Genomic DNA, 72,089 nt, shown 5'->3' with positions numbered 1-72,089 from the left:
TTTGGGTATGCCTTTTTGGGTGATGTTTTTAAGGACATATTTGACATGGATTGTATCCACAAACTGTGTGGGGGTATGAAATTCCAGATCATCCCTATAAAATATGGTTTCATTTCTCAACTTAATGAACGGTGTCATATTAAGAAATGTCCTACTGAATTTTAGTGGACAAGGTGCTTTAGGGCTTCAACCCTAGTAAATTCAACTTCACCAAAGTAGGCGAGGAAGAGGTGTTTTTCCATTTTGAAGAAAGTGAGCAAAAAAAATTTCAGTACTTGGAAAAATTCCCTATCTTTGATAGTCCAACTCTGATTTCCATAAATGTAACCATAAATAGCGAGGATGTAAGCACCTTTTGATGCAGTGTTTGAGGGTTTTGAGTGCACTTTGATGCACTTCTCATGTTATTGTTTCTTATACTGTAGGTGAGTCCAATTGAGAGTGAGAATGTGCTTCTTGAGTATTGGACTGCTTGCCTAAACACATTAACCATGATAGTTTGTTGCTATAATTCCATTTGGTTGTCGAGGTTGGGAACCCATTTTCTGTTCATGGGTACAAAATCCTCTGAGATTTTACAACTATAAACCAACTACAATTACACTTAACTCCACTATTTTAGTTGTGACATTTGACTCTTTTTGGATTGAAACAATTTCGGTGGAACATTTGAATAGAAATAAGAAGAGGTTAAATATTTCATTCTTTCCATTTTTTCAATTCGATAGCAAATTTTTAAACTATAGAGATATCTGTGATATCTAAATAGTGTGAAAATTGGCATGATGAATTAATGCGGAAAGGTTATTACCTCAACATTCCTTTCCTGATTGAAAAAGCACCCAAAAAAAGTACCATGAAGGTCTGAGAAAGGCAGGGTCAATATCATGGAGCTTCTCGACTATCCTATGAGGGTCTATTTTTTTAAGGGGGTAATACTTTGGAGGATCTCTCCAATGATGTTGGTAGTGTTGTCATATGTCTTCAAATAAAAACATACCATACATTGTTCTCATTGCAAATTGGTGGCAAAAAGGGTTTTTTGTTTCCTTAGGTATATTGTAGTAGCATATTACCAATATTTGTTCCTCCCTCATGCGACAGCGTAGTTAACATTAATGGCTATGTTGAGACTTGTTTCTTTTAATAAAGTGTATAATCCTTTTTTATATTACTAAACATCTCCGAATTGTGTATATAACTAATGCTAAGTAGAAAAATAGGCTTTGAGAGAAGTGGACTAAGATATATTAGACACTCAAGTTAATATTGTTATGTGGGAAAACATAAATGGTAAGTTCATTGCAAAAGGAGGATATCCCTATATACAAGGTTTGAGAAATAGTCCAGGAAATGCTTAGATAAATGGCTTCCTTGGGGGTTCAAAGTTTTTGGGTTAGAAGCATATCAGTAATGAGCATTGTCATAGCTTTGATGAAGACATGTATAATATACTGTGGTAATGTACTCAATGGTTGGAAAGATGGAATTTTATGCACATTTTCTCCATGTATTGTTATGAGACTCTCCAAATGAGGGATTTTATGTATAATTGAAAAACCACTAACCAGAAATGTAGTTCAGTGGATATGTAAGACCCGGTTTCATCATTTGGTTCTATACACCACACTTGTTTTGTCCCTTGGTTAAGGATTCATACATCTGTGTCGAAGATCTTGCTAGCTCTCACAAAGTTTGGTTCTTTTTTATTATAACAATAAAATATAAATACTATCATAACTACCCAAAATTGGGCCGATATATTACTTATTCCTAATAGTATTAACTATACCTTTAGAAAACATTTTAAACAATCATTATCTTTGCAAATCTTGAAAACATAGAACCCAAAAAGCTCAAAAATATCATAGAAATTGTTTAACAAACCACTAAGGTAGTGACAGAAGTTACTGAGAATCTATATCAAGCTCATAAATTACTATCAAAGAATTTATATGTAAGACAAACACCTCATCTCAATGTAGAGGATATCTTGTTATTTAATTTTATCATATTGAAGCATTTGTAATTTTAAAGCTTATTGATATTTATTCTCTCGTTAGATGACTTCTTTTGATTTTTTACTTGTGTTGTTTACAAATCATTAAGCTCGAAACCTTTTATTTGATGCGAAATTCTAATACATATATATTTCTGAGAGAGAGAGAGAGAGAGAGAGAGAGAGAGAGAGAGAGAGAGAGAGATTTGCATTTATTTCTATTCTAGGTCACAACATTACCCATAATTTGGGGTAATGGGAAGAATATGTGTTAAATGGGTGAATTCTCTAATCTATGAAATGGAGTTCTTGTTTTCTTTCTATGCAGCTACTACATTGATATACTTACATTTTGGAATGACCATACTAATGAAAATTATTCTTCATTTTATGGGTTATATCTAGGCTTCCCATTTACATTTCTTTCAGCTTGTAAAATTTGTGATTTGTGCCAATATCTCCATTGTTCGCATGAATGTCAGTCTCCCGTGGAATTCTATTCGGTTTTACGAGGTGAGGTAGGATTTAAATCAATACCCTCACTTTCTCACCTTTTATATTCATTATTATGTAAATAAACAGTTTAGCTATTGTGAGAGTTACTAAGAATTGTTCGAATTTCTTTAGGTATAGGAACCTAATACATACTAAAATATTGCATCCCATAAAAGCATTGAAAGTATGGAAAATTGTAGGAACATATAAAATTTCAAAGTGGAAAATGTGATGCAAATTCTTGAAATTTCCTATTGAACACACATTAACTTGCTTATGCCTTTTGGGGTGATGCTTTTAAGGACACATTTTAACATGGATTCTATCCGCAGACTATGCGAGTGTAATAAATTGTAGATCATCACAGACGAATATGTTTTCATTGCTCAACTGAATGAAGGACATCATCTTAAGAAATTTCCTACTGAATTTCAAGTGTAGAAGTTCTTGCAGGGCTTCAACCCTTGTAAGTTCAACTTCACCAAAGTAGGGCGGAAATCGACGCTTCATGCCCTTGACAGTCCAAATGTGTGTTCCATAAATTTAATTAGAAATAATGATTATGACAACACCTTTCCAAGGAGTTTTTTGGGTTTTATATTATTCATTGATGCGCTTCTAATGTTATTCTTTTCTATACTGCAGGTGAATCCAATTGAATAGGGGCATGTGGTAATTGTGCCTAGCGTATTGGAATGCTTTCCACAATGTATTTACCATGATAGCTTATCGTTACCATTGCATTTAGTTTTCGAGGCTGGAAATCCAATTTTTCGTCTTGGTTACAATAGCCTCGGATCTTTTGCAACTATAAACCATCTACACTTCCACTTAAGTACACTATTTTAGTTCCAACATGTGACTCTCTACTCATTGAAACTATTTTGGTACAACTTTTGAACATAAATAAAATGTTAAATAATTCATTGTTTTAATTTTTTTATTCAATAACTTATTTTGAACTGTAGAGATATGATTACAACTGTGATATCCTAAAATTGTATAATTTGACATGATGAATCAATGTGGAATGATTATTATCTTAACGTTCTTTCCCACACCCACAAAAGGAGTACCATGGAAGTCTGACAAGGTGGGGACAATATCTTGGAGCTTCTTGACTATCTTGTGAGGGGCCTGCTTTTTTAAGGGTGTAACACTTTGGAGGATCTCTCTAATGTTGTTGGTAGTGCTTGGATTTGTATTCAACGTAACAACATACCATACAATGTTCTCATTGCAAATTGCTGCAAAACAACATTTTCATTTCCTGAAGTATATTGTAATAGCATATTACCAATATGTGTTCCTCCCTCATGTAGTAGTGTAGTTTGCATTGATGGTTGTGTTGATACTTGTTTCTTTTTATAAAGTATAGAATCCCTTTTTATATTACTAAATATCTTCAAATTGTTTATGTAACTAGCATTATGCAAAAAAACAAGCTTTGGGAGAATAGATACTCAAGTTCATCCTTCTATGTGGAAAAACATGAATTCATTATAAACTTAAATGGTAAGTTGATTCCAAAAAGAGGATACCCCTATGTACAAGGTTTCGGAAATAGTCGCGGAAATCTTTAAATAAATGGCTTCTTTGGGGTTCGATGTTTTTGGCCTAGAAGCATATCAGTAATGAAAATTGTCGTACCTTTGATGAAGACAAGTATAATATACCTCTGTGGTACTATACTCAATGGGGTTAGAAAGATGACATTCGATACACATTTGCTCCATGTATTGTTATGAGACTCTCCAAATGTGGGATTTTATGTATAATTATAAAGCCACTAAAAATATGTATCATTTTTATTTTTTTCGATTTGATAACTAATTTGGATCTATAGAGATATAATTACAACTATGATATCTCAAAACTATGGAAATTGACATGATGAACCAATGTGGCAAACTTATTACCTTAACATTCATTTTCCCATAAAGATTTGAACCAACATAATTAAAACCTAGTTAAGAAATTACCATGAGGGCTTTTACAATAATTAAATTTGTATCGGCCTGCACTTCTTTTCATTCCCGGCAACAAGGATTCCATCATCGTGCAAGTTGAAATCAGATTCTAAATTTCAAGAGTCAAAGATTAACACGCAAAATCAAATACTGGGGATTCATGTAACAGATTTGAGAGATGGGGTGATTGTGAAAAACGAGTGTCACGCACAAGTAGATGTTGACCGTAACGGAGAGTGAGAAAGTCGGGTTTCGCTTTGACACGATTTCGGGTTGAGTTTCACTGAATTCCTTCGACCGATTGTAAACCCTCCATGCCAGGCCGGTGTGTTGTCTATAAGTAAATTCCATCCATCGCACTACAATTCCAAAACCCAATTCTCAATTCCTTTTTCTAATATCGATTCCGTTATACATTCTGCAAGTAGAGTTAGAATTCATCATTTTATTTTCACTTTATATCAACAAGATGGCCATGAAATCCAAGAAGACGGAAATGGCGCGGTTGTGCTGGATATCAATAGTAGCAATGCTGTTGTTAACTTCGACGATTCTGGTGACACACGCTAGAGCTGAAGGTGAAGCTGCTGCCGCTAAGTCTAACGAAGAAGTAGGTTCTGGAAGATTGGCAGAAGGGTCGACAAAGGCCGCATCCGGGTGCCACAAGCCGGGCTACCCTGTACCCCCTCATTCTCACTGCCCTCCATCTCCACCTCCCCATGCCCATCGCCTTCGTCCTATCCCGCATGCTTAATCTCCCTGGTCTCATATTTTGTGTTATTAAATCTCACCAGGAGCACATGCACATCACTAATGTGGTCTGCTTGCCTTTACCCTAGGTTCTCATCACCTCCTAGCAAGTAAATAAATAAATGCCATTCAAGTAATGTAATCATTTGGCAAAACATTTCTCTTATCTCAATCTCAATAAAATTGTGTGAACCTTTTTGGTATAAGTTTTAAAATAATGGTTACAGTTAGTTATTTATGCATGATGATATGAATGTCCCTTTTATCTGAATAGTATTTGAAATCATTTATATTATTAGTAGTGATAAACAAAATAGTATTACACATTATAAAGTTTTATTAAAACTAAAAATAGTAATTTTTTAAATTTAATTAATATTTTATTTTTCTTTTTATATTGATACTCTTTAAACTAACATATCAAAAATTCATTTCGGCCTAAAGGATTGTAAGATTATTTTATGGAAAAATTGCGAAATCATCTATTAATTCTTAGGATATAAATAGTGTTTACAATTTTCTAAATTATTTGTTCTCATCATGATGTGATTACACTTGCCTTCAAGGATCAAATATAAAGACCTGGTTTGAGGTCAAGGCATGTCAATTAATGATTAGAAATTTAACATATCTCATAATTTTTTTCTGTAATAAATTGAATATCCATCCAAATGATACAAAATGAAACTTAATTTCAACATTTAATTTTGGCCCATTAATATATCTAAAACTTGTGTATTAAAACTATATATATATATATATATATATATATATATATATATATATATATATATATATATATATATATATATATCTTAACCCTTTCGTATATCATAAAAGAACTATACATGGCGTGCATGTAAATTTAGTCATGAATCAACTCTAAGATATGAACTAAATGATTCATAGTATTGCATGTTCATCCTTAAATATTTTCATTCTTTTTTTGTTTCTCATTGTAATTTTTTAGAAGAAATGACATGTGCTTCTAATGAAACAAGGAACTCATATGTATGATTTGGACTACTTTCCATGTTGTTCGACAAAATTCTTAGTAATGACTATGGTGATATAGGAAAATGGAGAGAATTCGTACCTAATTATAATAAGTTATTACATCATATCTATTGTATGAGATTCATTCTTCCTATATCTAATAATGTTCGACATCAAAGATTTGTCATTTGAATACAACTATAGATGTCTAGAAAGAAGAATAAATTAAAAGTATACACAAAGTGGTAACAAATGCTTTTATTTTTCTAATTTACTCTATTTCTTAATCATTGAATTCATTAAAACATGTGTAGTATTATTTTTACTTTTAGGACATATTTATATTAATATGATAACAATGTAAATTTAGAAACATCTAAACCTATTTATCAAGTGACATTTCCTTACATTGCCTAGAAAATGCTCTCCAAATATATGATTCTCAAATACATTAGTTGAAATAGCTAAAAACTAAATATTAGAGAGTAAAATGAGTATTTTTTTTAGGAATGACTCATCACTCACTTAGAATACTCACTAGAAATTTACCATAACGACCTATGACTACAACTGACTAGTCTGTCATTAGAAACAAAATGGAATAAAAGGAACTTATATCTTTCTCAAAACACAACTTCTTAATGTGAATAGTGGGTTTTAATGTTTAGTAATGCGCCCCAATTTGAAAAAGTATCTAGGTTGTTTTGAGTTTGAAGAGCTGGCACTTTTGGCCTTATGGACCATTGGAAAGGTAAAAAATGTGAAGCTGAGGTGTACACTTGTATTCTAGTGTGAAAACCCTTTTACTACCCATATTGCAAATGTCATGACAAATTGTAATATTTAAATTTTTTGGAAATGTTAACACAAGTAATGGATCACCCTACGAGAAGGAAGTGGGGCTCTACTACATAATTTTGATGATGGTTGTGCATTGTATGAATGTGCTGACATCATAATTTCAAATGATAGGAATGGAAGATTCCGATATGTTATTGGTTCTCTAATTTCCATGCTAAATTGTAGATGTCATGCATACCACTCTTTGTAAAAGGGACGATTTCAAACTTAGTGATGATATGAATATAAACATGATGATATGCACTTTTGATTCCTAGAATATGTGGCTAGCATGACTTACAAAGGTGTAAATTGTTGATTTCTGATAGTATCCGATGTGTTGTAAGCTTGAAAAATTGTAGGGAGCCTTGGGCACATGTATTCCATAATACGTAGAAATCATTTTTGGAAATTCCACCTCGAGACAATTTTATTAAAATAATTAATTATTTTTAATGGGTCCCTAATTCTAAGCTTAGGAAATTAAAATCATTAAATGGTATTAATCAATCTGTGGGTGAAACTTCTAGAAGAGGACAAGGATCAATCAAAAATAATTTGAGCCATTGATTAGAATCTAATCTAGGTCATTGGTTCTCAATTGAAGGATTATAAGAGCAGGCTTACTCGGAAGTTGGAGAGAACATCGATTAAGATATCAGAGATCAAATTTATGAAGAGAGTGACGCAATAGTTACCAAAGAGAGATTTGAAGTGGTTTCTTGCAGCGAGGGGCAGAGATAGTATTTGGAAGGAAGTTTTTCCAGATCTGGCGAGTGCATAGTAGAGAGAGAGTGTACTCCACAGAAATCTTGACACAGTGAAGAGAGGCATCGCATACCTTTAGAGGGAGATTCGTATTTGCTAAGGAGAAGTCAAGTTTTAGAGGAAGAAGCTAGAGTTGGAGCCTGGAGAGCCAAAAGATCTATTTCCCAAAGTAGAAGCTAATCAGGAGTAGAGGGAGAGGGCTACACTTGTCCCAGCAGGCTAACACAAAACTGATTAGGCTGATGAGTGTGTTTGTGTCATTTATGAATGGCTTTCCAATTTTGTTTCCTAAAATTGAAATGGGTTCTTCTACATTGAGTTCATTCACTTGCAGCTAAATGGTGTGATACCTGAGAGAGGAAACACCAATGTTTATGCCCATCATAAGACCATAACTAAGGTGTCTCCAAATCATGTAGATGAGGAGTTATCATTGTTAGGAAATTTATCCAAGAATTCGTGATTGAATATATTCATGGAAATATATAGAATTGGCATTGTAATTACTATATCAAATTGAGACTTCTTTGTGTCTTATTTTATTGCATCAAAGGTTTTGTCTGTAACAATGGTTACGAGTCGAGAAAATCAAGATTGTGGGTGAATTTAATGGACTGAGGTTGAATCAGGGAGAGTATTGAAAGACATTGAAGGATTTTTATTAATCAAACTTGGGTATGGGAATTATATAGATATATGATTCTATGTTTAGTATTGAAAAGTATGGTGAGTTAATTATAATTAAATTAGGATAATCATATAAATTAAATGTTTGGTAAACATTGATAAACATATTAAAAATGCATTTCCATTATGCATCTCAATATCATAAAAATTAACTAAATTGTGATTTTATTTTTAAATTATTATCATTATTATTGAAAGAGTAAATATACTTGTTCAATATATATACATTTAAAAAAACATATAATAATATTCATTGATTCAGTTTATCATGGAAATTCTTAAGTTGTAAATAACTCTTATATTACCATGGGCCAATACCTCAGATTAATACCACATACCTAAGATTATATGTTTTGATATGATATTTTCTTTAATTAATTAATCTGAGATAAATTAAAAGGGAAAAAAAATAAAAGTAAATTTCTTTTGGAAATAAAAGGTTAATATAAGATTATGCACACATGAAAGAATACAATCACACGTACTAAAACAAGAAATATAGGTTGATATGAAAACATTTTTATTTTTAAAATAGCAGCATACTTTTGTAGGTAATCGACTATGTGAATTATAAAGATATGTGATTCTATGTTTAGTATTGAAAAGTATGGTGAGTTAATTATAATTAAATTTGGATAATCATATAAGATATGTGATTCTATGTTTAGTATTGAAAAGTATGGTGAGTTAATTATAATTAAATTTGGCTAATCATATAAATTAAATGGTTCGTAACCATTGATAAACAAATTAAAAATACATTTCCATTATGCATCTCAATATCATGAAAATTAACTAAATTGTGATTTTATTTTTAAATTATTATTATTACTATTATTAAAAGAGTAAATATATTAGTTAAATATAAATACATTTAAAAAAAACATGTAACAATATTCATTGATTCAGTTTATCATGGAAATTCTTAACTTGTAAATAACTCCTCTTATATTACCATGGGCCATTACCACGACTTAATACCACATACCTAATATTATATGTGTTGATATCATATTTTCTATAATTAATTAATTTAAGATAAATTAAGAGGGAAAAAATACAAGTAAATTTTTGTAGGAAATAAAATGTTAATTTAAGATCATGCCCACATGGATGAATACAATAGAAAAATACTAAAATAAGAAATTGATAGAAATTTTTGTTTTCTTTAAATTGCAGCATGGTTTTGTAGGAAATCCAGTTTGTGAATTATAAACATGTATGGTTCTATGATCTTAGTATTGAAAACTTGGTTGAGTTAATTTATAATTAAATAAGAATGATCATATAAATTAAACGATTCATAAACATTGATAAACATATCAAAATTACATCTTCATTATACATCTCAAAATCATAAAATATAACTAAATTATTATTTTATTTATTATTATTATTATTGTTATTGTTATTGTTATTGTTATTGTTGTTATTATTGTTATTATTGTTATTATTATTATTATTATTATTATTATTATTATTGTTTTCTTTCACTACTCATAATTTCAGGGAGTGGTAAGAATATGTGTTAGATGGGTGAATTCTCTTATCTATGAAGTGGATTTCTTGCTTTCTTTCTACGTGGCTACTACATTTACAGACTTACATTTTTTAATGACCACAATTAAGCCAATTATTTTAACTCAATGGGATATATCATGTAGTCCTCTGAACCAGCTTTCCAACACCTCTTATGGATTCTAATTCCGGCCCGAGATGTTCCTATAACACTAAAAACAAAATTTCCTAGGACCTCAAGAATCTGTAAGCAAAAAGTAAAAAAACCACTCTTCTCATCAATGAAGGAAAACTTCACTTTTTAAAAGCCTCCAAGTTCATGAAAACCACCTTGGCTAAATTCAGGGTGAATTTGGTTGCCTCAGGATGAGTGGAACTTGGTCTTGTGGTTCCATGACACCTAGGTGAGGTTTAATGACCATCACATTTGTTGTTTTAACAAATTCAACAAAAAAAACCATAAATAAACTTTATAATAACAACATGACTGTTGGCAGCTTGCTAACCACGCAGAGGAGGTTGACCGCCCACATGTGAACAGGGCGGTCTAACCACGACCTAACATCTGGCGGCTATCCTGATGGTTTTGATGATGGCTTCGTTAACCACCCGCATGTGACAACTGCCCAGTGGTTACATGTGGCAGCTAACCTTCTACGTGGTTGTGGTCAAGGCCTATGGCCTTGGTTTTATGTTTGTTTTGCAAGTTTTTAACATATGAATATAGTCCAGAGTTCTATGAGCATAGGTTTAGAGGTTTAGACTTAGGAAATGATTCATTACGTATAGAATTAGGCTTTGATAAATGGTTTAGGGCTTAGGTTTTAGGTTAATGCACTTAGGGTTTAAGTTTTTAACATTAAGTTTGTATTAGGTTTAGGTTTCACAAAATAACCTATGTACCTTTTCTTCATCACAAAGTTACATTTGTACCAATATCACATGACGATACCCTATGTTGACATACCATATCAAACCCTGCAATGTGGATGACAACCCACAATGATGATCAACCTACGAGGAAATGACATGACACATGTCATCAACCAATCATGGCAGGACTATTGATGGACACAAGTCTACAGCCACGTACAAACCCATATCTTCTAAATGCCATGAAAACCATAAACATTACATGAACAACATGATCCATAACCAACATTGTCGAACTGTCGAAGTTGAACTGAATTGACAACAACACTGAATACTGATGACGACACTTGAACACCTATGCAATTGAATCAACGAAATCCTCCTAGATTAGTAACCCTAATATTTAATATCATACGATCCTAATCTTTGGTAGTTTTTTTGTCCATCATTTTGATAAAAAAAGTAGTCTCCAAATATGTCTCCTTACACTATAGATATCTATTTTCCTCTATAATGCCCACGTTTACATTCAACAGAACTGGGCATAAAGTGTCCTTGTTCTTGTATTTCAAACTATATAAATCTATTTCGCAAATTCCTAAACTGGTATTCAAAAGGGTTGAACATTTTTTAGAATCTTTGAATGAAATGAGAAATTTTCAATTAATACCTCCTTTCAGTATTCCATATCGGCATTTAAAATGTACAAACAAAATTGTAATATCAGAAAAATAATTGTTAAAATTTAACAAAAAGGAGTCTATGTATGGGCTCTCAATAATATTCAACAGTTCTTTTGTTACAAACAAATTGGAAAGGATGATTCCTATGTAATATTATCAAAAAATAGAAAAAATAAAAATAAAATTAAAAATATGTTGTCATAATACATTGTTTTACAAGATGAAATAATGTGGCTCCTTTCAGAATATTTTTATCATGAGAGAAATATTGAATATTTTCAAAGTCTTCAGTATTCCCTAGATTCACAAATTCATCATCGATTCCTAAATTCATCATAATCAGCGCGGTCAAACAAAATTGTATTACCAGAAAAATAGTTATTAAAATTTCAGAAGAAAAAAAAAAAAAAACCGTGTACACACTCTGTTCAATACTTCTTCTGCCACAATCAAATTGGAAAGGATGATTCCTATGTAATATTATCAAAATTTAGAAAAAAAAATCAAATAAGAAATGTAGACATAATACTTTGTTTTACAAGATGAAATAACTGCGTACACACTCTGTTCAATACTTCTTCTCCAACAATCAAATTGGAAAGGATGATTCCTATGTAATATTATCAAAATTTAGAAAAAAAATCAAATAAGAAATGTAGACATAATACTTTGTTTTACAAGATGAAATAATAACCATGCACTCTCTTCAATACTTCTTCTCCAACAATCAAATTGGAAAGGATGATTCCTATGTAATATTATCAAAATTTAGAAAAAAAATGAAATAAGAAATGTAGACATAATACTTTGTTTTACAAGATGAAATAGTAAGCACTACATGATATGTTACCCCTTTATATTTTCATCTAGACATAAAATATTGAATATTTTCAAAGTCATCTAGACATAAATATTGAATATTTTCAAAGTTTTGAGTATTCCGTGGAATTCCAAATTCATCATAATGAGTGGGGTTAAAGAAAACTGTGATATCCAAAAAAAATGTTAAATTTTGAGGAAAAAAAAATCTTTTTCTATCAAAATCAAATTGGAAAGAATCATTCATATCTAATATAATCAAAATTTAGAATATATATATATATAATGATGTCTTTTTTCTTCTGCATACTTTCGTTGGGAAAGAAATATTGAATATTTTCAAAGTCTTTATTATTCCCTCGATTCCCAAATTCATCGTAATGAGTAGGGTCAAATGGTATGATTAGATTAAAAAAAGAACCTACCCCATTAACAAATATAAAATATAAAAAAAAAAAAATTACAAGATCAATAAGCACTAAATATAAGAGAAACAAAATACAAGTAAATTTCTTTAGGAAATAAAAAATTAATTTAAAATCAGGTCCACATGAATTATACAATATAACAGTACTCAAATCACAAATTGATAAGAAAAAGTATTTATTTTTAAATCGTAGCATGTTTCCAGTTCAACGAGTACTAAATATAAATGAAAAAAAAAAACTTTCTTTAAGAAGTAAAAGGTTAATTTAAGATCATGCAACCGCATATGAAAAATTATAATACACATGTAATAAAACAAAACATTAATACGAAAGCATGTTTATTTTTAAAATCGCAACATGGTTTCGTAGGTAATCTAGTTTAATAAACACGAAATAAGGGAAGAACAATGAAAGTAAATTTTTTTACGAAATAAAAAAGTTAATTTAGAATCATGCATACATGAAAGAATATAATACATAAATACTAAAACAAAAAGTGGATAGGAAAAGATGTTTATATTTAAAATGCACTGAGATTTTATAGGTGATCAAATTTGTGAATTATAAAGATGTATGGTTTTATTTTTTAATATGTAAAAGTGTATTGAGTTAGTTATAATTAAATTAGAATAATTATATAAATTATATGGTTGATAAACATTGATAAATATATTAAAAATATATTTTTATTATGCATTTTAATATCATAAAAGTTAACTAAATTGTGATTTTAAATTATTGTCATTATTATTAAAAGACTAAATATATTAGTTAAACATAAATAAATTGAAGAAAAAAAATGTAATAATATTTATTGATTCAATTTATCATAGAAATTATTAACTTGTAAATATCTCTTCTTATAATACCATGGGCCAATACCACTACTTATCAATACGACATGCCTAATATTATATGTGTTGATATGATATTTTCTTTAATTAATTAATTTAAGATAAATTAAGAGGGAAAAAATACAAGTAAATTTCTTTAGGAAATAAAAGGTTAATTTAAGACTACGTGCACATGAAATAATACAATATATAGGTACTAAAACAAGAAATAGAAATTTTTATTTTTAAAATCGTGACATACTTCCCTAGGTAATCGAGTATGCGAATTATAAAGATATATGATTCTATGTTTAGTATTGAAAAGTATGGTGTGTTAATTATAATTAAATTAGGATAATCATATAAATTAAAAGGTTGGTAAACATTGATAAACATATCAAAAATAAATTTCCATTATGCATCTCAATATCATAAAAATTAACTAAACAGTGATTTTATTTTTAAATTATTATTATTATTGTTATTATTATTATTATGAAAAGAGTAAATATATTAGTTAAATATAAATACATTTAAACAAATACGTAACAATATTCATTTATTCATTTTATCATGGAAATTCCTAACTTGTAAATAACTCCTCTTATATTACCATGGGCCAATACCACGACTTAATACCACATACCTAATATTATATGTGTTGATATGATATTTTCTATAATTAATTAGTTTAAGATAAATTAAGAGGGAAATAAAAATACAAGTAAATTTGTTAAGGAAATAAAAGGTTAATTTAAGATCATGCCCACATGAAAGAATACAATACATAAATACAAAAACAACAAATTGATAGGAATTTTATGTTTTCTTCAAATTGGGCCATGGTTCCGTAGGTAATCAACTCTGTGAATTAAAAAGTTGTATGGTTCTATGACTTTAGTATTGAAAAGTATGTTTAGTTAATTATAATTAAATTTGGATGATCATATAAATTAAACGAGTTTGTGAATTATAAAGATGTATGGTTCTATGATTTTAATATTGAAAAGTGTGTTTAGTTAATTATAATTAAATTAGGATGATCATATAAATTAAACAATTGGTAAACATTGATAAACATATCAAAATTACATCTTCATTATACATATCAATATCATTAAACATAACTGAATTATTATTTTATTTTTTAATTATTATTATTATTATTATTATTATTAAAAGAATAAATATACTAGTTAAAAATAAATACATTTTAAAGAAACATGTAATAATATTCATTGATTCAATTTTATTTTTATTTTTTTTTGGTAAAAACCATTAAGCTCGAAACTTTTTCTTCGAGGTGGAATTATTATACATATACATTTCTATGTCAGAGAGAGGGAGTTTGAGTTATATGCATTTTTTTCTATTGTAGGTCACAACACTACTCATAATTTGGGGAAGTGGGAAGAATGTGTTAGATGGGTGATTTCCGTGATCTATGAAGTGAAGTTCTTGTTTTCCTTCACTACTCATAATTTGGGGGAGTGGTAAGAATGTGTTAGATGGGTGAATTCTCTTATTTATGAAGTGGAGTTCTTGTTTTCTCTCATGGGTACAAGAGACTCTGCGATTTTACAACTATAAACCAACTACAATTCCACTTAACTCCACTATTTTAGTTGCAACATTTGACGCTTTATGGATTGAAACAATTTTGGTGGAAATTTTGAATAGAAATAAGAAGAGGTTAAATATTTCATTCTTTTTATTTTTTTCAATTTGATAACAAATTTTTAAACTATAGAGATATGATTACAACTGTGATATCTAAATATTGTGAAAATTGGCATGATGAATTAATGCGGAAAGGATATTACCTCAACATTCCTTTCCTCATTGAAAAAGCACCAAAAAAAAGTACCATGAAGGTCTGAGAAAGGCAAGGTCAATATCATGGAGCTTCTCGACTATCCTGTGAGGGTCTGTTTTTTTAAGGGGGTAATACTTTGGAGGATCTCTCCAATGATGTTGGTACTATTATCATATCTCTTCAAGATAAAAACGTATATACACTATTCTCATTGCAAATTGGTGGAAAAAAAGGTTTTTTGTTTACTTAGGTATATTGTAGTAGCATATTACCAATATTTGTTCCTCCATCATGCAGTAGTGTAGTTAAAATTAATGATTATGTTAAGACTTGTTTCTTTTAATAAAGTGTATAATCCTTTTTTATATTACTAAACATCTCCGAATTGTGTATATAACTAATGCTAAGTAGAAAAACAGGCTTTGGGAGAAGTGGGCTAAGATATATTAGATTGCTAGACCAGTAAGTAACTCAAAGCAAAAACTGATTCGTGTGTTTATTCCATCAAGTAGGTCTTCATTATATACATGAGGGAGAGACTATTCAGTTCGTCTCCCGATGACTGTTCATATTTCCTATTTATATATTTACATAAATTCACCCAATCACAAAGATTAGGTGTCAACATTCCCCCCCTTAATCTGAAGGGATGTTGGTGAGTCCAAGCATCATTTTGAATCGTTCAAGATTTTCTCTTCCAAGCGCTTTGGTGAAGATGTCTGCAAGTTTCTCATTTGTGGAACAATGACAGAGATGGATTGTTTTTTCCTCAACATGGTGTCGAATCAGATGATATTTAGTATTGATGTGCTTCGTTCGATCATGGAACTTTGGGTTCTTGGCCAACTTTATTGTAGAGGTATTTTCAATCATGAGTGGAGTTGATTTTACTTGTTTTACCTGCAAATCTTCAAGAATTTTCCTGAGCCGCACAATCTCTTTTGTTGCTTCAGCTGCTGCCACGTATTTTTCTTCTGTTGTGGAATCTATTGGAACTGATTGTTTGCGTGATCTCCAGTAGACAGCTCCTAATCCAAGACTCATATCATATCCTGAAGTTGATACCCCATTTTTTTTGTCTCCATTGAAGTTTGAATCAGAGTATCCAATCAAACTGAAGTCGTCCACCTGTGTAGACTTGATTTCAAAGTGTTGAGTTCCCTTCAAGTACCTTAGAGCTCTTTTTGCAGCAGACCAATGTCCCTCACAAGGCTTTTGCATAAACCTAGAGAGGATTCCAATAGAAAACGAAATGTCTAGTCTGGTAGTAGTTAGGTAGTTAAGACTTCCTACAAATTGTCTATACTTTGTTGAATCCTAAAATTATTTTCCTTCAATAGATGTGAGCTTTAAGTTTTGTTCCATTGGAGTAGTAAGAAGATTGCACTCTGTCATGCCAAACATGTTTAACAGATCTCCAATGCATTTCTTTTGAGAAAGAAATATGGACTTTGGATGTTGGGTTACTTCAATGCCAAGATAGTAATGAACATAGCCCAAATCAGTCATTTCAAAGCTTTTCCCCAATTCCTTCTTTATGGATGCAATGTAGCTTTCATTGTTCCCTGTCATCAAAAGATCATCTACATATACCACAAGATATACAACTGTTTTGCCAACTTTCTTGACAAATAAGGTTGCATCATCAAGATCAAAATGTTTGAAATTGAGTTTCAGAAGATGCTCAATTAGTTTTTCATACTAGGCTCGTGGTGCTTGTTTGAGGCCATACAATGACTTCACATGTTTGCATACTTTATGTTCATGTCCTTTCATAGCAAATCCTTCAGGCTGGGACATAAAAACATTCTCTTGTATATCTCCATTCAAGAAAGTAGTTTTACATCCATTTGATGGACTTTCCAATCGTTCTTAGCTACTAGTGTAAAGAGTGTCCGGATGGTAGCCCATTTTTTTGTGGGGGGAAAAGTCTCCTCATAATCGACCCCTTCCTTCTATGCAAAACCTTTTGCCACAACCCTAGCTTTGTGCTTGTCAAGTGAGCCATCAACTTTAAACTTGTTCTTGTAGACCCAGTTGCAGCCAATTGGTTTGGTTCCTAATGGAGGATCAACCAGCTTCCAAGTGTCATTCTTTATGAGGGCATCATACTCCTTTTGCATTGCTTCTTTCCATTCATCATGAGAAGAAGCTTCTTTGAAGGAAGTTGGTTCAAAATCTGTAGACAAGTTCAATTCAAAATCATAAGAAACATCCATATCAACAGGGGAATTAGAGTCATCTACATCACCTCCATTTTTCCTGTTTGAATTTCTGGTTCCTGTCTTTCCAACTTCATCAGGATGAACACTTTCAAGTGTCTTTTTCAGCCACTTTGGGGGACCTTTCTCAGATGGTCCAGGCTGCTCTGTTGATTGAGTTGGGACTGAATCAAGATTGTGTCTCCCAATTCTATCAATTACATCACTTAAAGCATCATCCGTAGTTGGAGTTTCATGCGGGGGAGAGTGTTCTTCAGAAGAAGATTCCACATGTTGATCTAGTATAGGAATACCCCCTTCAAGATGTGGAATATAATTATCAAATTCTTGAAATGATTTTGCTTTTGCGAATCTATCCAAGCGATCAAGTTGCCGCTCAACAACGTTGTCAATTTTGGATGATTCAAGGAAAATTACATCTCTAGATACAAGAAATTTCTTATTTACTTCATCATAGAGGCAGTATGCTTTGGAGGTGTTTGAATACCCCAAAAAGATACACTTACAACTTATAGCACCAAGTTTGTTTCTATGTACCTTTGGTATCAAGGCATAACAGGTGGAACCAAAGACCTTGAGATGCTTTACCGAAGGAACATGTCCATACCACATTTCATATGGAGTCTTGTTTCTTATAGCGTTAGATGGACATCTATTCTTTATATATTCAGCACATAGAACAGCATCAGCCCAAAACATTATCTTTACATTTTTGAAGAAGAGCATGGATCATACCATATTTAAGATTGTCCTATTAGTTCTTTCAGCTACACCATTCTGTTGGGGATTATAAGGCACAGTTGTTTGATGTTTGATCCCATGTTGGCAAAGATAGTTTTCAAATTCATTTGATGTATATTATTTTCCATTATCAGTGCGTATAGACCCAATATGAGATTGTGCATCATTTTCAATCCACTTATGAAAATTCTTGAATGTTTGAAAAGCATCATAATTGTTCTTCAATAAATAAACCCAATGCATTCTGGTGTAGTCATAAATAAATGTCATGATATATTTATTTCCATTTGCAGAAGGAACAGGCATTGGACCACATAAATCTGAATGAATGAGTTAAAGTTTTCTATGTTCTCTTGAATGTGAATCATGAAAATATTGTTTTCTATGCTTTCCTAGAATGCAAGCATCACATTGCTTAAGTTACCTAGGAATTGTAGGCAAACCGGAAACACCATTTTTCTTCAATAAGCGGAGACTGTCATAGTTAAAATGTCTAAATCTAGCTTGCCATAATAAACTTGATGGAAGCGTACCTTCTTCATGATGAGAATTGTATGAGAAATGTTGTGCATGAGCAGAGGTTCCTTTTTTGAGAAGCCTTTCTTCTTCTATTCCCCTCATGACAAGTGAGTGGTCAGATGCTTTTCTTACCTCAAGCTTGCCATCAAACATATGAATGGAGTGAACTTGCTGGTGGATGTGGACCAAGGACAAAAATTTTCTCTTGAGCTGTGGGAGATATAGAACATGATCCAGAAGAAAGTCTGGGAGACCAGGCAGTTTAACCCTGATTGTGCCAAGCCCTGATGGCTTGATTTTTGATTGGTCTACAAAGTATACTACTCCATCAACATTGTCAGTGAAATCTTCAAAAAAATCTTTTCTATGAGTCATGTGGCAAGTTTCCCCTAAATCAAGCAACCAACCATCTTTCGAAGAAGCAAGTGAAGCATTAAACAAATCTTCATTTACTCCAATGTTACATTGTGCCACAACATAGTGAGCAGATTCAGGTGCTTTATCTTTGTCTGTATCATCACTTTTACCTTTCTGTTGGTTTCTTTTCTGCTCAATTTTGTCCCATGGTAGCTTGCATGTAGAGGCATCATGTGATCCATTTCTTTTGAAGCGAATGCAGTGAAAATATGCCTTTTCTCCTTGAGAATGTCTGCCCCCCTGCCTTTGAAATATCTTCCTCTTTCTATTGAATGCATACTGTAACAAAAAAAAATACTTCTGCTACAAAATTTTACTCTTAATGGGAAGGAAAAATATAGTTTTGTTGTGACTTGACAGCAAACTCAAATGTCAATTCACATTCATCTCCACAACTTTAAAGTATAGAATAGAAATTAGATTTGATTTTTAGAAATAAATTTGCTTTTAGTAAAAGGGCGGTCATTTGAAGCCGTTCCCTAAATTTGTGTAATTAAGATTAATTAGTTAGTAGTATTTAACCCTTCTCATGGCATTTGGAGAAGGGTCCGGAAATCTGTCAAAAAACTTGTCCTCAGAACATGCACTTTTGCACCCTCGAAGGGGGTTTTTGATGAATGGATGGATCGAGATTTATTTATGTTTGCATTTTAATGTCTGTTACTGATGTTGCACTTCTGTACTCTTAGCAGATATTAGAACAAGTAGAAATAAATCGTTATTGCTTGAAGTTTATTAGTGAAATCATTCATAAATGGTACTTTTATCTCTTGATTAATTTCTGCTTATATTCCTAAAGTGATATGCAGCTGAGTTCTTTATATGTTAATGTATGAATGTGTGTATTACCATTTGGCACTTCTGTACGGTGGAGTCATTTATTTGTGCTTGACATATGAATAACTAATTATGCGATATGCTGTTCACAACTGTTTTGCCTAACTTTTTATGCAGAATGGTTTATCTTAATGGATTTCTATTCTTATGATAGATGAATTATCTTTATTACCAGCTATTGTTCGAAATCTTTTTAGATCGCATAATAGAAGAAAAATACCCCGAGTTAGCGTAGATTAGATGTATTTTTTTTCATTAGATTACAATAGCATAGAGTTAGTTTAGAAGTTAGAATTAAATTAGCTTAAAATACCCCTAGATCAATATTATCAAACTCTACACACACACACACACACCTCACATTGGGAAACTGGTCCCATTACCCCCACTCGGACCCGCTACTCCAAACGGGCAAGGAGCCGCCAACCAGGTTCCGGACCGGGTGGGTATCCCCCTTGTTGTTGACCCGATTTTGGGGCCCTCAACAGATGGGTGAATTCTCTAATCTATGAAGTGGGGTTCTTGTTTTCTTTCTATGCAACTACTACATTGATAGACTTCATTTTGGAATGACCATACTAATGAATATTATTCTTCATTTTATGGGTTATATCTAGCCTTCCCATTTCCATTTCTTTGAGCTTGTAAAATTTTTGATTTGTGACAATTTCTCCATTTTTCGCATGAATGTCAGCCTCCTGTGGAATTTTATTGGGTTTTACGAGGTGAGACTAATACACTTGTTTTCTTTATTTTTCAAATAGGTATCCCACTCCTTTGTATATTTAAATCAATGCCCTCACTTTTTGAGCTTTTATATTCATTGCTATGTAAATAAACAGTTTAGCTATTGTGAGAGTTACTAAGAATTGTTGGAATCTTTTTAGATGTAGGAACCTAATACATAATAAAAATATTGCATCCCATAAAAGCATTGAAAGTATGGAAAATTGTAGGAACATATAAAACTTCGAAGTGCAAAATTTGATGCAAATTCTTGAAATTTCCTATTGAACATACATTAATTTGGTTATGCCTTTTGGGGTGATGTTTTTAAGGACATGTTTTAACATGGATTCTATCCGCAGACTATGGGGGTGTAATAAATTGTAGATCATCCCAGACAAATATGGTTTCATTGCTCAACTGAATGAAGGACATCATCTTAAGAAATTTCCTACTGAATTTCAAGTGTAGAAGGTCTTGCAGGGCTTTGACCCCAGTAAATTCAACTTCACCAAAGTAGGGAAGAAAGAGACACTTCATGCCTTTGACATTCCAAACGTGTGTTCCATAAATTTAATCAAAAATAACGATTATGACAACACCTTTTCATGCAGTGTTTGGGGTTTTTTATTGTTCATTGATGCACTTCTAATGTTATTCTTTTCTATACTGCAGGTGAATCCAATTGAATAGGGGCATGTGGTAACTATGCCTAGAGTATTGGAATGCTTTCCCCAATGAATTTACCATGATAGCTTATCGTTACCATTGCATTTGGTTTTCGAGGCTGGCAATCCAATTTTTCGTCTTGGTTACCATAGCCTCAGATATTTTGCAACTATAAACCATCTACACTTTCACTTAAGTACACTATTTTCGTTGCAACATGTGACTCTTTACTCATTGAAACTGTTTCAGTGCAACTTTTGAACATAAATAAAAGGTTAAATAATTCATTGTTTTAATTTTTTTTATTCAATAACTTATTTTGAACTGTAGAGATATGATTACAACTGTGATATCCTAAAATTTTACAATTTGATGTGACGAATAAATGTGGAATGGTTATTATATTAACGTTCTTTCCCGCACCCACAAAAGGAGTACCATGGAAGTCTGAGAAAGTGGGGACAATATCTTGGAGCTTCTTGACTATCCTGTGAGGGGCCTAGTTTTTGAAGGGGGTAACACTTTGGAGGATCTCTCTGATGTTGTTGGAAGTGCTTGCATTTGTATTCAACATAACAACATACCATACAATGCTCTCATTGCAAATTGCTGCAAAACAATGTTTTCGTTTCCTCAGGTATACTGTAATAGCATATTACCAATATTTGTTCCTCCTTCGTGTAGTAGTGTAGTTTGCATTGATGGTTGTGTTGATACTTGTTTCTTTTTATAAAGTATAGAATCCCTTTTTATATTACTAAATATATTCAAATTGTTTATGTAACTAGCATTATGCAAAAAAACAAGCTTTGCGAGAAGTGGACCAAGAGATATTAGATATTCAAGTTAATCCTTCTATGTGGAAAAACATGAATGCATTTAAAAACTTAAACGATAGGTTGACTACAAAAAGAGGATACACCTATACACAAGGTTTCAGAAATAGTCCCGGAAATGTTTAAATAAATGGCTTCTTTGGGGGTTCAATGTTTTTGGCTTAGAAGCATATCAGTAATGAACATTGTCGTACCTTTGATGAAGACATGTATAATATACCTTTTTGGTACTATACTTAGTGGTTAGAAAGATGACATTCGATACAAATTCGCTCCATGTATTGTTGTGATACTCTCCAAATGCGGGCTTTTATGTATAATTATAAAGCCACTAAGAATATGTATCATTTCTATTTTTTTCTATTTGATAACTAATTTGTAACTATAGACATATGATTACAACTATGATATCTCAAAACTATGCAAATTGGCATGATGAACCAATGTGGCAAACTTATTACCTTAACATTCCTTTTCCCATAAAAAAAGCACCCACAAAGAGAGTATCATCGAAGTCTGAGAAAGGTGGGGTGATGCTTTTAAGATAAATGCATATGAAACAACTAAATCTTGTTGATATAGTCATTTTACTAAACAACATCACTTCAATTCCCAATAAAGGCAATGTTCAGTGAGCTCTTCACCCATTTCGCCAAAGAATGTCTTTACTCTTGCCAGCAGAACAAGTCAAAGTTACGGGTTCATTGCATCTTTAAAAAAACATTGTCGTGGGAGAACCATGACATTCAATAAGACATCCATACCTACATTCACAAACCATCCATTTCCAAATTTCCAAGCTAGCTAGTACCTTAGAAGGGTATGAACGTGAAGTAAAGCTCTTTACTATATATATATATATATATATATATATATATATATATATATATATATATATATATACATATATATTATGAAATTTACCATTGATTCGAATTGATATTTTTTAGTAATATAGATTTGAACCAACATAATTAAAATAACGTTTATTAAATGATAAGCCCATGGGGCTTTGGATTGAGGGTGAATGGGTGCACTTCTAAGGCACTCCTTGTGATAGGTCACTTGTTCAAATCCTTGTAGGTGCTTACCCACCAAAAAAACATTTATTAATTAATAGATAATAATAATAGCATTTAATCATTAGAGATAAACTATAAAATATAATAAAGTAAAAATAATAAAAATAAAAAATAAATAAAAAACAAAAAGAGTAGTATAAAAAAAATTGAAAAACAAAAAAATAAGAAAAACACAAAAACAACCTTGGATAAGAAAGCGAGTTAAGAAATTGGATAAAAAAACTAGTTAAGAAATTAACATGAGGGCTTTTAGAATAAATTAAATTTGAATTGCCCCGCACTTCTTTTCATTCCCGGCAACAAGGATTCATCATCGTGCAAGTTGAAATCAGATTCTAAATTTCAAGAGTCAAAGATTAACACGCAAAATCAAATACTGGGGATTCATGTAACAGATTTGAGAGCACAAGTGTCACGCACAAATAGATGTTGACCGCAACGGAGAGTGAGAAAGTCGGGTTTCGTTTTGACACGATTTCGGGTTGAGTTTCACTGAATTCCTTCGACCGATTGTAAACCCTCCATGCCGTGCCGGTGTGTTGTCTATAAGTAAGATCCATCCATCGCACAACAATTCCAAAACGCAATTCACAATTCCTTTTTCTATTATCGATTCCGTTATACATTCTGCAAGTAGAGTTAGAATTCATCATTTTATTTTCACTTTATATCAACAAGATGGCCATGGCCATGAAATCCAAGAAGACGGAAATGGCGCAGTTGTGCTGGATATCAATAGTAGCAATGTTGTTGTTAACTTCGACGATCCTGGTGACACACGCTGGAGCTGAAGCTGAAGCTGCTGCCGCTAAGTCTAACGAAGAAGTAGGTTCTGGAAGATTGGCAGAAGGGTCGACAAAGGCCGCATCCGGGTGCCACAAGCCGGGCTACCCTGTACCCCCTCATTCTCACTGCCCTCCATCTCCACCTCCCCATGCCCATCGCCTTCGTCCTATCCCGCATGCTTAATCTCCCTGGTCTCATATTTTGTGTTATTAAATCTCACCAGGAGCACATGCACATCCCTAATGTGGTCTGCTTGCTTTTACCTTAGGTTCTCTTCACCTCCTAGCAAGTAAATAAATAAATGCCATTCATGTAATGTAATCATTTGGCAAAACATTTCTGTTGTCTCAATCTCTATAAAATTTTGTGAACTTTGTTGGTGTAAGTTTTAAAATAATGGTTACAGTTAGTTATTTATGCATGATGATATGAATGTTTATTTTATCTGAATAGTATTCGAACACATTTATATTGTTAGTGGTGATAAACACAATAGTATTACATATTATAAAGTTTTATTAAACCTAAAAATAGTATTTTTTTAAATTTAATTAATATTTTATATTTCCCTCTATATTCATACTCTTTAAACTAACATATCAAAAATTCATTTTGGCCTAAAGGATTCAAGATTATTTTATGGAAAAATTGTGAATTCATCTATTAACTCTTAGGATATAAATAGTGTTTACAACTTTCTAAATGATTTGTTCTCATCATGATGTGATAACGGTTGCCTTCAGGGATCAAATATAAAGACATGGTTTGAGGTCAAGGCATGTCAATTAATGATTAAAAATTTAACATATCTCATAATGTTTCTCTGTAATAAATTGAATATCCATCCAAATGATACCAAATGAAACTTAATTTCAACATTTAATTTTGGTCCATTAATATTTCTAAAACTTGTGTATTAAAAAATTATATATATATATATATATATATATATATATATATATATATATATATATATATATATATATATATATTTCTTAACCCTTTCGTATATCATAAAAGAACTATACATGGCATGCATGTAAATTTAGTCATGAATCAACTCTAAGATATGAACTAAATGATTCATAGTATTGCATGTTCATCCTTAAATATTTTCATTCTTTTCTTCGTTTCTCATTGTAATTTTTCTAGAAGAAATGGCATGTGCTTCGAATGAAACAAGGAACTCATACATATGCTTTGGACTACTTGCCATGTTGTTCAACAAAATTCTTAGTAATGACTATGGTCATATAGGAAAATTGAGAGAATTCATACCTAACAACCTTATTATAATAAGTTATTACATCATATCTATTGTAGGGGATCTCATTCTTCCTATATCTAATAATTTTAGACATCAAATATTTGTCATTTGAATACAACTATAGATGTTGAGAAGGAAGAATGAAATAAAAGTATACATAAAGTGGTAACAAATGCTTTTATTTTTCTAATTTACTCTATTTCTTAATCATTGAATTCATTAAAACATGTGTAATATTATTTTTACTTTTGGGACCTATTTATATTAATATGATAACAATGTAAATTTAGAAACATCTAAACCTATTTATCAAGTGACATTTCCTTGCATTGTCTAGAAAGTGCTCTCCAAATATATGATTCCGAAATACATTAGTTGAAATAGCTCAAAGCTAAATATTAGAGAGTAAAATGAGTATTTTTTTTAGGAATGACTCATCACTCACTTAGAATACTCACTATAAATTTACCATAACGAGCTATGACTACAATTGACTAGTCTATCATTAGAAATAAAATGGAATAAAAGGAACTTGTGTCTTTCTCAAAACACAACTTCTTACTGTGAATAGTGGGTTTTAATGTTTAGTAATGCACCCCAATTTGAAAAAGTTGTAGGTTGTTTTGAGTTTGAAAAGCTGGCACTTTTGGCCTTATGGACCATTGAACAGGTCAAAAATGTGAAGTTGAGGTGTACACTTGTATTCTAGTGTGAAAACCCTTTTACTACCCATATTGCAGATGTCATGACGAATTGTAATATTTAAATTTTTTGGAAATATTAACACAAGTAATGAATCATCCTCATTATTTGTCCAGAAGGAAGTGGGGCTCTACTATATAATTTTGATGATGGTTGTGCATTGTATGAATGTGTTGACATCATAATTTCAAATGATAGGAATGGAAGATTCCAATATGTTATTTGTTCTCTAATTTCCATGCTAAAGTGTAGATGTCATGCATACCACTATTTGTAAAAAGGACAATTTCAAACTTAGTGATGATATGAATATAAACATGATGATATGCACTTTTGATTCCTAGAATATGTGGCTAGCATGACTTATAAAGGTTTAAATTGTTGATTTCTGATAGTATCCGATGTGCTGTAAGCTTCAAAAATTGTAGGGAGGCTTGGGCACATATATTCCATAATACATAGAAATCATTTTGGGAAATTCCACCTCGCGACAGTTTTATTAAAATAATTAATTATTTTTAATGGGTCCCTAAGTCTAAGCTTAGGAAATTAAAATAATTAAATGGTGTTAACCAATCTATAGGTGAAACTTCCAGAAGAAGACGAGGATCAATCAAAAATTATTTGAGTCATTGATTAGAATCTAATCTAGGTCATTGGTTCTCAAATGAATGATTATAAGAGCAGGATTACTCAGAAGTTGGAGAGAACATCGAGTGAGATATCAGAGATCAAATTTCCGAAGGGAGTGACGCAATAGTTACCAAAGAGAGATTCGAAGTGGTTTCTTGCAGTGAGGGAAAGAGATATTATTTGGAAGGAAGTTTTTCCAGATTCGGGGAGTGCATAGAAGAGAGAGAGTGTACTCCATAGAAATGTAGATGCAGTGAAGAGAGGCAGCGCATACCTTTAGAGGGAGATTCGTATTTAATGAGGAGAAGTCGAGTTTTATATGAAGAAGCTAGAGTGGAAGCCTGGAGAGCCAAAAGATCTATTTCCCAAAGTAGAAGCTAATCAGGATCAGAGGGAGAGAGCTACACTTGTCCCAGTAGGCTGACACAAAACTGATTAAGCTCAGATGAGAAGGCAGTACAGAGGCAGCAAGGGGTAGCTCATCTTGAGATAAGGTTAGTGTCGAATTACCAATGGAAGTGGGAACTTTCTCACTAGATGATTTTCATATGTTTTCTCTGCATGGATTGCTAGTTCTGAAGGATCCATAAATTTGTACTTAGATTACTACTCCTTAATCATACAAACCCTCAACTACTACACTAGTTTTCCCACACTAAGTTTTTCCGGGGACATTTTTCCAAAAATAATTGTGTAGATGTGTGTGATAATTATTTCTTGTCTGTCTTGTATTTAGATTCCACCGTTTTTATTTATGTAGGTTGTAGTGTATTTAATTCAATATTTGTCGTAGAACACAACAAGTAAATTGTTTAATTGAATTAACAATAAGAAGAATTAAAATCAGTTGTTGTAGTAGGAATCAACTAACTAAATTTTCACATGGTATAACAACACAAATCACGAGCAGAAGAGATCAGAAGCAGAAAGGAAGAGGAATTTGAAATTACTGCAGAGGTAGCAATTCGAAACCCCAGAGGCAGCGCAGTCCTTGGGCTAAGGAGGTCAAAGTTTTGAGGAGAATTCAATTTTTCAGAGCAGGTTGATACAGAAATTTGATCTCCAAATCAAAGCTTTGCAGAGGTAGAAGTGAGCATCATACGTTTCCTTGTAGAGCATATCTTCAACAGGGACGCAGATATTTTGCAGCAGCTGTTGTCAAAATAGCATCAGTGGAGTGAGAATAAGACACACTTAAGGGACTTCTTCCTCAAAGGACTTCCAGCCAAGAAGTCTAAATTCTGATTTGCTAAATAGCAGGAGGGAGCCGCAAATCTACTAACTCCAACATGGGGTCCGTAGGCCAGCCTAGCAACAACGCAAAGGAGAGAGGAGGCAATTTGAAATTTCATTGGCAAAAATGGCAGCTCATGGGTTGCGAGATCAGGATCAGTTGGAGGGTGCATCTAACTACGTGATCTGGAAGACAAGGATATCATGCCTTCTAGATGAGCAGGATATCAAAACCTATGTTAAATATATAAAATATTGTAGATTCACAAGCTCATGCAATGTACGAGAGCACATGAGAATAATCTACTTCTACTTTCAAACAGCGGAAGCCAATAGATCGATCAAAACAATATGAACAAGAAGAAGATAAATCAATATGAACTGGTAGTTGGTAAATATGATTAGGGGATTGGAGCTCTCTTCAGGTGGGTACCAGTAAATGAGATCAGAGGATTGGATTTCCCTTCTAGTGGGTGTTGGAGAATGAGAGATGATTGTATCCTTGTGTAGGTGGGTGATTGCGTACTGGTAATAGTATGTGCCAATACAATATTTTAAGATATTTTAATTTATAATAGAGGATGAAGACAAAGAGAACAATAACAATGGTTTCTGCACATTGGGTTTCCACCTAAAAATTATGGTCTCTTCATGTGTTGTTATGTTGATATGTATGATGGTTTTTTTTTTTTTACTTCTCATGGATACTTTTTAATTAAATTTTAATGAAGTGATGATACACTCATTAAAGTAGAACAAATGGCAAAATATATGAAAATTTAGTTAATTGGATATATGTAGTTGTCCTTCATCATTGGTGCGAACATACGATGTTTTACTTAATGAAAGTAGCATATAGAAATCTAAATAAGAAATTGAAAGGTTTAAGTGAGTTTTAAAATATTGATTCACCCCCACCCCCTCAATATTTTTCCCAGCATGGGGTTCCCCTAGAATAATGAGCTAGTAGTTGTTTGTTGAGAAGACAAGTGGCACGAGATTTTACCGTGGACAATGGATGTAGGCTTGTCTTTGGCAGTGGATTCCAGGCTTCCTAAGAAGGAGGTGAATCCTAGTACTACTTTGAGGGTGGAGGTGTAAGCATATAAATTCCCTTGTTACTTATACTGGCACCATATCCTTTTATTTGTTGGTTAAGTAAATTTTCATATGTATATATGTGTATATTATTGTAAATACTCTATCGAGTTGTGGTTAAAGCTCCATAAAAAGTATTATTATTTTCTAGTTGAAGAAAATGTTCATGAGTATATGTGGTTCTGATTGTAAGTATTGTAATGAGTTGTGTTATAAAGAACTAGTACATGGTATGGTTATCATGTTTTCATTAAGATGTCATTATAAATATTGCAATGAATTGGGTTATAAATCTCTATGGGGTAGTATGTTTTGGTTTTTAGTGGTCTTACTAGTTATAGGTGTCATTGAACAACAAGGATGATGTTCCCCTAAGGGGGAGTGTTATGTAATAACCCTGGATAAAAATACATGTAATAAAGTTAATAAAGGAAAAAATAAGACCAAGGTCATGGGACACATATCCCAAGGTGAATATTGGGAAAAAAGTCCTAGGTATTCATTTGGTTTATTATGGCTAAAGAAAATTGGAAAAGGAAATGGTAAAGAAAAAGAGGCATTTATTGACATTTATTTATGAAAATAGTGGAAAATAGGAGAAAAGAAAGGTGAAAGGTCACATATTTTCATGAGAGTGAAATTTAAGTAAAAATAGAGGAAAATGGGGAAAATAGAGGCCTCAATTATAAATAGGCTTTTGAGGTTCAGTTCATGTCATTTTTCAACGTTAGACTTTTGCCATCTTTAGCTTGGAGCTCCCTTCTATTTCTTTCTCTCTCACACTCTTCCACACTTAGAGTTTTCTTGGAGAATTCTTGGAGCACATTGGATTTGGAGAAAGAAGGCAATGGAAAGTAGGAAAGTGCAAGGGGACAATGAGATCAATAGTTACAAAATAACTTCCCTTCTCTATATTTATACCATCAAGCATTCCCCTTTGAAAATAACTTCCCTCCTATCCATTTGTTATCACATTGAGCCTTTGGATTATATGTTAGACAATTGGAGAATGTTCAACAATTTGACTATCCTAGGTGAAGGTAGTTGGAAGAAATGATCTCGAGATGTAGGAAGATGTTTTATTAAAAATTTTCTTTTGGTTTTCATTACTTTTTGGATGAATGGAGACTTGAAGTTCCTGAAGCAGAAGTTTTCTTTCAGAAAGACGATCCTTTATAGGCATTTTCTTATAGTTTAGAAAGTCATTTCAAGGCCAAAGCCTGGCATAGAAAGATACATGACTCCATGAGAGCTCGATATGGAATTAGTACATTGTGATTTTCATGGCCTCTGTAAGTTCCTAATTGGGCATGTTTATGAGAATGAGATTGAGATAGTCAAATTTTAAACCCCATGCCTACGTAACTAATCTAAAATGATCATAAACTAAAACTGATGTAGAATTGATTGATAATTAATGATTTGAATGTTAGTTGATAGTGCGAAAATCGAGGAAATCTGCTTGACAAGACGACTTTACGACAGTTGATTAAACATAATAAAGATACATAAAAAAAGTAAAAACAGTAAAAACACAGCGATACCAGACATCAAGATTGATGACGGAGTTCGTCCCTGATGGCCTACATCTCCATTTCCACTTTCAAGATGGGCGACCGTTTTAATTAGGAATGAAAAGAAGGTGTTGGTTACACAGAGATTTGATCAGTCTGAATGTGCATGTAGGCACCTCTGATCACTGTCATCATATATCCCTCTAAACCATCTTTCCAACCCCTCTTATAGATTCCAATTCTCACCTCGGATGCTCCTGTAACACTAAAAACATAACTGCCTATGACCTCCAAAATCTTCCAGCAAAAAGTCAAAAAACTATTCTTCTCATCAATGAAGGAAAACTTTGCCTTTTAAAAGCTTCCAGTTTCATGAAAACCACCTTGGTTGAATTCAGGGTGAATTTGGTTGCCTCAGGTTGAGTTTTAGAACTCAATCTTGTGGTTCCATGACACCTGGGCTAGGTTTAATAACCATCACATTAGTTGTTTTAACAACTTCAACAAAAGAACCATAAATAAACTTTATAATAACCACAGGACCACTTGTGATTTACTAATCGGTCAGAGGAGATTGACTGACTGCATGTGAACGGGGCAGTCTAACCGCGACCTGACATCTGCCATCTATCCTGATGGTTCCGGCGACGACTTCATTAACCACCCGCATGTGACAACTGCCCAGCGGTTACATCTGGAAGCTAACCTCCGACGCGATTGTGGTCAAGGCCTATGGTCCTTTTTTTATATTTGTTTTACAATGTGTTAACACATGAATATAGTCCGAGAGTTATATGAGCATAGGTTTAGGGGTTTAGACTTAGGCAATGATTCATTAGGTATAGAATTAGGATTTGATACATGTTTTAGGGCTTAGGTGTTAGGTTAATACACTTAGGGATTAGGTTTTTAGCATTAGGTTTGTATTAGGTTTAGGTTTCACAAAATAACCTATGTACCTTTTCTTCATAAAAAAGTGACATTTGTACCAATATCATAGGATGATAACCTTTGTCGACAAATCATATCAAACCCTGCAAAGTGGATGACAAACCATAATGATGATCAATTTTTGAGGCAACGACACGACACATGTCATCGACCAATCCTAGCGGAACTGTTGATGGACACAAGTCGACAGCTAGGTACAAACCCATATCCACTCAACGCCATGAAAACCATAAACATTACCTCAACAACCTGATCCATAACCAACATTGTCAAACTGTCGAATCTTAATGTAATTGACGACGACACTGAATACTGATGATGACACTTGAACACCTGTGCAAATGAATCAATGGAATCCTCCTAGATAATTCCTCTCCACTTGAAAGCTTTTGAACAACAAAAGTTCGACTAAAAAATTAGTCGATGAGGGTAGAACTCCCTCTCTTTCCACCTTGACTTGACGATGTACTAATACATTCGATCAATCACTTGAAAGTGTTGACCGTGATGATGTTAACCATGGAAATTTTTGAGTCGGTGACCTGTTTCATCCATCTGTAGTATGAACAACTTACGATGATGGGCAAACAACCTATTATAAACATGGAAATTGATTTCTTTCCACTAAGAACCATGAGTTAGTGATTCACAATCTTTGAAAATAGTCTCTACTAGATGTTGTTTAATACCATCAATATGTATAAACAATCTATTTTTCATAATGATAGAGACAATCAAAGGTATACTTGATATCAAACCAGCTACTTGAATTGACATACTTTTCTTTTTCCTATTTACTAAGTGAACTTGCTGCAACTTAGTTTGTCTTCGAAGTATTGATTTAACTGTTTATTTGTTTGAATCACTTTTTCTTCATTTATTACATGATGTTTCCATTGATTAGCCATCCTAATGGGTAAGGTCTTGGATGATTATGTCTTTCCAAACCCAAACTTTTAACTAAATATTCAGAGATTAGATTCGCTTGTGATCCACTGTCAAACATTGTATCTATCTTTGTATGGTTCGAAGTTATTATTATGTAAAACAAATCAACTCTCTTATCCTCATGTGGAGGATTTATTTTTGATGAATATGCAATAGCTTTCGATCTTGAACCAGTGTTAGAAGTTTTACCTATCACAACCATGATGGTTATCCTCCTTTCATCACCTGAATCTAAACCTAGATCTTGCTGGACTATTGCAATTGCCTTATTTTCAACCTTCTCCTTAAGGAACTTTTTGGGCTTAAGTTCTAGATGAAGTTTCCAGAACTTTGATTCATCATGATTGATTCTCTGGAAATGAGAAAAAGTAGGTTTTTCCTTCTGAACAATCGTTGATTTCTTCCCCTTCGAATAGTTCTTCCCCTTACTGTCACTAGAATATTTGGTTTCCAACTCTTTGGATGACTGTGATGAAAACTTGAAGCTTCTACCACCTGATTCAATATGTATGACCTGAACACACACCTCGTCAAAATCATCAGGAGTAAACATCAATAAAGTATGTTTCAAATATGAATGTAAATTGTCAATGTATTTAAAAAAAAATCGCGTGTATCCAATGAAATACTAAGTGCCAATGCTTTCTTTCTAAACTCCCGAGTAAACTCCTGAACACTCTACCCTTTACCTTGCCTCAGATGTTTCCAATCAATAATAGCTTGTTGCATGTATCCTAAGACCTTTTAAAAACTTAGACCATGAAGAGATGACTTTTCCTTTATGCTTTACATCTATCTGATTTTTACTTTCCCACCAGATTAAAGTTATTCCCCCCATTCCAAGTGTAGCTCACTGAATTTTAGTTTTATCGCTAGAAATGTTCTGAATATGAAAATACACTTCTAACTTCTTAATCCATTTATCTAGATTTTCAGGATTCATTTTTCCATCATAAATAGGTAACTCAAATTTAACATCAAGTTTCAAAAGATATGTTTTCTTAGGTTTCTTTTCCATTTCAGATTCTACACTGTAAGAAGAAGAATAAGATGATGATGATGGAGATGATGGAGGTGAAGGTGGTTTCAGTCTTCCCTTTACCTTTGTCCTTCTCTGATGCCTTTGAAGAAGAATCTACATCTCTCACCTTCTTCTATTCGTACAATTCTCCCAACATCTGCTGCATAGTCAAGAGTGCCTGATGAAACTGTTCTTCACTCATCTTAGTTTCATTGTTTTCACCTATATCACGTCCTGACATGGTCGATTTATGATCAACTCTTCGCTTTCCAATCTCTAGATCGATCTGCTCAAGGATTCCTTCTCCTTGTTGCGAATTTGACCTAGTTAACACTAAATGGCAAATTCTACAAATGCAACCTACTCTGACACCAAATTATATGATCTGAAATGATCATAAACTAAAACTGATGTAGAATTGATTGACCATTAATGATTTGAATGTGAGCTGAAAGTGTGGAAATCGAGGAAAACTACTTGAGAAGAAGACTTTACGACAGTTGATTAAACATAATAAAGATTCATAACATAAGAGAAAATAGTAAAAACACAGTGATACTAAACAGCGAGATTGATGATGAAGTTCGTTCCTGATGGACGTCTCCAGGTCCGCTTTCAAGATGGATGACCGTTTTTATTAGGAATGAAGAGAAGGTGTTGATTACATAGATATTTGATCAGTATAAATGTGCACAGAGGCACTTCTACTCATTGTAATTAGGTAGTCCACTAAACTAGCTTTCCAACGCCTCTTATGAATTCCAATTCTAACCCCGGATGCTCCTATAACAATGAAAACAAAATTGCCTAGGACCTCAAGAATCTGCAAGAAAAAAGTCAAAAAACCACTCTTCTAATCAATGAAGGAAAACTTCACCTTTTAAATGCCTCCAGGTTCATGAAAACCACCTTGGCTAAATTTAGGGTGAATTTGGTTGCCTCATTATGAGCTTTGGAAATTGGTCTTGTGGTTACATGACACCTAGGCTGGGTTTAATGACCATCACATTTGTTGTTTTAACAACTTCAACAAAATAAACCATAAATAAACTTTATAATAACCATAGGACCATTGGCAGCTTGCTAACTAGGCAAAGGAGGTTGACCGCCTGCATGTGAATGGGGCAGTCTAATCACGACCTGACATCTAGCGGCTATCCCGATGGTTCTGACGACGGCTTCGTTAACTACCCGCATGTGACAACTACCCAGCGGTTACATCTCGCAACTAACCTTCAATTTGGTTGTGGTCAAGGCCTATGGTCTTGGTTTTATATTTGTCTTACAACGTTTTAACATATGAATATAGTCCAAAGTTATATGAACATAGGTTTAGAGGTTTAGACTTAAGCAATGATTCATTATATATAGAATTAAGCTTTGATAAATGGTTTAGGGCTTAAGTATTAGGTTAATGCACTTAGGTGGATTCCCAAATTCATTATAATGAGTAGGGTCAAGGGGTATGATTAGATTTTAAAAAAACCTACCCGATTAACAAATATAAAATATAAGAAGAAAAAAATTTACAAGATCCACGAGCACTAAATATAAAAGAGAAACAAAATACAAGTAAATTTCTTTAGGAGATAAAAAATTAATTTAAAATCATGTGCACATGAAATATATAATATACCAGTACTAAAATCAGAAATTGATAGGAAAACGTATTTATTTTTAAAATCGTAGCATGGTTCGAGTTCAACGAGTACTAAATATAAATGGAAAAAATAATACAAGTAACTCCGCATATGAAAAATTATAATACACATGTAATAAAACAAAACATTAATACGAAAACATGTTTATTTTTTAAATCGCAGCATGGCTTCGTAGCTAATCTAGTTTAATAAACACGAAATAAGGGAAAAACAATGAAAGTAATTTTTTTTTAGGAAATAAAAAAGTTAATTTAGGATCATGCATACATGAAAGAATATAATACATTTATACTAAAACAAAAAGTTCATAGGAAAAGATATTTATATTTAAAATGCACCAAGATTTTATAGGTAATTAATTTGGTGAATTATAAAGATGTATGGTTTTATTTTTTAATATTTAAAAGTGTAATGAGTTAATTATAATTAAATTAGAATAATTATATAAATTATATGGTCGATAAACATTGATAAATATATAAAAATATATTTTTATTATACATCTCAATATCATAAAAATCAACTAAATTGTGATTTTAAATTATTGTTGTTATTGTTAAAAGAGTAAATATATTAGTTAAACATAAATAAATTAAAAAAAAATAATAATATTTCTTGATTCAATTTATCATAGAAATTATTAATTTGTAAATATATCTTCTTATAATACCATGGGCCAATATCACTACTTACCAATACCACACGCCGAATATTATATGTGTTGATATGATATTTTCTTTAATTAATTAATTTAATATAAATTTAGAGGGAAAAACACAAGTAAATTTCTTTAGGAAATAAAAGGTTAATTTAAGACTATGTGCACATGAAATAATACAATACACAGGTACTGAAACAAGAAATAGAAATTGATAGGAAAACATTTTTATTTTCAAAATCACGACATACTTCCCTAGGTAATCGAGTATGTGAATTATAAAGATATATGATTCCATGTTTAGTATTGAAAAGTATGGCGTGTTAATTATAATTAAATTAGGATAATCATATAAATTAAAAGGTTGGTAAACATTGATAAACATATCAAAAATAAATTTCCATTATGCATCTCAATATCATAAAAATTAACCAAATTGTGATTTTATTTTTAAATTATTATTATTATTATTACTAAAAGAGTAAATATATTAGTTAAATATAAATACATTTAAAAAAATATGTAACAATATTCATTTATTCAATTTATCATGGAAATTCTTAACTTGTAAATCACTCCTCTTATATTACCATGGGCCAATACCATGACTTAATACCACATACATAATATTATATGTGTTGATATGATATTTTCTATAATTAATTAATTTAAGATAAATTAAGAGGGAAAATAAAATTACAAGTAAATTTTTTTAGGAAATAAAAGGTTAATTTAAGATCATGCCCACATGAAAGAACGCAATACAAAATTACAAAAACAAGAAATTGATAGGAATTTTTTGTTTTCTTCAAATTGCACCATGGTTCCATAGGTAATAAAGTATGTGAATCATAAAGTTGTATGGTTCTATGATTTTAGTATTGAAAAGTTCGTTTAGTTCATTATAATTGAATTTGGATGATCATATAAATTAAACGAGTCTGTGAATTATAAAGATGTATGCTTTTATGATTTTAGCATTGAAAAGTGTGTTTAGTTAATTATAATTAAATTAGGATGATCATTTAAATTAAACGATTGGTAAACATTGATAAACATATCAAAATTACATCTTCATTATACACCTCAATATCATAAAACGCTAAATTATTATTTTTTTTATTTATTATTATTATTATTATTATTATTATTATTATTAAAAGAATAAATATATTAGTTAAACATAAATACATTTTAAATAAACATGTAATAATATTCATTGATTCAATTTTATTTTTAATTTTATTTTGGTACAAACCATTAAGCTTGAAACCTTTTCTTCCAGGTGGAATTATTATACATATACATTTCTATGTTAGAGTTATATGCATTTATTTCTATTCTAGATCACAACACTACTCATAATTTGGGGAAGTGGGATGAATATGTGTTAGATGGGTGAATTCTCTGATCTATGAAGTGAAGTTCTTGTTTTCTTTCACTACTCATAATTTGGGGGAGTGGTAAAAATAGGTGTTAGATGGGTGAATTCTCTAATCTATGAAGTGGAGTTCTTGTTTTCTCTCTATGCAGGTACTACATTTACAGACTTACATTTTGGAATGACCACAATGAAGACAATTATTTTCATCGTATGGGATATATCTAACCTTCCCATTTAACTTTCTCCGAGCTTGCAAAATTTATGATATGTTCCAATTTATCCATTGTTGGCATGAATGTGAGTCTCATGTGGAATTACGTTTATTTTTACTAGGTGAGATTGATAGACTTGTTTTCTCTATTTTGCAAACAGGTATCCCACACCTTTGAAGGATATAAATCAAGACATTCACTTTCTCACCTTTTTTGTTCATTTGTATGTAAATAAATTGTTGCGCTGTTGTCAAAGTACTTAGGATTGTTGGTATTTTTTTTAAATGGAGCCAAATACATACTAAAAGTATTACATCCAATAAAAGTGTTTAAAGTGTGGAAAAAAACATGAACATATAAAATTTCAATGTGCAAAATGTGATACAAATTATTGAAATTTTTTATTCAACATAGATTAATTTTCGTATGTCTTTTTGGGTGATGTTTTTAAGGACATGTTTTGACATGGATTGTATCCACAAACTGTGTGGGGGTATTAAATTCCAGGTCATCACTTTAAAATATGCTTTCATTTCTAGACTGAATGAATGGTGTCATATTAAGAAATGTCCTACTAAATTTTTAGTGGACAAGGTGTTTTAGGGCTTTGACCCTAGTAAATTCAACTTCACCAAAGTAGGTGAGGAAGAGGTGTTTTTCCATTTTGAAGAAAGTGAGCAAAAAAAATTTTAGTCTTTGGAAAAATTCCCTATCTTTGATAGTCTAAATCTGATTGCTATAAATGTAAGCATAAATAGTGGGGATGGAAGAAACTTTTGATGCAATGTTTGAGCATTTTGAGTGCACTTTGATGCACTTCTCATGTTATTCTTTCTTATATTGTAGGTGAGTCCAATTGAGTGTGATAATGTGCTTCTTGAGTATTGGACTACTTGCCTAAACACATTAACCATGATAGCTTGTTGTTAGAATTTCATTTGGTTGTCAAGGCTGGGAACCCATTTTCTCGTCATGGGTACAAGAGCCTCTGAGATTTTAAAACTATAAACCAACTACAATTCCACTTAACTCCACTATTTTAGTTGTGACATTTCACTCTTTTTGGATTGAAACAGTTTCGGTGGAAATTTTGAATAGAAATAAGAAGAGGTTAATTATTTCACTCTTTTTATTTTTTTTTATTCGATAACAAATTTTTAAACTATAGAGATATGATCACAGCTATGATATCTAAATATTGTCAAAATTGGCATGATGAATTAATGCGGAAAGGTTATTACCTCAACATTCCTTTCCTCATTGAAAAAGAATCCCAAAAAAGTACCATGAAGGTCTGAGAAAGGTGGGGCCAATATCATGGAGCTTCTCGACTATCCTATGAGGGTCTATTTTTCTAAGGGGGTAATACTTTGGAGGATCTCTCCAATGAGGTTGGTAGTGTTGTCATATGTCTTCAAGATAAAATCATACCATACACTGTTCTCATTGCAAATTGGTGTCAAAAAGGATTTTTTGTTTCCTTAGGTATATTGTAGTAGCATATTACCAATATTTGTTCCTCCCTCATGCAGCAGTGTAGTTAACATTAATGGTTATGTTGAGACCTATTTATTTTAATAGAGTGTATAATCCATTTTTATATTACTAAACATCTCCGAATTGTGTATATAACTAATGCTAAGTAGAAATACACGGCTTTGGGAGAAGTGGACTAAGATATATTAGACACTCAAGTTAATAATGTTATGTGGGAATATATAAATGGTAAGTTGATTGCAAAAGGAAGATACCCCTATATACAATGTTTGAGAAATAGTCCAGGAAATGTTTAGATAAATGACTTCTTTGGGGGTTCAAATTTTTTGGGTTAGAAGCATACCAGTAATGAGCATTGTCATAGCTTTGATGAAGACATGTATAATATACTGTGGTAATGTACTCAGTGGTTGGAAAGATGGCATTTGATGCACATTTTCTACATGTATTGTTATGAGACTCTCCAAATGAGGGATTTTATGTATAATTGCAAAACCACTAACCAAAAATATAGTTCAATGGATATGTAAGACCCGGTTTTATTGTTTGGTTCTATACACAACAAACTTGTTTTGTCCCTTGGTTAAGGATGCATACATCAATGTGGAAGATCTTGCTGGCTCTCACAAAGTTTGGTTCTTTTTCACTATTCCAATAAAATATAAATACTATCATAACTACCTAAAATTGGGCTGATATATTACTTACACCTAATAGTATTAACTAGACTTTTACAAAACATTTTAAACAATCATTATCTTTGCAAATCTTGAAAACATAGAACTCAAAAAGCTCAAAAATATCATCAAGAAACTGTTCAACAAACCACTAAAGTAGTGACAGAGGTTATTGAGAATCTATATCAAGCTGGGAAATTACTATCAAAGAATTTATATGTAAGACAAACACCTCATCTCAATGTAGAGGATCTCTTGTTATTTAACTTTATCATATTGAAGCATTATAATTTTAAAGTTTATTGATATGTATTCTCTAGTTGGATGACTTCTTTTGATTTTTTGCTTGTGTTGTTTACAAATCGTTTAGAAAATCTTCAGCACAATCACATAATCAATCTTTTGTCGACGCGTTTCGAACCAACCAGTGTGGTTCATCGTCAGGACAAGTTGAAGAACTGATCCAGCTTAGCCTGTTTAAATAGCTAGAGCAGAGACACCAACGGTTACCGGGCCAAAGGTTGACTTAAGGAGCAAGGTCAAAATTAGTTAAAATAGGTAAGAAGTAATTAAATATATCAATGATAAAATTATAATATAATAATAAATAAATCCAAAATAAATAAATATATATAAATTTAGTTAAATTAGGTATGAGATAACTAAATAAATATATAATTATATAAATAAAGTAATAATGAATTATTTATTTATTAAATAATTATATAAATATATAAAATTATAATAATTTATATTTATTTATTAAGATAAATAAAAATCTATAAATAATTTATATTTATTTATTTATTAAATAAAAATAAATCTAAAAATATAAATATAATAGCAAAGGTAAATTATTTACTTCATTTATAAATATAAATCATAAATAAATATATAAGTTTAGTTATATTAGGTGTGAGATAACTAAATATATAGATAATTAAATAAAATAATAAATTATTTATTTATTAAATAAATATATAAATAAAAAATCGAAATTAAATATATATATATAAATTTAGTTAAATTAGGAGTGAGATAACTAAATAAATAAATAATTTATTTATTAATTAAATATATAAAAATATAAAGAATATAATAATTTATATTTATTTATTTAAATAAATAAAAATATAACTAATAATAATTTATATTTATTTATTTATTAAATAAAAATAAATCTAAAAATATAAATTAATAAATTTAATAAATATAAAAAATCATATATAACCCAAAGATCCTGGTCAAACCCCTAAAAAGGTTAATTAATATTTCTCGAGCTAGGTAAATAAGGCATTCGTTTGTTAATTAAAAATAGATAAATTATTATTATTCTTTAATTATTAAGAGAATTCATAGTCTAATATTAATATTTTAACTCTGATGGTCATTAATAAAATATCTATATTAAATAATCTATATTTAATAATACAAGTAAAGGTAATCAACTGTTTTTAGAATATAGTTACCTAGGTAATTGAGTAATAATTATTCAATTGTCCTCGGTAAGTTAGATTTTCAATATTATGTTTTTTAGATTATATCATATTTAGTATTTAAATATAATGGTCCATTAAGATAATAATAATATATGTTTATTAATAATCTATAACTAATTTATAATCCCAAACAGATTGATAAACCAATATTATTCCTAGAATTTAGTCACATTAGGTAAATACCATAGTATATAGGGCTGTTAAAGCCAAGTCTATTAATAATAGAATAACTAATATTATTGGTATATCCTAATTTATTCAATAAACCTAATTAAATAATTAATATTAGTTCAATATTTATTAATCCCAATAAATTATTAAAGGTAACTAAGACCTTAGGTAAATATATTATTACTTACACGATAAATATCAAAATTTAGGTTTGATAAAGTTAATGTTTATTACTATAACTAATATTAAAGGTATATCATAATTTATCAATATTAATAACTATGTCATTAAGGTTTAAAAAAAGGGGGTTTTTTTAGACGATAGTTAAAGGGAGATTCAATTCTAAGGTTATAATAGAAATAATTATGAAATTTTGGAAAAAATCTAATCATAACATGCCCAATAGTATCATAACAGGATAATACACTGCATAGCCCGAGATTAATTCATAACATATTAAGGACTCAAACACTCCAAAGAACTGGGACAAACTTGCCCAAAGAGAAATTAAAGGAGGGGGAAAGGCAGAAACCCTAAGACCTAACAGAAAGGGGGAAGAGGAGGCTAGGAAGACAAGGCTGGGACCCAGCACCTGCTAATCCTCCAGCCATCATCCCTATTAAGATTGTTCGGCCTCTTCTCAATCTCCAGGGCCTCTCTAAATTTGCGATGGTGAAACTGCGCAATTTTGGCAATGACTTGAGCCTCCTCTATACACACATGATGCATAGTATTTCCCGCATGCTCAGCCAGGGCCGAGGACTTAGTCCTCCCATGTCTTAAGTCAGCCGAATGCTCGCTAATCCGCTGATTGATCGAGCGACCAGTCTCACCAATATAAGGGGTCCCACAGGAACAGGGAATGACATAGACGCCCTTCATGTCCTTAGGGTCAATCGGGTCTTTCACAGACCTGAGGGAACTACGGATCATATTGAGAGGTCTAAAAGTAGCGGGCACATCATACTTCCTCAGAATCCTCGCAATCCTGTCCGTGGTTCCTTGGATGTAAGGAAGGTTCACACCCATGCTACGATCATTAGGAACCCTTCGGATAGAAGGCTCCTTCCTGGCCCTGAGGAAGGCTTTTTGCCCGAGGTGCCTATTGTAACCATTCTTCTCAAAGACTTCTAGGAGGTGAGCCTTCTCCGTTTCCAGGCTCTCCTCATTCGAAATTCTAACCGCGCGGGTGGCAAGCGTGCTAAGAACCCCTAACTTCTGAGCGGGGAAATGATGCGAAGAAGCATGCAAGTATTGCTCAGTATGCGTCTTTTTTCTATACACCTGATGCGAAATCATTAAGCTCGAAACCTTTTATTTGATGCGAAATTCTAATACATATACATTTTTGAGAGAGGGAGAGAGAGAGAGAGAGTTTTAGTGATTTGAATTTATTTCTATTCTAGGTCACAACATTACCAATAATTTGGGGGAATGGGAAGAATATGTGTTAGATGGGTGAATTCTCTAATCTATGAAGTGGAGTTATTGTTTTCTTTCTATGCAGCTACTACATTAATATACTTACATTTTGGAATGACCATACTAATGAAAATTATTCTTCATTTTATGGGTTATATCTAGCCTTCCCATTTACCTTTCTTTGAGCTTGTAAAATTTGTGATTTCTACCAATATCTCCATTGTTCGCATGAATGTCAGTCTCCTGTAGAATTATATTCAGTTTTACAAGGTGAGATTAATACACTTGTTTTCTCTATTCTTCAAATAGGTATCCCACTTCTTTGTAGGATTTAAATCAATACCCTCACTCTCTCACCTTTTATATTCATTGCTATGTAAATAAATAGTTTAGCTATTGTGAGAGTTACTAAGAATTGTTGGAACTATTTTAGATGCAGGAACCTAATACATACTAAAAATATTGCGTCCCATAAAAGCATTGAATGTATGGAAAATTGTAGGAACATATAAAATTTCAAAGTGAAAAATGTGAAGCAAATTCTTGAAATTTCTTATTGAACATACATTAATTTGGTTATGCCTTTTGGGGTGATGTTTCTAAGGACACGTTTTAACATGGATTCTATCTGCAGACTATGCGGGGGTAATAAATTGTAGATCATCCTAGAAGAATATGGTTTCATTGCTCAACTGAATGAAGGACGTCATCCTAAGAAATGTCCTACTGTATTTCAAGTGTAGAAGGTCTTGCAGGGCTTCAACCCCAGTAAGTTCAACTTCACCAAAGTAGGGCACAAAGAGATGCTTCATGCCTTGACAGTCCAAATGTGTGTTCCATAAATTTAATTAGAAATAATTATTATGACAATACCTTTTCATGGAGTGTTTGGGGTTTTTTATTGTTCATTGATGCACTTCTAATGTTATTCTTTTCTATACTGCAGGTGAATCCAATTGAATAGGGGCATGTGGTAATTGTGCCTAGAGTATTGGAATGATTTCCCCAATGTATTTACCATGATAGCTTATCGTTACCATTGCATTTGGTTTTCGAGGCTGACAATCCAATTTTTCGTCTTGGTTACAATAGCCTCGGATCTTTTGCAACTATAAACCATCTACACTTCCACTTAAGTACACTATTTCAGTTGCAACATGTGACTCTTTACGCATTGAAACTGTTTTGGTGCAACTTTTGAACATAAATAAAATGTTAAATAATTCATCGTTTTAATTTTTTTATTCAATAACTTATTTTGAACTATAGAGATGTGATTACAACTATGATATCCTAAAATTGTACAATTTGACGTGATGAATCAATGTGGAATGATTATTATCTTAACGTTCTTTCCCGCACCCACAAAAGGAGTACGATGGAGTTCTGAGAAGGTGGGGACAATATCTTGGAGCTTCTTGACTATCTTGTGAGGGGCCTGGTTCTTGAAGGGGGTAACACTTTGGAGGATCCCTCTGATGTTGTTGGTAGTGCTTGCATTTGTATTCAACGTAACAACATACCATACAATGTTCTCATTGCAAATTGCTGCAAAACAATGTTTTCGTTTCCTCGGGTATATTGTAATAGCATATTACCAATATGTGTTCCTCCCTCATGTAGTAGTGTAGTTTGCATTGATGGTTGTGTTGATACTTGTTTCTTTTTATAAAGTATAGAATCCCTTTGCATATTACTAAATATCTTCAAATTGTTTATGTAACTAGCATTATGCAAAAAAACAAGCTTTGGGAGAAGTGGACCAAGAGATATTAGATACTCAAGTTAATCCTTCTATGTGGAAGAACATGAATGCATTTAAAAACTTAAACGATAGGTTGATTGCAAAAAGAGGATACCCCTATACACAAGGTTTCAGAAATAGTCCCGGAAATGTTTAAATAAATGGCTTCTTTGGGGGTTCAATGTTTTTGGCTTAGAAGCATATCAGTAATGAACATTGTCGTACCTTTGATGAAGACATGTATAATATACCTTTGTGGTACTATACGCAGTGGTTAGAAAGATGACATTCGATACAAATTCGCTCCATGTATTGTTGTGATACTCTCCAATTGCAGGCTTTTATGTATAAATATAAAGCCACTAAGAATATGTATCATTTCTATTTTTTTCTGTTTGATAACTAATTTGTAACTATAGACATATGATTACAACTATGATATCTCAAAACTATGCAAATTCGCGTCATGAACCAATGTGGCAAACTTATTACCTTAACATTCCTTTTCCCATAGAAAGAAAAGCACCCAAAAAGAGAGTATCATCGAAGTCTGAGAAAGGTGGAGTGATGCTTCTAAGATAAATGCATATGAAACAACTAAATCTTGTTGATATATTCATTTTACTAAACAGCATCACTTCAATTCCCAATAAAGGCAATGCTCACTAAGCTCTTCACCCATTTCGCCAAGAATGTCTTTACTCTTGCGAGCAGAACAAGTCAAAGTTATGGTTTCATTGCATCTTAAAAAAACATCGTCGTGAGAGAACCATCACATTCAATAAAAGATCCATACCTACATTCACAAACCATCCATTTCCAAATTTCCAAGCTAGCTAGTACCCTAGAAGGGTATGAACCTAAAGTAAAGCTCTATATATATATATATATATATATATATATATATATATATATATATATATATATATATATATATATATATAATGAAATTTACCATTGATTCGAATTGATATTTTTTAGAAATATAGATTTGAACCAACATAATTAAAATAATGTTTATTAAGTGATAAGTCCGTGGGGCTTTGGATTGACGGTGAATGGGTGCACTGTTAAGGCACTCCTTGTGATAAGTTACTGGTTCAAATCCCATTGGGTGCTTACCTACCAAAAAACATTTATTAAGTGATAGATAACAATAATAGCATTTAATCATTAAAGATTAACTATAAAATATAATGAATATAATAAAGTAAAAATAATTTAAAAAAAAAATGTCTTATAGTATAGTAAAATGAATTAAAAAATAGTAAAATGAATTAAAAAACAAAAAAATTAGGTATGTGTGAAGGGTAAGAAAAACACAAAAACAACATTGGATAAGAAAGCGAGTTAAGAAATTGGATAAAAAACCTAGTTAAGAAATTACTATGAGGGCATTTACAATAAATTAAATTTGAATTGGCCCGCACTTCTTTTCATTCCCGGCAACAAGGATTCCATCATCGTGCAAGTTAAAATCAGATTCTAAATTTCAAGAGTCAAAGATTAACACGCAAAATCAAATACTGGGGATTCATGTAACAGATTTGAGAGATGGGGTGATTGTGAAAAACAAGTGTCACGCACAAGTAGATGTTGACCGTAACGGAGAGTGAGAAAGTCGGGTTTCGCTTTGACACGATTACGGGTTGAGTTTCACTGAATTCCTTCGACCGATTGTAAACCCTCCATGGCATGCCGGCGTGTTGTCTACAAGTAAGATCCATCCATAGCACTACAATTCCAAAACGCAATTCGCAATTCCTTTTTCTATTATCGATTCCGTTATACATTCTGCAAGTAGAGTTAGAATTCATCATTTTATTTTCACTTTATATCAACAAGATGACCAAGGCCATGAAATCCAAGAAGACGGAAATGGCACGGTTGTGCTGGATATCAATAGTAGCAATGCTGTTGTTAACTTCGACGATTCTGGTGACACACGCTGGAGCTGAAGCTGAAGCTGCTGCCGCTATGTCTAACGAAGAAGTAGGTTCTGGAAGATTGGTAGAAGGGTCCACAAAGGCTGCATCCGGGTGCCACAAGCCAGGCTACCCTGTACCCCCTCATTCTCACTGCCCTCCATCTCCACCTCCGCATGCCCATCGCCTTCGTCCTATCCCGCATGCTTAATCTCCCTGGTCTCATATTTTGTGTTATTAAATCTCACCAGGAGCACATGCACTTCACTAGTGTGGTCTGCTTGCTTTTACCCTAGGTTCTCATCGACTCCTAGCAAGTAAATAAATGAATGCCATTCATGTAATGTAATCATTTCGCGAAACATTTCTCTTATCGCAATTTCAATAAAATTTTGTGAACTTTGTTGGTATAAGTTTTATAATAATGGTTACAGTTAGTTATTTATGAATGATGATATGAATGTCTCTTTTATCTCAATAGTATTTGAGCACATTTATTTATATTATTAGTGGTGATAAACATAATAGTATTACATATTATAAAGCTATTTTTTAAAATTTAATTAATATTTTATTTTTTCCTTTATATTGATACTCTTTAAACTAACATATCAAAAATTCATTTTGGCCTAAAAGATTGTAAGATTATTTTATGGAAAAATTGTGAAATCATCTATTAATTCTTAGGATATAAATAGTGTTTACAACTTTCTAAATGATGTGTTCTCATCATGATGTGGTAATAGTTTCCTTCAAGGATCAAATATAAAGACATGGTTTGAGGTCAAGGCATGTCAATTAATGATTAAAAATTTAACATATCTCATAATGTTTTGTGTAATAAATTGAATATCCATCTAAATGAGCAAAATGAAACTTAATTTCAACATTTAATTTTGGTCCATTAATATTTCTAAAATTTGTGTATATATATATATATATATATATATATATATATATATATATATATATATATATTTCTTAACCCTTTCCTATATCGTAAAAGAACTATACATGGCATGCATGTAAATTTACTCATGAATCAACTCTAAGATATGAACTAAATGATTCATAGTATTGCATGTTCATCCTTAAATATTTTCATTCTTTTTTTTTTGTTTCTCATTATAATTTTTCTAGAAGAAATGACATGTGCTTCGAATGAAACAAGGAACTCATACGTATGATTTGGACTACTTGCCATGTTGTTCAGCAAAATTCTTAGTAATGACTATGGTCATATAGGAAAATTAAGAGAATTCATACCTAACAACCTTATTATAATAAGTTATTACATCATATCTATTGTATGAGATCTCATTCTTCCTATATCTAATAATGTTCAACATCAAAGATTTGTCATTTGAATAAAACTATAGATATTCAGAAGGTAGAATGAAATAAAATTATACATAGAGTGGTAACAAATGCTTTTATTTTTCTAATTTACTCTATTTCTTAATCATTGAATTCATTAAAACATGTGTAATATTATTTTTACTTTTGGGACATATTTATATTAATATGATAACAATGTAAATTTAGAAACATGTAAACCTATTTATCAAGTGACATTTCCTTACATTGCCTATAAAATGCTCTCCAAATATATGATTCCGAAATACATTAGTTGAAATAGCTCAAAACTAAATATTAGAGGGTAAAATGAGTATTTTCTTTTAGGAATGACTCATCACCCACTTAGAGTACTCACTAGAAATTTACCATAACGACCTATGACTACAATTGACTAGTGTATCATTAGAAATAAAATGGAACAAAAGGAACTTGTATCTTTCTCAAAACACAACTTCTTAATGTGAATAGTGGGTTTTAATGTTTAGTAATGCGCCCCAATTTGAAAAAGTATCTAGGTTGTTATGAGTTTTAAGAGCTAGCACTTTTGGCCTTATGGACCATTGAAAAGGTCAAAAATGTGAAGCTGAGGTGTACACTTGTATTCTAGTGTGAAAACCCTTTTACTACCCATATTGCAGATGTCGTGATGAATTCTAATATTTAATTTTTTTTGAAATGTTAACACAAGTAATGGATCATCCTCATTATTTTTCGAGAAGGAAGTGGGGCTCTACTATATAATTTTGATGATGGTTGTGCATTGTATGAATGTATTGACATCCTAATTTCAAATGATAGGAATGGAAGATTCCGATATGTTATTGTTTCTCTAATTTCCATGCTAAATTGTAAATATCATGCATACCACTCTTTGTAAAAAGGACGACTTCAAACTTAGTGATGATATGAATATAAACATGATGATATGCACTTTTGATTCCTAGAATATGTGGCTAGAATGACTTATAAAGGTGTAAATTGTTGATTTATGATAGTATCCGATGTGTTGTAAGCTTCAAAAATTGTAGGGACGCTTGGGCACATGTATTCCATAATACGTAGAAATGATTTTGGGAAATTCCACCTCGAGATAGTTTTATTAAAATAATTAATTATTTTTAATGGGTCCCTAAGTCTAAGCTTAGGAAATTAAAATAACTAAATGGTATTAATCATTCTGTGGGTGAAACTTCTAGAAGAAGACAAGGATCAATCAAAAATTATTTGAGCCATTGATTAGAATCTAATCTGGGTCATTGGTTCTCAATTGAATGATTATAAGAGCAGGCTTAGTCGAAAGTTGGAGAGAACATCGAGTAAGATATCATACATCAAATTTTTGAAGGGAGTGACGCAATAGTTGCCAAAGAGAGATTTGAAGTGGTTTCTTGCAGTGAGGGGCAGAGATAGTATTTGGAAGGAAGTTTTTCCGGATCTGGGGAGTGCATACTAGAGAGAGAATGTACTCCACAGAAATATTGATGCAATGAAGAGAGGCAGCGCATACCTTTAGAGGGAGATTCGTATTTGCTGAGGAGAAGTCGAGTTTTAGAGGAAGAAGCTAGAGTGGGAGCCTGGAGAGCCAAAAGATCTATTTCCCAAAGTAGAAGCTAATCAGGAGCAAAGGGAGAGAGCTACACTTGTCCCAGCAGGTTGACACAAAACTGATTAGGCTGATGAGTGTGTTTGTGTCATGAATGAATGGCTTTGCAAGTTTGTTTCCTAAAATCGAAATGGGTTCCTCTACATTGGGTTCATTTACTTACAGATAAATGATGTGATACCTAAGAGAGGAAACACCAATGCTTATGCCCATCATAAGACCATAACTAAGGTGCCTCCAGATCATGCAGATGAGGAATTATCATTCTTAGGAAAGTTATCCAAGAATTCATGATTGAATATATTCATGGAAATATATAGAATTGGCATTGTAATTGCTATATAAAATTGAGACTTCTTTTTGTCTTATTTTATTGCATCAAAGGTTTTGTATGTGAGAATGGTTAGGAGTGGAGAAAATCGAGATTGTGGGTGAATTTAATGGAGTGAGGTTGAATCACGGAGACTATTGAAAGACATTGAAGGATTTTTATTAATCAAACTTGGGTATGCGAATTATATAGATATATGATTCTATGTTTAGTATTGAAAAGTATGGTGAGTTAATTATAATTAAATTAGGATAATCATATATATTAAATGGTTGGTAAACATTGATAAACATATCAAAAATACCTTTCCATTATGCATCTCAGTATCATAAAAATTAACTAAATTGTGATTTTATTTTTAAATAATTATTATTATTATTAAAAGAGTAAATATACTTGTTAAATATATATACATTTAAAAAATAACATGTAATAATATTCATTGATTCAGTTTATCATGGAAATTATTAACTTGTAAATAACTCCTCTTATATTACCATGAGCCAATACCATGGATTAATACCACTTACCTAAGATTATATGTTTTGATATGATATTTTCCTTAATTAATTAATTTAAGATAAATTAAAGGGGAAAAGAAATACAAGTAAATTTCTTTAGGAAATAAAAGGATAATTTAAGATTATGCACACATGAAAGAATACAATCACATGCACTAAAACAAGAAATAAAAATTGATATGAAAACTTTTTTATTTTTAAAATAGTAGCATACTTTTGTAGGTAATCGACTATGTGAATTATAAAGATATGTGATTCTATGTTTAGTATTGAAAAGTACCGTGAGTTAATTATAATTAAATTTTGATAATCATATAAATTAAATGGTTCATAAACATTGATAAACATATGAAAAATACATTTCCATTATGCATCTCAATATCATGAAAATTAACTAAATTATGATTCTATTTTTAAATTATTATTATTGTTATTAAAAGAGTAAATATATTAGTTAAATATAAATAAATTAAAAAAAAACATGTAACAATATTCATTGATTCAATTTATCATGGAAATTCTTAACTTGTAAATAGCTCCTCTTATATTACCATGGGCCAATACCACGACTAAATAACACATATCTAATATTATATGTGTTGATATGATATTTTCTATAATTAATTAATTTAAGATAAATTGAGAGGGAAAAAATACAGGTAAATTTCTGTAGGAAATAAAAGGTTAATTTAAGATCATGCCCACATGGAAGAATACAATACAGAAATACCAAAACAAGAAATTGATAGAAATTGTTTGTTTTCTTTAAATTGCAGAATGGTTTCGTAGGAAATCCAGTCTGTGAATTATAAATATGTATGGTTCTATGATGTATGGTTCACTGATTCTGTTAGCTCCCTATAATACTAGTGATTACCCCATTATTATTGTATTTATATCCCTTATTAATATTGTTGTGCCCCTATTGTCCTCACATTGTTATTGTTGTGCCCCATAGAATCCCTCTATTGTTATTTTTTTGTTTTCATATTATTATTGTTAGGTCGGCTCGGTTATATTGTGACTCCTTAGACTCCTATATATAGAAAGGAGGTTTTGTCATTTTAATCATCAAAGATTCATTCATTTGTGTAATGTAAAGGAGGTTGCCCCCTCAAAGAGGCTGAATTCTAAGGCATTGATCTATCTTTTCTATCTTTTTGTGAGCTAGTTTCATAACATTTGGTATCAGAACTTGTTGAGCTCCCTATAATCCGAACACATGCGCCATGATCCATCCTTCTTGTGCACCGATACTATAGGAGCAGAGAAAGAACTTTGACTAGGTTGAATTATACCAACCTCTAGCATTTCTACAACCATACGTTCAATTTCACTCTTTTGGGCATATGGATATCTATACGGCCTGATGTTTGGAGGAACACTTCTTGGAATCAGATGATTTCGATGTGGAAATTTCGATGTGGAGTACAAGTGGTGGAATATCTGGGTCATATTGTATCTCATGAAGGAGTTAAGGCAGACCCTAGCAAAATTAAATCCATTAAGGAATGGGAAATCCCCACATCCATAAAGCATCTACGAGGATTTATCGAGTTGACAGGGTATTATCGCAAGTTTGTTGAAAATTATGGGAGAATAGCAGCACCTCTAACAACATTATTGAGGAAAGATGCATTTTCATAGACTCCAGAAGCAACAAAGGCCTTCAAACATCTTAAAGAGGCAATGTGCCAAGCATCGGTCTTAGCTACACCGGACTTCACAAAAACCTTTATTGTGGAATGTGATGCTTCAGGAAATGGAATTGGTGCTGTTTTAATGCAAGATGAAAGACCCATTGCTTTTGAAAGTCGTCCAATCAAGGGAATGTTTTTACACAAAGACATTTATGAAAAGGAAATGTTGGCAATACTACATGCACTTAAGAAATGGTGACCCTACCTAATGGGAAGACACTTCAAGGTAAAAACGGATCATGATAGCCTTAAATACTTTTTAGAACAAAGATTATACTCTGAAGAGCAACCAAATTGGGTCACAAAGATGTTGAGTTATGACTTTGAAATCATCTACAAAAAATGGAAGCAAAATGTGGTGGCAGATGCACTCTCAAGAAAGGATGAGGATGTGGAAGCATTGTTGTGCACCATTTCTATTATCCAACCAGATTGCATAAACGAAGAAAGGGAGGAATCGAAGAATGATGAAGAAGTGTGGGCACTTATTCAAAAGTTACAACAATATTCCAATACATATGATACATTTAGCTAGAAAAATGATTCGTTATGGCACAAAGATCACTTATACCTCTGTAAGAATTCCCAACTCAAACAAAATATTCTTGTGGAATTGCATAATTCTCCCTTAGGAGGGCACTCAATATTTTTAAAAACTTACCACACAGTAAAGAAGGAATTTTTTTTGGATGGCCTTAAATTAGATATTCAAAGTTTGTGGCAGAATTTTGGGTTTTCCAACAAAATAAAGTTGAAAATATTAAGACCCCGGGTCTATTACAACCTTTATCCATTCCAAGCCAACGTTGGGAGGAGGTTTCAATGGATTTTATCACAGATTTACCCAAATCTGAGGGAAAGAGTGTCATCATGGTGGTACTTGATATACTTACCAAGTATGCACACTTTTGTGCATTATCACATCCATTTAAAGCCAATATAGTTTCTACTGCATTTATGGAAACAATTCAGAAGCTACATGGAAACCCAAAGATTATTGTAAGTGACAGAGATCCCATTTTCACTGGAAATTTTTGGACAGAATTATTTTCTTGTCTCGATACTCAGTTAGCTCATAGCTCATTTTATCATCTTCAATTTGATGGGAAAATTGATATAGTAAAAAAATGTTTGGAAGGATATCTTCATTGCTTTGTATCTGATAAACGGACATAATGGGACAAATGGTTACCTCTGGCTTAATGGTGGTATAACACTTCCTTCCATACAACAACAAAAATGACCCCATTTGTGGCACTTTATGGATATCAGCCACCATGCTTGACATCATATTTAAGAGAAAATTCTAAGTTTCAAGTAGTGGAACATCACATCGAGCATCAACAACAGGGCCTCCAACCCTTAAAGGATAACCTCGTGTTAGCGCAGAATAGAATGAAACAATAGGTAGATCAACATCGTAGTGAAAGAAGTTTTGATGTAGGTGATTGGGTATTCCTACGGCTACAACCATATAAACAAATGTCCCTCAAGCAAGCTAAGAAGGATAATAAATTATCACCAAAGTATTATGGTCCATACAAGGAATTGCAAAAGCTTGGTACTATGGCATACAAATTGGAGCTTCCTCCAGCTTCTCGAGTGCACCCAGTTTTCCATGTTTCATGTTTAAGGAAGGTTATAGGCGACAATCTCCCAGTTCAACCAATATTGCCAGAACTTGATGAGGAAGGAAAAATTATATTTGAACCGGAAGCAGTCATAGAAACAAGAACTCGACAGCTACGAAATTGATCAATTCCGGAGTATCTCATCAAGTGGAATAACTTATCCGCTGAATATTCCACATGGGAGGATGAGAATTTTATATGGAAGCATCTAGAACTACTCAAGTGTTGTGGACAACACTTTTTTGAAGGAGACGGGCATGTTAGGTCCCTATATTACTAGTGATTACCCCATTACTATTGTAGTTATATCCCTTATTAATATTTTTGTGTCCCTATTGTCCCCACATTGTTATTATTGTGCCCCATAGAATCCCTCTATTGTTATTTTTGTGCTTTTATATTATTATTGTTAGGTCAACTGGGTTATATTGTGACTCCTTAGACTCCTATATATAGAAAGGAGGTTTTGTCATTTGAATCATCAAAGAATCATTCATTTGTGTAATGTAAAGGAGGTTGCCCCCTCGAAGAGGCTGAATTCTAAGGCGTTGATCTATCTTTTCTATCTTTTTGTGAGCTAGTTTCATAACAGATTCAATTTTATTTTTAAATTTTTCTGGTACAAACCATTAAGCTCGAAAACTTTTCTTCGAGGTGGAATTATTATACGTATACCTTCCTATTTCAGAGAGAGGGAGTTTGAGTGATAATTATTATTTCTATTCTATGTTACAACACTACTCATAATTTGGGGAAGTTGGAAGAATATGTGTTACATGGGTGAATTCTCTGATCTATGAAGTGGATTTCTTGTTTTCATTCACTACTCATAATTTGGTGGAGTGGTAAGAATATGTGTTAGATGGGCGAATTCTCTTATCTATGAAGTGGAGTTCTTGTTTTCTTTCTGTGCAGCTACTACATTTACAGACTTACATTTTGAAATGACCACAATGAAGCCAATTATTTTCACACAATGGGATATATTAGGTAGTCCTTTGAACCAGCTTTCCAATGCCTCTTACGGATTCCAATTCCGACCCCGAATGCTCCTATAACACTAAAAATAAAATTTCCTAGGACCTCAAGAATTTGTAAGAAAAAGGTAGAAAAACCACTCTTCTCATCAATGAAGGAAAACTTCGCCTTTTAAAAGCTTCCAGGTTCATCAAAACCACCTTGGCTAAATTTAGGGTGAATTTGGTTGCCTCAGGATGAGTTTTGGAACTTAGTCTTGTGGTTCCATGACACCTAAGCTAAGTTTAATAACCATCACATTTGTTGTTTTAACAACTTCAAAAAAAAGCCATAAATAAACTTTATAATAACCACAAGACCATTGGCGGCTTGCTAACCCAGCAGAGCAGGTTGACCACCCACATGTGAACGGGGCGGTCTAACCACGACCTGATATCTAGTGGCTATCCCAACAATTTTGGCGATGGCTTCATTAACCACCTGCATGTGACAACTAGCCAGCGGTTACATCTGGTAGCCAACCTCTCATGTGGTTGTGATCAAGGCCTATGGTCTTGGTTTTATATTTGTTTTACAATTTTTTAACATATGAATAGAGTCCAGAGTTATATGAGCATAGGTTTAAAGGTTTAGACTTAGGCAATGATTCATTAGGTATAGAATTAGGCTTTGATAAATGGTTTAGCACTTAGCTATTAGGTTAATGCACTTAGGGTTTATGTTTTTTGCATTAGGTTTGTATTAGGTTTAGGTTTCACAAAATAACCTATGTACCTTTTCTTCGTCACAAAGTTACATTTGTACCAATATCACAGGACGATAGCCTATGTTGGCAAACCATATCAAACCCTGTAATGTGGATGACGACCCATAATGATGATCAACCTGCGAGGCAATTACATAACACATGTCATCGACCAATCATGGCAGAAATGTTGATGGACACAAGTCGACAGCTAGGTACAAACCCATATCCACTGAATGCCATGAAAACCATAAACATTACCTGAACAAAATGATCCATAACCAACACTGTCAAACTATCGAAGCTAAATTGAATTGAGAACAACACTGAATACTGATGACGACACTTGAACACCTATGCAACTGAATCAACGAAATCCTCCTGGATCAGTAACCCTAATCTATAATATCATACGATCATAATCTTTTGTAGTTTTTTTGTCCATCATTTTGATAAAAAATAGTCTCCAAATATGTCTCCGTACACTATAGATATCTATTTTCCTCTATAATGCCCACGATTACATTCAAAAGAACTGGGCATAAAGTGTCCTTGTTCTTGTATTTTCAAACTATATAAATATATTTTGCAACTTCCTAAACTGACATTCAAATCTAAAGGGTCGAACCTTTTTTAGAATCTTTGAATGGAATGAGAAATTTCCAATTAATACCTCCTTTCAGTATTCCATATTGGCATTTAAAATGTACAAACAAAATTGTAATATCAGAAAAACAATTGTTAAAATTTGAGAAAAAGGAGTCTATGTATGGGCTCTCAATAATATTCAACAGTTCTTTTGTTACAATCAAATTGGAAATGATGATTCCTATGTAATATTATCAAAAATTAGAAAAAATAAAAATAAAATTAAAAATATGTAGACATAATACATCGTTTTACAAGATGAAATAATGTGGCTCCTTTCTGAATATTTTTATTACGAGAGAAATATTGAATATTTTCAAAGTCTTCAGTATTCCCTAGATTCACAAATTCATCATCGATTCCTAAATTCATCATAATCAGCACGGTCAAACAAAATTGTATTATCAGAAAAATAGTTATTAAAATTTGAGAAAAAAAACTACGTACACACTCTGTTCAGTAGTTCCTCTGTCACAATCAAATTGGAAAGGGTTATTCCTATGTAATATTATCAAAATTTAGAAAAAAAATCAAATAAAAAATGTAGACATAATACTTTGTTTTACAAGATGAAATAATAAGCACTGGATGATATCTTACCCCTTTATATTTTCATCTAGACATAAATATTGAATATTTTCAAAGTATTGAGTATTCCATGGAATCCCAAATTCATCATAATGAGTGGGGTTAAACACAACTGTAATATCCGAAAAAAATGTTAAATTTTGAGAAAAGAAATTCTTTTTCTGTCAAAATCAAATTGGAAAGGATTATTCAATCTTATAATATATATAATATATATATATATATATATATATATATATAAAATAAGTGTCTTTTTTTTCTTCTGAATACTTTCATCACTAGAGAAATATTGAATATTTTCAAAGTCTTTATTACTCCCTAGATTTCCAAATTCATCATAATGAATAGAGTCAAGTGGTATAATTAGATTAAAAAAACCTATCTGATTAACAAATATAAGATATAAGAGGGAAAAAAATTACAAAATTAATAATCACTAAGAGAAACAAAATACAAGTAAATTTCTTTGGGAAATAAAAAATTAATTTAAAATCATGTGCACATCAAATATACAATATACCAATACTAAAATCAGAAATTGATAGGAAAACATATTTATTTTTAAATCGTAGAATGTTTCAACAAGTACTAAATATAAATGGGAAAAAATAATACAGGTAACTTTCTTTAAGAAGTAAAGGTTAATTTAAGATCATGCGAGCGCATATGAAAAAATTTAATACACATGTAATAAATCAAAACATTAATACGAAAACATGTTTATTTTTTAAATCGCAGCGTGGTTTCGTAGGTAATCTAGTTTAATAAACACGAAGGAAAAACACATGTAATAAATCAAAACATTAATACGAAAACATGTTTATTTTTTAAATCGCAGCGTGGTTTCGTAGGTAATCTAGTTTAATAAACACGAAGGAAAAACAATGAGAGTAAATTTTTTTTAAGGAAATAAAAAAGTTAATTTAGGATCATGCATACATAAAGGAATATAATACATAAATACTAAAACAAAACAAAAGTTGATAAAGTTGATAGGAAAAGATATTTATATTTAAAATGCATTGAGATTTTATAGGTAATCAAATTTGTAAATTATAAAGATGTATAGTTTTATTTTTTAATATTTAAAAGTATATTGAGTTAATTATAATTAAATTAGAATAACTATATAAATTATATGGTTGATAAATATTGATAAATATATTAAAAATATGTTTTTATTATACATCCCAATATCATAAAAATTAATTATGTTGTGATTTTAAATTATTGTTATTATTATTAAAAGACTAAATATATTAGTTAAACATAAATAAATTTAAGAAAAATATAATAATATTTATTGATTCAATTTATTATAGAAATTATTAACTTGTAAATATCACTTCTTATAATACCATGAGCCAATCCCATTACTTATCAATACCACTTGCCTACTATTATATATGTTGATATGATATTTTATTTAATTAATTAATTTAAGATAAATTAAGAAGGAAAAAATACAATTAAATTTCTTTAGGAAATAAAAGGTTAATTTAAGACTATGTGCACATCAAATAATACAATACACAGGTACTAAAACAAGAAATAGAAATTGATTGGGAAACATTTTTATTTTTAAAATCGCCACATACTTCCCTAGGTAATCGAGTATGCGAATTATAAAGATATATGATTCTATGTTTAGTATTGAAAAGTATGGTGAGTTAAATATAATTAAATTAGGATAATCATATAAATTAAAAGGTTGGTAAACATTGATAAACATATCAAAGATAAATTTCCATTCTGTATCTCAATATGATAAAAATTGACTAAATTGTGATTTTATTTTTAAATTACTACTATTATTATTATTATTCAAAGAGTAAATATATTAGTTAAATATAAATACATTTAAAGAAATATGTAACAATATTCATTTATTCAGTTTATCATGGAAATTATTAACTTGTAAATAACTCCTCTTCTATTACCATGGGCCAATACCACGACTTAATACCACATACCTAATATTATATGTGTTGATATGATATTTTCTATAATTAATTAATTTAAGATAAATTAAGAGGGAAATAAAAATACAAGTAAATTTCTTAAGGAAATAAAAGGTTAATTTAAGATCATGCCCACATGAAAGAATACAATACAGAAATACTAAAACAAGAAATTGATAGGAATTTTTTGTTTTCTTCAAATTGCACCATGGTTTCTTAGGTAATCAAGTCTGTCAATTATAAAGTTGTATGGTTCTATAATTTTAGTATTGAAAAGTGTGTTTAGTTAATTATAATTAAATTCGAACGATCATATAAATTAAACGAGTCTGTGAATTACAAAGATGTATGGTTTTATGATTTTAGTATTGAAAAGTGTGTTTAGTTAATTATAATTACATTAGGATGATAATATAAATTAAATGATTGGTAAACATTGATAAACATATCAAAATTACATCTTCATTATACATCTCAATATCATAAAACATAGCTAAATAATAATAATAATAATAATAATATTATTATTATTATTATTATTTATTATTATTATTATTATTATTATTATTATTATTAAAAGAATAAATATACTAGTTAAAACATAAATACATTTAAAAAAACATGTAATAATATTCATTGATTCAATTTTATTTTTAATTTTTTTTTGGTACAAACCATTAATCTCGAAACCTTTTCTTCGAGGTGGAATCATTATACATATACATTTCTATGTCAGAGAGAGGGAGTTTGAGTTATATGCATTTATTTCTATTCTAGGTCACAACACTACTCATAATTTGGGGAAGTGGGAAGAATATGTGTTAGATGGGTGAATTCTCTGATCTATGAAGTGGAGTTCTTGTTTTCTTTCACTACTCATAATTTGGGGGAGTGGTAAGAATATGTGTTAGATGGGTGAATTCTCTTATCTATGAAGTGGAGTTCTCATTTTCTTTCTATGCGGCTACTACATTTACAGACTTACATTTTGGAATGACCACAATGAAGCCAATTATTTTCATTATATGGGATTTATCTAGCCTTCCCATTTACCTTTCTCTGAGCTTGCAAAATTTATGATATGTTCCAATTTATCCATTGTTGGCATGAATGTGAGTCTCGTGTGGAATTATGTTTATTTTTATTAGGTGAGATTGATAGACTTGTTTTCCCTATTTTGCAAACAAGTATCCCACTCCTTTGTAGGATTTAAATCAAGACATTCACTTTCTCACCTTTTTTGTTCATTTGTATGTAAATAAGTTGTTGCGATGTTGTCAAAGTTACTTAGAATTGTTGTTATTTTTCTATATGTAGCCGAATACATACAAAAAATATTACATCCAATAAAAGTGTTGAATGTATGGAAAACAACATGAACATATAAAATTTCAATGTGCAAAATGTGATGCAAATTATTCAAATTTCCTACTAAACATAGATTAATTTGGGTTTGCCTTTTTGGGTGATGTTTTTAAGGACATGTTTTGACATGGATTATATCCACAAACTATGTGGGGGTATTAAATTCCAGATCATCCCTATAAAATATGGTTTCATTTCTCAATTGAATGAACGGTGTCATATTAAGAAATGTCCTACTGAATTTTTAGTGGACAAGGTGCTTTAGGGCTTCGACCCTAATAAATTCAACTTCACCAAAGTAGGCGAGGAAGAGGTGTTTCTCCATTTTGAAGAAAGTGAGCAAAAAAAAATTCAGTACTTGGAAAAATTCCCTATCTTTGATAGTCCAAATCTGATTGCAATAAATGTAAGCATAAATGCGAGGTTTTGAAGCACTTTTTGATGCACTTTTGAGTGTTATTATTTCTTATAATGTAGGTAAGTCCAATTGAGTGTGAGAATGTGCTTCTTGAGTATTGGACTGCTTGCCTAAACGCATTAACCATGATCATTTGTTGTTACAATTTCATTTGGTTGTCGAGGTTGGGAACCCATTTTCTCGTCATGGGTACAAGACCCTCTGAGATTTTACAACTATAAACCAACTACAATTCCACTTAACTCCACTATTTTAGTTGCGACATTTGACTCTTTTTGGATTGAAACAATTTCAGTGGAACTTTTGAATAGAAATAAGAAGAGGTTAAATATTTCATTCTTTTTATTTTTTTCGATTCGATAACAAATTTTTAAACTATAGAGATATTATTACAACTGTGATATCTAAATATTGTGAAAATTTGCATGATGAATTAATGCAGAAAGGTTATTACCTCAACATTCCTTTCCTCATTGAAAAAGCACCCAAAAAAAGTACCATGAAGGTCTGAGAAAGGCAAGGTCAATATCATGGAGATTCTCGACTATCCTGTGAGGGTCTGTTTTTTTAAGGGGGTAATACTTCAGAGGATTTATCCAATGATGTTGGTAGTGTTGTCATATGTCTTCAAGATAAAAACATACCATACACTGTTCTCATTTCAAATTGGTGGCAAAAAGGGTTTTTTGTTTCCTTAGCTATATTGTAGTAGCATATTACCAATATTTGTTCCTCCCTCATGCAATAGTGTAGTTAACATTAATGGTTATGTTAAGACTTGTTTCTTTTAATAAAGTGTATAATCCTTTTTTATATTACTAAACATCTCTGAATTGTGTATATAACTAATGCTAAGTAGAAAAACAAGCTTTGGGAGAAGTGGACTAAGATATATTAGACACTCAAGTTAATATTGTTATGTGGGAAAACATAAATGGTAAGTTCATTGCAAAAGGAGGATACCCCTATATACAAGGTTTGGGAAACAGTCCAGGAAATGTTTAGATAAATGGCTTCTTTGGGGGTTCAAAGTTTTTGGGTTAGAAGCATATCAGTAATGAGCATTGTCATAGCTTTGATGAAGACATGTATAATATACTATGGTAATGTACTCAATGGTTGGAAAGATGGCATTTGATGCACATTTTCTCCATGTATTGTTATGAGACTCTCTAAATGAGGGATTTTATGTATAATTGCAAAAACACTAACCAAAAATATAGTTCAGTGGATATGTAAGACCCGGTTTTATCGTTTGGTTCTATACAAAACACACTTGTTTTGTCCCTTGGTTAAGAATTCATACATCTGTGTGGAACATCTTGCTAGCTCTCACAAAGTTTGGTTCTTTTTTACTATTCCAATAAAATATAAATACTATCATAACACCCTAAAATTGTGCTGATATATTACTTATACCTAATAGTATTAACTAGACTTTCACAAAACATTTTAAATAATCATTATCTTTGCAAATCTTGAAAACATAGAACCCAAAAAGCTCAAAAATATCATCAAGAAACTGTTCAACAAACCACTAAAGTAGTGACAGAGTTTACTGAGAATCTATATCAAGCTCATAAATAACTATCAAAGAATTTATATGTAAGACAAACACCTCATCTCAATGTAGAGGATCTCTTGTTATTTAATTTTACCATATTGAATCATTTGTAATTTCAAAGTTTATTGATATTTATTCTCTGGTTAGATGAGTTCTTTTTATTTTTTACTTGTGTTGTTTACAAATCATTAAGCTTGAAACCTTTTATTTGATGTGAAATTCTAATACATATACATTTCTAAGAGAGAGAGAGAGAGAGAGAGAGAGAGAGAGAGAGAGAGAGAGTTTGAGTGATTTGCATTTATTTCTATTCTAGGTCACAACATTACCCATAATTTGGGGGAATGGGAAGAATATGTGTTAGATGGGTGAATTCTCTAATCTATGAAGTGGGGTTCTTGTTTTCTTTCTATGCAGCTACTACATTGATAGACTTACATTTTGGAATGACCATACTAATGACGAATTATTCTTCATTTTATGGGTTATATCTAGCCTTCCCATTTACATTTCTTTGAGCTTGTAAAATTTTTTATTTGTGCCAATTTCTCCATTTTTCGCATGAATGTCAATCTCATGTGGAATTTTATTGGGTTTTACGAGGTGAGACAAATACACTTGCTTTCTCTATTTTTCAAATAGGTATCCCACTCCTTTGTAGATTTAAATCAATACCCTCACTTTTTCACCTTTTATATTCATTGCTATGTATATAAACAATTTAGCTATTGTGAGAGTTACTAAGAATTGTTGGAATTTTTTTAGATGCAGGAACCTAATACATACTAAAAATATTGCATCCCATAAAAGCATTGAATGCATGGAAAATTATAGGAACATATAAAATTTCAAAGTGCAAAATGTGATGCAAATTCTTGAAATTTCCTATTGAACATACATTAATTTGGTTATGCCTTTTGGGTGATTTTTTTAAGGACACGTTTTAACATGGATTCTATCCACAGACTATGCGGGGGTAATAAATTGTAGGTCATCCCAGATGAATATGGTTTCATTGCTCAACTGAATGAAGGACATCATCTTAAGAAATGTCCTACTGAATTTCAAGTGGAGAAGGTCTTGCAGGGCTTCAACCCTTGTAAGTTCAACTTCACCAAAGTAGGGCGGAAAGAGACATTTCATGCCTTTGACAGTCCAAATGTGTGTTCCATAAATTTAATTAGAAATAATGATTATGACAACACCTTTCCATGGAGTGTTTTGGGTTTTTTATTGTTCATTGATGTACTTCTAATGTTATTCTTTTCTATATTGCGGGTGAATCCAATTGAATAGGGGCATGTGGTAATTGTGCCTAGCGTATTGGAATGCTTTCCACAATGTATTTACCATGATAGCTTATCGTTACCATTGCATTTGGTTTTCGAGGCTGGAAATCCAATTTTTCGTCTTGGTTACAATAGCCTCGGATCTTTTGCAACTATAAACCATCTACACTTGCACTTAAGTACACTATTTTCATTGCAACATGTGACTCTTTACTCATTGAAACTTTTTCAGTGCAACTTTTGAACATAAATAAAAGGTTAAATAATTCATTGTTTTAATTTTTTTTATTCAATAACTTATTTTGAACTGTAGAGATATGATTACAACTGTGATATCCTAAAATTGTACAATTTGACATGATGAATCAATGTGGAGTGATTATTATCTTAACGTTCTTTCCTGCACCCACAAAAGGAGTACCATGGAAGTCTGAGAAGGTGGGGACAATATCTTGGAGTTTCTTGACTATCCTATGAGGGGCCTAGTTTTTGAAGGGGGTAACACTTTGGAGGATCTCTCTGATGTTGTTGGTAGTGCATTTGTATTCTACGTAACAACATACCATACAATGTTCTCATTGCAAATTGCTGCAAAACAATGTTTTCGTTTCCTTAGGTATATTGTAATAGCATATTACCAATATTTGTTCCTCCTTCATGTAGTAGTGTAGTTTGCATTGATGGTTGTGTTGATACCTGTTTCTTTTTATAAAGTATAGAATCCCTCTTTATATTACTAAATATCTTCAAATTGTTTATGTAACTAGCATTATGCAAAAAAACAAGCTTTGGGAGAAGTGGACCAAGAGATATTAGATACTCAAGTTAATCCTTATATGTGGAAAAACATGAATGCATTTAAAAACTTAAACGGTAGGTTGATTGCAAAAAGAGGATACCCCTATACACAAGGTTTCGGAAATAGTCCCAGAAATGTTTAAATAAATGGCTTCTTTGGGGGTTCAATGTTTTTGGCTTAGAAGCATATCAGTAATGAACATTGTCGTACCTTTGATGAAGACATGTATAATATACCTTTGTGGTACTATACTCAGTGGTTAGAAAGATGACATTCGATACACATTTGCTCCATGTATTGTTGTGATACTCTCGAAGTGCGGGATTTTATGTATAACTTTAAAGCCACTAAGAATATGTATCATTTTTATTTTTTTCTATTTGATAACTAATTTGTAACTATAGACATATGATTACAACTATGATATCTCAAAACTATGCAAATTGGCATGATGAACCAATGTGGCAAACTTATTACCTTAACATTCCTTTTCCCATAAAAAAAAGCACCCACAAAGAGAGTATCATCGAAGTCTGAGAAAGGTGGGGTGATGCTTTTAAGATAAATGCATATGAAACAACTAAATCTTATTGATATAGTCATTTTACTAAACAACATCACTTCAATTCCCAATAAAGACAATGCTCACTGAGCTCTTCACCCATTTCACAAAAGAATGTCTTTACTCTTGCGAGCAGAACAAGTCAAAGTTACGGGTTCATTGCATCTTAAAAAAACATTGTCATGAGAGAACCATCACATTCAATAAGACATCCATACCTACATTCACAAACCATCCATTTCCAAATTTCCAAGCTAGCTAGTATCTTAGAAGGGTATGAATTCCAAATTTACCATTGATTCGAATTGATATTTTTTAGTAATATAGATTTGAACCAACATAATTAAAATAACGTTTATTAAGTGATAAGCCCATGGGGCTTTGGATTGATGGTGAATGGGTGCACTGTTAAGGCACTCCGAAATTTACCATTGATTTGAATTGATATTTTTTAGTAATATAGATTTGAACCAACATAATTAAAATAACATTTATTAAGTAATAAGCCCATGGGGCTTTGGATTGATGGTGAAGTTACTCATTCAAATCTTCTTAGGTGCTTACCTACCAAAAAACATTTATTAATTAATAGATAATAATAATAGCATTTAATCATTAAAGATAAACTATAAAATATAATGAATATAATATAGTAAAAATTTTATAATGAATATAATATAGTAAAATAAAAAAAAAAAAAAAAAACTAAAAAGAGTAGAGTAAAAAGAATTGAAAAACAAAAAATAAGAAAAACACAAAAACAACATTGGATAAGAAAGCGAGTTAAGAAATGGGATAAAAAAACTAGTTAAGAAATTACCATGAGGGCTTTTAGAATAAATTAAATTTGAATTGGCCCGCACTTCTTTTCATTCCCGGCAACAAGGATTCCATCATCGTGCAAGTTGAAATCAGATTCTAAATTTCAGGAGTCAAAGATTAACACGCAAAATCAAATACTGGGGATTCATGTAACAGATTTGAGAGATGGGGTGATTGTGCAAAACAAGTGCCACGCACAAATAGATGTTGACCGTAACGGAGAGTGAGAAAGTCGGGTTTCGCTTTGACACGATTTCGGGTTGAGTTTCACTGAATTCCTTCGACCGATTGTAAACCCTCCATGCCATGCCGGTGTGTTGTCTACAATTCCAAAACGCAATTCACAATTCCTTTTTCTATTATCGATTCCGTTATACATTCTGCAAGTAGAGTTAGAATTCATCATTTTATTTTCACTTTATATCAACAAGATTGCCATTGCCATGAAATCCAAGAAGACGGAAATGGCGCAGTTGTGCCGGATATCAATAGTAGCAATGCTGTTGTTAACTTCGACGATCCTGGTGACACACGCTGGAGCTGAAGCTGAAGCTGCTGCCGCTAAGTCTAACGAAGAAGTAGGTTATGGAAGATTGGCAGAAGGGTCGACAAAGGCCGCATCCGGGTGCCACAAGCCGGGCTACCCTGTACCCCCACATTCTCACTGCCCTCCATCTCCACCTCCGCATGCCCATCGCCTTCGTCCTATCCCGCATGCTTAATCTCCCTGGTCTCATATTTTGTGTTATTAAATCTCACCAGGAGCACATGCACATCACTAATGTGGTCTGCTTGCTTTTACCTTAGGTTCTCATCACTTCCTAGCAAGTAAATAAATAAATGCCATTCATGTAATGTAATCATTTGGCAAAACATTTCTCTTATCTCAATCTCAATAAAATTTTGTGAACTTTGTTGGTATAAGTTTTAAAATAATGGTTACAGTTAGTTATTTATGCATGATGATATGAATGTCTCTTTTATCTAAATAGTATTTGAACACATTTATATTGTTAGTGGTGATAAACACAATAGTATTACATATTATAAAGTTTTATTAAACTTAAAAATAGTATTTTTTTAAATTTAATTAATATTTTATTTTTCTCTCTATTGATACTCTTTAAACTAACATATCAATTCATTTCGCCTAAAGGATTGTAAGATTATTTTATGGAAAAATTATGAATTCATCTATTAACTTTTAGGATATAAACAGTGTTTACAGCTTTCTAAATGATTGTTCTCATCATGATGTGATAATGGTTGCCTTCAAGGATCAATTATAAAGACATGATTTGAGGTCAACGCATGTCAATTAATGATTAAAAATTTAACATATCTCATAATGTTTCTTGTAATAAATTGAATATCCATCCAAATGATACAAAATGAAACTTAATTTCAACATTTAATTTTGGTCCATTAATATTTCTAAAACTTGTGTATTAAAAAATTGTATATATATATATATATATTCTTAACCCTTTCGTATATCATAAAAGAACTATACATGGCATGCATGTAAATTTACTCATGAATCAACTCTAAGATATGAACTGAATGATTCATAGTATTGCATGTTCATCCTTAAATATTTTCATTCTTTTTTTTGTTTCTCATTGTAATTTTTCTAGAAGAAATGACATGTGCTTCGAATGAAACAAGGAACTCATACATTTGATTTGGACTACTTGCCATGTTGTTCAACAAAATTCTTAGTAATGACTATGGTCATATAGGAAAATTGAGACAATTCATACCTAACAACCTTGTTATAATAAGTTATTACATCATATCTATTGTATGAGATCTCATCTTCCTATATCTAATAATGTTCGACATCAAATATTTGTCATTTGAATACAACTATAGATGTTGAGAAGGAAGAATGAAATAAAAGTATACATAAAGTGGTAACAAATGCTTTTATTTTTCTAATTTACTCTATTTCTTAATCATTGAATTCATCTAAACCTATTTATCAAAGTGACATTTCCTTACATTGCCTAGAAAATTCTCTCCAAATATATGATTCTGAAATACATTAGTTGAAATAGCTCAAAACTAAATATTAGAGAGTAAAATGAGTATTTTTTTTAGGAATGACTCATCACTCACTTAGAATACTCACTAGAAATTTACCATAACGACCTATGACTACAATTGACTAGTCTATCATTAGAAATAAAATGGAATAAAAGGAACTTGTATATTTCTCAAAACACAACTTCTTAATGTGAATAGTGGGTTTTAATGTTTAGTAATGCGCCCCAATTTGAAAAGTATCTAGGTTGTTTTGAGCTTGAAAAGTTGGCACTTTTGGCCTTATGGGCCATTGAAAAGGTCAAAAATGTGAAGCTGAGGTGTACACTTGTATTCTAGTGTGAAAACCCTTTTACTACCCATATTGCAGATGTCATGACGAATTGTAATATTTAAATTTTTTGGAAATGTTAACACAAGTAATGGATCATCCTCATTATTTTTTGAGAAGGAAGTGGGGCTCTACCATATAATTTTGATGATGGTTGTGCATTGTATGAATGTGTTGACATCATAATTTCAAATGATAGGAATGGAAGAATACGATATGTTATTGGTCCTCTAATTTCCATGCTAAAGTGTAGATGTCATGCATACCACTCTTTGTAAAAAGGACAATTTCAAACTTAGTGATGATATGAATATAAACATGATGATATGCACTTTTGATTCCTAGAATATGTGGCTAGCATGACTTATAAAGGTGTAAATTGTTGATTTTTGATAGTATCTGATGTGTTGTAAGCTTCAAAAATTGTAGGGAGGCTTGGGCACATGTATTCCATAATACGTAGAAATCATTTTGGGAAATTCCACCTCGAGACAGTTTTATTAAAATAATTAATTATTTTTAATGGGTCCCTAAGTCTAAGCTTAGGAAATTAAAATAATTAAATGGTATTAATCAATCTATGGGTGAAACTTCTAGAAGAAGACAAGGATCAATCAAAAATTATTTGAGTCATTGATTAGAATCTAATCTGGGTCATTGGTTCTCAACTGAATTATTATAAGAGTAGGCTTACTTGGAAGTTGGAGAGAACATCGAGTGAGATATCAAAGATCAAATTTCCGAAGGGAGTGATGCAATAGTTACCAAAGAGAGATTTGAATTGGTTTCTTGCAGTGAGGGAAAGAGATAGTATTTGGAAAGAATTTTTTCCATATCCGAGGAGTTCATAGAAGAGAGAGAGTGTACTCCACAGAAATGTAGACGCAGTGAAGAGAGTCAGCGCATACCTTTAGAGGGAGATTCGTATTTAATGAGGAGAAGTCGAGTTTTAGAGGAAGAAGCTAGAGTGGGAGCCTAGAGAGCCAAAAGATCTATTTCCCGAAGTAGAAGCTAATCAGGAGCAGAGGGAGAGAACTACACTTGTCCCAGCAGGCTGACACAAAACTGATTAAGCTGATGAGAAGGCAGCAAGGGGCAGCTCATATTGAGCTAAGGTTAGTGTCAAATTACCAATATAAGTGGGAACTTTATCACTAGATGTTTTTCATTTGTTTTCTCTGCATGGATTGCTAGTTCTGAGGCATCCATAGATTTGTACTTAGATTACTACTCCTTAATCATACAAACCCTCAACTACTGCACTAGTTTTCCCACACTAAATTTTTCTGGGGACATTTTTCCAAAAATAATTGTGTAGATGTGTGTGATAATTATTTCTCATCTGTCTTGTATTTAGCTTCCACCATTTGTATTTGTGTATGTTGTAGTGTATTTAATTCAATATTTGTCGTAGAACACAGCAAGAAAATTGTTTAATTGAATTAACAATACTAAGAATTAAAATCAATTGTTGTAGTAGGAATCAACTAACTAAATTTTCACATGGTATAACAACACAAATCACGAGCAGAAGAGATCAGAAGCAGAAAGGAAGAGGAATTCGAAATTACTGCAGAGGTAGCAATTCGAAACCCCAGAGGTAGCGCAGTCCTTGGGCTAAGGAGGTCAAAGTTTTGAGGAAAATTCAATTTTTTAGAGTGAGTTGATAGAGAAATTTGATCTCCAAATCAAATCTTTCCAGAGGTAGAAGTGAGCATCATACATTTCCTTGTAGAGCATATCTTCAGTGGCGATGCAGATATTTTGTAGCAGCTGTTGTCAAAATAACATCAGTGGGGTGAGAAGAAGACACACTTAAGGGACTTCCTCCTCAAAGGACTTCCAGCCAAGAAGTCTAAATTCTGATTTAGTAAGCAGCAGGAGGGAGCCGCAGATCTACTAACTCCAACATGGGGTCCGTAGGCGAGCCCAACAACAATGAAAAGGAGAGAGGAGGCAATTTTACATTTCACTGGTTCCGGAGATGGCTTCGTTAACCACCCGCATGTGACAACTGCCCAGCGGTTACATCTGGAAGCTAACCTCCGATCTAATTGTGGTCAAGGCCTGTGGTCCTTGTTTTATATTTGTTTTACAATGTGTTAACATATGAATATAGTCCGAGAGTTATATGAGCATAGGTTTAGGGGTTTAGACTTAGGCAATGATTCATTAGGTAGAGAATTAGGATTTGATACATGGTTTAGGACTTAGGTGTTAGGTTAATGCACTTAGGGTTTAGGTTTTTAGCATTAGTTTTGTATTAGGTTTAGGTTTCACAAAATAACCTATGTACCTTTTCTTCATCAAAAAGTGACATTTGTACCAATATCATAGGATGATAACCTATGTCAACAAATCATATCAAACCCTGAAAAGTGGATGACAAACCATAATGATGATCAATTTGTGAGGCAATGACACGACACATGTCATCGACCAATCCTAGCGGAACTGTTGATGGACACAAGTCGACAGCTAGGTACAAACCCATATCCACTCAACGCCATGAAAACCATAAACATTACCTCAACAACCTGATCCATAACCAACATTGTCGAACTATCGAATCTTAACAGAATTGACGACGACACTAAATACTGATGATGACACTTGAACCCCTATCCAAATGAATCAATGGAATCCTCCTGGATAATTCCTCTCCACTTGAAAGCTTTTGAACCGCAAAAGTTTGACTAAAAAATTAGTCGATGAGGGTAGAACTCCCTCTCTTTCCACCTTGACTTGACGATGTACCAATACATTCGATCAATCACTTGAAAGTGTTGACCGTGATGATGTTGACCATGGAACGTTTTGAGTCGGTGACCTGTTTCATCCATTTGTAGTATGAACAACTTACGATGATGGGCAAACAACCTGTTATCAACATGGAAATTGATTTCTTTCCACTAAGAACCATGAGTTAGTGATTCACAATCTTTGAAAATAGTCTCTACTAGATGTTGTTTAATACCATCAATATGTATAAACAATCTATTTTTCATAATGATAGAGACAATCAAAGGTATACTTGATATCAAACCAGCTACTTGAATTGACATACTTTTCTGTTTCCTATTTACTAAGTGAACTTGCTGCAACTTAGTTTGTCTTTGAAATTATTGATTTAGTTGTTTATTTGTTTGAATCACTTATTATTCATTTATTACATGATGTTTCCATTGATTAGCCATCCTAATGGGTAAGGTCTTGGATGATTTCATCTTTCGAAACCCAAACTTTTAACTAAATATTCAGAGATTAGATTCGCGTGTGATCCACTGTCAAACATTGTATCTATCTTTGTATGCTTAGAAGTTATCCTTATGTTAAACAAATCAACTCTCTTATCCTCATGTGGAGGATTTATGTTCGATGAATATGCAATAGTTTTTGACCTTGAACCAGTGTTAGAAGTTTTACCTATCACAACCATGATGGGTATCCTCCTTTCATCACCTGAATCTAAACCTAGATCTTGATGGACTATTGCAATTGCCTTCTTTTCATCCTTCTCCTTAAGGAACTTTTTGGGCTTAAGTTCTAGATGAAGTTTCCAGCACTTCGATTCATCATGACTGATTCTCTGGAAATGAGAAAAAGTAGGTCTTTCCTTCTGAACAATCATTGATTTCTTCCCCTTCGAATTGTTCTTCCCCTTACTGTCACTAGAATATTTGGTTTCCAAGTCTTTGGATGACTGTGATGAAAACTTGAAGGGCCTACCACTTGATTCAATATGTATGACCTGAACACACACCTCATCAAAATCATCAGGAGTAAACATCAATAAAGTATGTTGCAAATATGAATGTAAATTGTTGATGTATTTAAAAAAAAAATCGTGTGTATACAATGAAATACTAAGTGCCAATGCTTTCTTTCTAGACTCCTGAGTAAAATCCTAAACACTCTGCCCTTTACCTTGCCTCAGATGTTGCCAATCAATAATAGCTTGTTGCATGTATCCTATAGGATAGAATTGTTTCCTAAGACCTTTTAAAAACTTAGACCATGAAGAGATGACTTTTCCTTTATGCTTTACATCTATCTGATTTTTACTTTCCCACCAGATTAAAGTTGTTCCCCCCATTCTAAGTGTAGCTAACTGAATTTTAGTTTTATCGCTAGAAATGTTTTGAATACGAAAATACACTTCTAACTTCTTAATCCATTTATCTAGATTTTCAGGATTCATTTCGCCATCATAAATAGGTAACTCAAATTTAACATCAAGTTTCAAAAGATATGTTTTCTTAGGTTTCTTTTCCATTTTAGATTCTACACTGCAAGAAGAA

The 72,089-nt window shown here is 31.8% G+C and overlaps 3 protein-coding genes and 3 pseudogenes across 3 annotated transcripts; all 6 read left to right on the top strand.

Annotated features, from left to right (window-relative positions):
* The first annotated feature begins 4,960 nt into the window (after positions 1-4,960).
* LOC149149094 (uncharacterized) lies at positions 4,961-5,218 on the top strand. Its single transcript, XM_089445082.1, has one exon. The coding sequence runs from the start codon at positions 4,961-4,963 to the stop codon at positions 5,216-5,218; it is 258 nt and encodes an 85-aa protein (XP_089301208.1).
* Positions 5,219-20,894: 15,676 nt separating this feature from the next.
* LOC149149093 (GDP-L-galactose phosphorylase 1-like) lies at positions 20,895-22,443 on the top strand (annotated as a pseudogene).
* Positions 22,444-24,118: 1,675 nt separating this feature from the next.
* Positions 24,119-24,544, top strand: LOC149149092 (uncharacterized). The gene has a single exon (XM_089438378.1). The coding sequence runs from the start codon at positions 24,203-24,205 to the stop codon at positions 24,491-24,493; it is 291 nt and encodes a 96-aa protein (XP_089294504.1). The 5' UTR covers positions 24,119-24,202; the 3' UTR covers positions 24,494-24,544.
* Positions 24,545-34,796: 10,252 nt separating this feature from the next.
* Positions 34,797-44,759, top strand: LOC149149091 (GDP-L-galactose phosphorylase 1-like; annotated as a pseudogene).
* Positions 44,760-62,500: 17,741 nt separating this feature from the next.
* Positions 62,501-65,638, top strand: LOC149149090 (GDP-L-galactose phosphorylase 1-like; annotated as a pseudogene).
* A 237-nt stretch (positions 65,639-65,875) lies between these two features.
* LOC149149089 (uncharacterized) lies at positions 65,876-66,133 on the top strand. The gene has a single exon (XM_089445083.1). The coding sequence runs from the start codon at positions 65,876-65,878 to the stop codon at positions 66,131-66,133; it is 258 nt and encodes an 85-aa protein (XP_089301209.1).
* Positions 66,134-72,089: the final 5,956 nt, after the last annotated feature.

Source organism: Pinus tabuliformis, chromosome 9, assembly GCF_031772625.1.
Source record: "Pinus tabuliformis cultivar Carrire ecotype Pingquan chromosome 9, CPIR1, whole genome shotgun sequence".
Classification (NCBI taxonomy): Eukaryota; Viridiplantae; Streptophyta; class Pinopsida; order Pinales; family Pinaceae; genus Pinus; species Pinus tabuliformis.
This window is presented reverse-complemented; position numbering and strand designations above follow the sequence as displayed.

Excerpts from the sequence above, each read along its gene's own strand:
- LOC149149094 (XM_089445082.1), top strand. The coding sequence starts at position 4,961 with ATGGCGCGGTTGTGCTGGATATCAATAGTAGCAATGCTGTTGTTAACT.
- LOC149149092 (XM_089438378.1), top strand. The coding sequence starts at position 24,203 with ATGGCCATGGCCATGAAATCCAAGAAGACGGAAATGGCGCAGTTGTGC.
- LOC149149089 (XM_089445083.1), top strand. The coding sequence starts at position 65,876 with ATGGCGCAGTTGTGCCGGATATCAATAGTAGCAATGCTGTTGTTAACT.